The sequence below is a fragment of the Taudactylus pleione genome, unplaced genomic scaffold, assembly GCF_031769625.1.
Source record: "Taudactylus pleione unplaced genomic scaffold, aTauple2 ptg000061l, whole genome shotgun sequence".
NCBI lineage: Eukaryota > Metazoa > Chordata > Amphibia > Anura > Myobatrachidae > Taudactylus > Taudactylus pleione.
Window position 1 is genome coordinate 4,427,049 of NW_028284463.1, and position 72,089 is coordinate 4,499,137.

At 39.7% G+C, this 72,089-nt stretch overlaps 3 pseudogenes; all 3 read right to left on the reverse strand.

The window, feature by feature from the left end:
• Positions 1 to 20,190: 20,190 nt before the first annotated feature.
• Positions 20,191 to 20,309, reverse strand: LOC148534969 (5S ribosomal RNA; annotated as a pseudogene).
• A 162-nt stretch (positions 20,310 to 20,471) lies between these two features.
• Positions 20,472 to 20,590, reverse strand: LOC148534970 (5S ribosomal RNA; annotated as a pseudogene).
• A 4,840-nt stretch (positions 20,591 to 25,430) lies between these two features.
• On the reverse strand, positions 25,431 to 25,549 carry LOC148534971 (5S ribosomal RNA; annotated as a pseudogene).
• Positions 25,550 to 72,089: the final 46,540 nt, after the last annotated feature.

Here is a 72,089-nt window from a genome sequence, read left to right on the forward strand (position 1 = left end):
TTCCCCTTACCTAGGACACTGTAGAAAAAAGGGGAAACTTATCTCATAAAATCAAAAAGGGAGGGTTGTCTTAGTGGCAAAGAAGTAACATGGATTAGACAATACAAAGGAAAAAAAATGTAGATTAGGAAGAGTATTAAAGGGTGAACATATATCAAGATAAACAGCTAGAATGACAAAAGGTTACAATGAAAGCAAGTAAACATGTTGAGCTATATATGAAACAGTTTATAAATAAAGAGGTAAAGAATTACGAGATAAAAAATGGAAAATATAAAGTAGAACACATACTGATATTGAATAAAAAGATACAAACATTAATTAAATCTGACAGGTAGGGGTGGGAACAGTCCTAAGATGTTGGTGAACCAGATGGTCATTCAATGGTGGTATTTTCCAGTGCCAAATCTGAAAAATTCCTAGCTACTACAGCCTATCAAGACCCCAACCCTTAAATACATTAAAAAACAATGTATTTAAATGAGTAAAATGAATGAAAGGGAGAGGTTGAAAAATAAATACATTTTTTAAAAAGTAAGGGAGGGGAAGTTAACACAGTCCATTGAGAGTAGGGCCCAACCCACATCATGCACATTAGGTAGAGTGAATGGAGAACCGGTGCACATACACAAGCATTACAGGAATTAGAGGGGCCTAAAGGTGAAACAGGTGTTATGGTGAAGTGAGGATTAGGAGGCCCCTCACAACTACATAGGGGAGGTATTAAGGTGTCACTGTGAGAAAAGTAAACATTAATGATGAACAAGTTATAACAAAAAAAGAGGGTTCCAGGATTAGGGGTGTCATACAGGCAACATCAATGAGATGTACGACTTTAGATAAAACAGGTGCATTGATAAAAATAAATCATACCTGAGAGATTGGACAACTCCCATAACAATGAAAATTAATTATTAATAAACCTTTAACTAAAGTGGGATACAGTAGAATCAAGCATTGAGAATCTCCACCAATGCCAAAAGTGGCCACTAAAGTCTTGTAATGTGAGGATGAAGGGGTGGAAAGCTGCCTTGGTTCAGTATGGTGGATGGTAGAGTTGGCTAGAGAGCACAATACAGCATGTCAAAAAGGATGAGTGGATTGTCAGAAATATATTAACAAAACTAGGAGTAGAACAAGCAAAATTCAGGGATTTGGGGTATGGTCCACTTCTCTCACTGAGGGCCCCAATTCTTGAAGACTGGAGAGCAAGTCCAAGACTTTACAAAGATCCTTGACTAAAAATGGTTTTACAACCTAGGTTCACAATGAGCTTAAATGGGAAGCCCTTTCTTTAATGTAATATTTTATCATAAAGAGATTGTGTGTAGTCTTTTAGTTCTCGCCTTTTAGCAATGGTAACTTTGGAAAAATTGCAGCTAAAGGTGGTCATAAAGATAGGGTGACTACAGACTGAGTTTATTATACATTTTTTGTCCTTGAAATTGACCAGGCATATGATAACATTACATGGAGGCTCATTGTTATGGGATTTACGACATAGGCACTGTGTGGTCTTTCAGTATAATCTTGGCCTGTGCTGAAATCCGGGGTCATTGCTGCTCCAAATGATCTGAAGTGAAGGTATTCAGGATGGTATTAAATGCGAATATTGTTGTGGCATTCTCTGTTCTCCAAATTCTCAATTTTATTTCTGAGCTCCTCCAAGGCATTATGCAGTTGGTACAGATCCCTATTTGTGTCTTGTTTGAATCTATGAAAGGAGTCCTAACATAACTTTAGCTCAGTTGGACAGGTAGCAAAGCAGGCATTTCCTGCCTTAAATATAGCTAACAAAAGAAAATACAAATGGACTGAGCTATATCAATCACAGCAATAAAATTTAACTGTATATAATTTATTGCAAATTGTAAACAAATTTAATTAATAACATAAGTACACATAATAATAAAAAGCATTAATGAAACGGAAAGATTGCAATACAATGTGTGAGCAAATTCTTCCTAATAGGAAAGATATTAATGCTAATAAATATAAAAAAGAATCAATCCTCCAAGAAAAAATATTCAATACGTATTGCAGGGAGTAAAAAAAAAAGTATATATATATATATATATATATATATATATATATATATATAAATATTCAATTGATACAATTATATCTGCTCCGGAGTGTGGGTTTAAACAAGTGAAACAATGTCTCCATCAAAATGTAGTTTTGTGGTGATCACAAATGTTCCATAAAGGGGAGCCACTTTTATTCACAGAATAAAATAAGTTGTTGACACTGCAGTGTATAGATCGTATAAATTGGCTAAAAGAACGTAAATAGCCGGCAACTTCTTTTATCCGTGCTAAATACTAATAAATGTCACGAATGATGATATCAGTGGATTGCTTACCACTTGAAATAGATGTAATGATAGCACTTGATCCAATTTTGATTCCAGAGATTGCTTCGAGTCTCAGATAAGCAATATCAGAGTAAGAAAATCCTCCTTTTTTAAAGGTAAAGAGGATGGTGGTTAATCAAGTATCATTAAGTGTAAGTGATGAGGATGGCATATCCGGAGGGTAGGTGTCCAGAACAATCTGCCATCATCTGTCTTTGATAGTGTGAAGGGAGTCCAGTTGACCAAAGATGCCAGATGTCAGGAGAGTTCTAGCTGAGTGGTGTCCCAGTATAAAAGGTATGCAGGGCCACGTCCAGGTGGACAGCTCACAGGTAACAGAAGGTGGGTCGGAGAATGAGACCTCAGGCAGCAAACAGGAGGAAGGGTCCTGGAGCAGACTGCTTCTGAGATCAGGAGCAGTGGTTGTGCGTATTAAGCCTGGGAGAGCAGTGTTCAATATATTGCTTTACTTTTCTTTTAAGTGTCAAATGTTGTAAAAAGTATACATATAATTTGGTCTGCTCTGTATTTTTTTTTATAAAATAATCCAAATAGTATTAGAGTTGTTAATGAGAGAAGAGAAACACCATTATCCATCTATTGCCCCTGTTTGGTTCTTAATTTAGCCTGTTGCTACAGTTACAGTATATATCGTATGGACCCAAAAGAAATATAAATACAATGTATTCAAATGATCAGCAGTATTTAATCAGTTAAACAATCATTACCTTTTTATGAAATATAAAAATAAAAATGTTTAAATGATTTTTATAAATGAACAAGGTACATAGGACCTGATTCACCAGAGCACGAAACTAGTATTTGTACGCAGATTCCCGATGTCCAGGAATCTGCGATTGCACCAGACCTGTACTGCTCATGAGCAGTGTAGTTCTGCTTTGTCACTCACAGTTCCGTAGCAGAAAGTCAGTTTTTGACATTTGGCAGTTCACTGCCATTTTGGGGTGAGGAGGGAGCAGCAGTGGCCTCTGTTTCCAAAAATGGAGGCGTGCCACTGCTGTTGTGGGGAGGTGATGAAGCAAAGATATCCCTTGGCTGATGAAAATTTTCTGGCCTGTTTTTAGCATTTGCAGAGGTCAGCTTGCTTGACCTCCTGGGTCACCTACCTGTTTGATGGTCTCACAGATGATCCAATGTTGCATTCTATAATTCAACTCAGATCAGTAATAGATGCAGGAGACATGAGGCTCCCTGCTGCATTGCCATATTAGAGCTTTCACAGCTGCTACCATGAAAGCAGCTGTGATAGCTCCTGCATCCTCTGCTGAATCTGGCCCATCGTGCAAAGAACATGGTGAAAGTATCTGTTTTTGAAGACTTTTTTATAACAGTGGTAATAACATGTTTTTGCAGTTGAATACTATTTTTTTTCACATCACCTTTTAGGAGGATAAGTAGAAGAATGGCATTATGAGCTGTGATGCCTGGGTGGTGTGGTAGCAGGAGATGCTCTGTGAGGTGTGCTAGGCGTGGATGTGCTACCATAGTATCTTGTTCCCCAAAGACAGGACATTACTAGTAATGATGCATACACACGGTCAGATTTTTATTCAGATCTGAATGATAACAATTTAAAAAATCGTTCAATTGTTCATATCTGAAGGAAAATCTGACATATCTGACATGCCTGAAGGATGGACGATGAAAGATGCATGTTCCCGATGGTCAGATAACGATATCTGGCATCTGATGTGTTTGCAGTCAAATTTGGATGATTCCATTCACTTTAATGCAGTCAAAAATCGTTCAAATCATTCAAATCTTTGGTAAAATTGTTCAAATCATTCAATCGTTCAGCTGACAGATTTGACAGATCTGACAATTGTGACCGTGTGTATGCACCATTAAGCTATGCACAGCATTTATTTGTGAATCATACATCATGAGGAATGATTCATGTATGTGTGTTTTTGAATCAACCATACATTGTAGAGTAAATTAATGCTATCTACACTTACTCCTTCAGTTAGCCCAAATAATGTGTGATTACAGCTGTGTACAGCAGTGATGTGTGGTCAGTTGAGGCAGAGCCTCACCTGTCATACTTAGGTATACTCCACAGTTTTGACTATAAAAAATATAAGGAAAACTTAATGAAAATATATTATCAATATATTCTTTATATTATTATAATCATTTTTATAGTCAAAACTCTGGAGTAAAATGTGTATGACAGGTGAGGCACTGCCTCCCTTGTATAACTTTTTGCACATCCCTGATCAAAACACACCAAATTTCAAGCACTATATACTGCTGCACCTTTGTATAATGCCCACATGAACCCTTGGATTCATATTAGGGGTGAGCGGGTTCGGATTTCTGAAATCCGAACCCCCCCGAGCCCCCCCGATCCGAGTCCGATCCGAGTCAGGCTCGACTTTTCCCGCCTGACTCGGATCTGAAATCGAGGCAAAACGTCATCATCCCGCCTTCCGAGTCTCGCGGGTTTTGGATCCTATATAAGGTACCCGCGTCGGCGCCATTTTCTCACTCGGCTGTGGACAGTGAAGAGGGAGGGTGGGAGTTAGGGCTGTGTAGTGTAGTGTAGTGTAGTGTAGTGTAGTGCTGCTGTTGTCCACTACTTCAAAGTCCATAGGGGCTGGCTGTGTTGTGCTGTGCTGCTGTTGTTAATAGGGGCTGTGTCCACTACTTCAAAGTCCATAGGGGCTGGCTGGACTGTGTTGTGCAGTCAGTTCTCCATAGGGGCTGTGTCCACTCCAAAGTCCTGTGCAGTGTCCCAGACCTAAAGGGGTGCTGTAGTGTTGTCCAGTGGGTGCTCTGTCCATCAGGGGTGCTCCCCCCAAGTGCTAAAAAAATAATATATTTTCTGTGTTTGTGAATTGTGTGCGCAGTAGCCGCACGTGCATCAACAAAGTAGTGCCAAGCGTGCGCCTGTGTCATAAGTAAAGGGCCGGCTGCTTGACTGTTAAGGGTGCTGTAACCCCCGAAAGTACACTCCAGTCCAAACCAAAAAAAAAAATATTTTCTGTGTTTGTGAATTGTGTGCGCTGTAGCCGCACGTGCATCAACAAAGTAGTGCTAAGCGTGCGCCTGTGTCATAAGTAAAGGGCCGGCTGGCTTGACCGTTAAGGGTGCTGTAACCCCCGAAAGTACACTCCAGTCCAAACCAAAAAAAAAATTATTTTCTGTGTTTGTGAATTGTGTGCGCAGTAGCCGCACATGCATCAACAAAGTAGTGCCAAGCGTGCGCCTGTGTCATAAGTAAAGGGCCGGCTGGCTTGACCGTTAAGGGTGCTGTAACCCCCGAAAGTACACTCCAGTCCAAACAAAAAAAAAAATTATTTTCTGTGTTTGTGAATTGTGTGCGCAGTAGCCGCACGTGCATCAACAAAGTAGTGCCAAGCGTGCGCCTGTGTCATAAGTAAAGGGTCGGCTGGCTTGACCGTTAAGGGTGCTGTAACCCCCGAAAGTACACTCCAGTCCAAACCAAAAAAAAAATTATTTTCTGTGTTTGTGAATTGTGTGCGCAGTAGCCGCACGTGCATCAACAAAGTAGTGCCAAGCGTGCGCCTGTGTCATAAGTAAAGGGCCGGCTGGCTTGACCATTAAGGGTGCTGTAACCCCCGAAAGTACACTCCAGTCCAAACCAAAAAAAAAATTATTTTCTGTGTTTGTGAATTGTGTGCGCAGTAGCCGCACGTGCATCAACAAAGTAGTGCCAAGCGTGCGCCTGTGTCATAAGTAAAGGGCCGGCTGGCTTGACCGTTAAGGGTGCTGTAACCCCCGAAAGTACACTCCAGTCCAAACCCAAAAAAAAATTATTTTCTGTGTTTGTGAATTGTGTGCGCAGTAGTCGCACGTGCATCAACAAAGTAGTGCCAAGCGTGCGCCTGTGTCATAAGTAAAGGGCCGGCTGGCTTGACCGTTAAGGGTGCTGTAACCCCCAAAAGTACACTCCAGTCCAAACCAAAAAAAAAATTATTTTCTGTGTTTGTGAATTGTGTGCGCAGTAGCCGCACGTGCATCAACAAAGTAGTGCCAAGCGTGCGCCTGTGTCATAAGTAAAGGGCCGGCTGGCTTGACCATTAAAGGGTTCTGTAACCCCCAAAGTACACTCCAAACCAAAAAAATATATATTTTCTGTGTTTGTGACTTGTGTGCACTGTGGCTGCACGTGCATCAACAAAGGAGCAGCGCCAAGCGTGCACCTGTGTCCCATAAGTAAAGAGCCGGTTGGCTCATTTCTTAAAGGGTGGTGTAACCCATAAAGTGCACTACTCTCCAGCAAAAATAAAAAAATATTTTCTGTGTTTGTGTGCGCTTTAGCCGCACGTATATATATCAATATAACATAAATGGAGGACCAAACTTTCTCCGATAAAAATAAAATAGGGAAAGATCAAGAACCACTTCCTCCTAGTGCTGTTGCTGCTGCTGGGAGTTGTTCATCATCCCAGAGAGGAAGTAGGAACATCACTACTTTTACTAAACAATTGACCCTCCAACAGTCCCTAGCGATGAGGATGAAGTACGACAGCAGTCATCCTGAAGCAAAACGTATAACTGAGGCCTTGACTGCTATGTTGGTGTTAGACGTGCGTCCGGTATCCGACATTAGTGCAGTGGGATTTAGACAATTGATGGAGGTAGTGTGTCCTCGGTTCCAAATCCCGTCTAGATTCCACCTGCATCCTCAAAGCAGCAGCGACAAGCGTGCGTCTGTCTGTTAAAGGGTGGTGACACCCTCAAAGTGTGCTACACAAACAATTAAAATATTGTTCTTTTTTTTTCGGTCTTTGTGAATTGTGTGGGCTGTAGCCGCACCTGCATCCTTAAAGCAGCAGCGACAAGCGTGCGTCTGTCTGTTAAAGGGTGGTGTAACTCTCAAAGTGCTCCAAAAAATAAAAAACTATTTTTTTAATGTGTTTGTGACTTGTGTGCGATGTAGCCGCACTTGCATCCTCAAAGCAGCAGCGACAAGCGTGCGTCTGTCTGTTAAAGGGTGGTGACACCCTCAAAGTGTGCTACACAAACAATAAAAATATTCTTCTTCTTTTTTCTGTCTTTGTGAATTGTGTGGGCTGTAGCCGCACCTGCATCCTTAAAGCAGCAGCGACAAGCGTGCGTCTGTCTGTTAAAGGGTGGTGACACCCTCAAAGTGTGCTACACAAACAATTAAAATATTGTTCTTTTTTCTGTCTTTGTGAATTGTGTGGGCTGTAGCCGCACCTGCATCCTTAAAGCAGCAGCGACAAGCGTGCGTCTGTCTGTTAAAGGGTGGTGACACCCTCAAAGTGTGCTACACAAACAATTAAAATATTGTTCTTTTTTTTTTGGTCTTTGTGAAATGTGTGGGCTGTAGCCGCACCTGTATCCTTAAAGCAGCAGCGACAAGCGTGCGTCTGTCTGTTAAAGGGTGGTGACACCCTCAAAGTGTGCTACACAAACAATAAAAATATTCTTCTTCTTTTTTCTGTCTTTGTGAATTGTGTGGGCTGTAGCCGCACTTGCATCCTCAAAGCAGCAGCGACAAGCGTGCGTCTGTCTGTTAAATGATTACATCGGTGACAGCATCCAAGTAGGCATGTCAGACAGTCCGTACCTGTACTGGCAGGAAAACGAAGCAATTTGGAGGTCCCTGTACAAACTGGCTCTATTTTACCTGAGTTGCCCCCCCTCCAGTGTGTACTCCGAAAGAGTGTTTAGTGCAGCCGGGAACCTTGTCAGCGAAAGGCGTAGGAGGTTGCTTCCACAAAATGTGGAGAAGATGATGTTCATAAAATGAATTATCAACTCTTCCAGGGAGACCAGCCTCCAGAACGTACAGAGGGACCTGTGGTTCCAGCAGGGACGAATTAATACTCTGTGAGGATGAGGATGTACACACTGAAGAGGGTGAGGAATCGGTGGATGAGGAGGATGAGGATGACATCTTGCCTCCGTAGAGCCAGTTTGTGCAGGGACAGATAAATTGCCAGCTTGTTTTGTGGGGGCCCAAACGAACCAATCATTTCAGCCACAGTTGTGTGGCAGACCCTGGCACTGAAATGATTGGTTTGTTAAAGTGTGCATGTCCTGTTTATACAACATAAGGGTGGGTGGGAGGGCCCAAGGACAATTCCATCTTGCACCTCTTTTTTTTCTTTGCATTATGTACAGTTTGGGGCCTAGTTTTTCAATGCCATCCTGTCTGCCACTGCAGTTTCACGCCTAGATGGGTCACGTGTTTGTGCCGCCCACTCGTGTCGCTTAGCATAGTCATCCAGCTACCTCGGTGCAACCTTTTGGACATAAAAACACTATTGTGAGGTGTGAGGTATTCAGAATAGACTGGAAATGAGTGGAAATTAAGGTTATTGAGGTTAATAATAGCATAGGAGCAGAAAAACCTACAAATTCTGTGATTTTAGCTGTTTTTATGATTTTTTTCAAAAAAATACAGATCCAAAACACAAAACCCAGAACCCAAAACACGGAAGGGTGGTTTTGGCAAAACCAATCCAGATCCAAAACACGAAGAAAGATCCAGATCCAAAACCAAAACACAAAACACGAAAAGTGGCCGGTGCACACCCCTAATTCATATATGTAAATCTGGCTCTGATTCCAGCCATTGCCTCCTCAGCCATTTACCTCACCGCATGTCACTGGCGTACAGTATGTGTTTGTTCAATTAGAACAAATGTCTAATTTGTGAAGCCATTAATCCAATGTACCTCACTTCAAATGCCGCCATGCTAGCATGAAGGTTGCTGCCAGATCTGCTGCATGAGTGGGAACTGGACAGGGCCAGCACTTCCATTAGAAAGCTTTAGGCAGCTGCCTAAGGGCAACACGACTGGTAGGCAGTCAGGAACCTGGCGGACCTGATCCCCACAGCTGGCTTCCTGACTGTCATATCCCGGCAAGGGTCTAAAGACAGGCATCAATATTCCAATGCCTGTCATTAGACATACGCTGGGAGCCCAACACCCATCATCCCGATGGAAGGGATTCCGGGCGCGGATAGCCACCTTGGGGGGGAGGGTTAGGTTTAGAATTCCCAGGGGGAATAGGGTTAAGCACCCCCCAAGAGTTTAGGTATAGGCTAGGGGAAGGGGTGGGGTTAGCGTTAGGCACTTAGAGGGGGGTTTAGGTGGTGGGGAAGGGGGGTTAGGTTTAGGCACTTAGAAGGGGATTAGGGTTAGGCACTGGGGGGAAGGTAAGGGTTAGGGAGTAGAAATAGGTTAGTATATACTTTCCTTAGGAAGATTGGGATTTCCTCCTCTGCCGTGATGCCACTGTTGGGATTCCAACTGCCGGGCATGGGTCCGGCGGTAATTCATACCGATTCCCCACAACCTGACGGGAAAGTCCACTGAGGCTCAAGCACTGCTGGTGAATCAGCATGCCAGCACTTTGCCTTGAATCAACAAAATGCGAGCACTGCAGTCTGGACACCCATGGCCCCTGTGGTCAGCCAGTACTACATAGCAGACTCATTTAAATTTGTCCTGTTTCAGACCACTACAATTGTAGATCACAAACAACATTGGTCACCTGGGAGCTTATGTGACGTATGCATGGAGATCTGTACAGAGCTGTATGTGAAGGGTGAGAGAGCTTTATGCTCAACAATTTTATGTACTATCTTATTATTATTATTTCCAGTGGGCCCCGTGTAACAATGAGGTACTCACTAAAGCGGTTATGTCCTCTTCAGTATTTAACAAACAGCGGTAATTCTAGTTTACCACTGTTTGGGCAAAATTTACTAAGCGGCGGTTTGACGGCGGTTTCTATTCTATTCTAAACACCAGTGGTTTGGTGGCAGTTTCTATTCTATTCTAAACCCCCGGGGTTTGGTGGTGGTTTCTATTCTATTCTAAACCCAGGGGGTTTGGTTTTGCAGCAGTTTCTAAATGACAGCCCTGTTCTATTCTATTCTAAAATGTATTTTGATGGCAGTTTTGCAGCAGTTTTGGTGTTAGTACATCTGCAGATAGCAAAACCACAGCCAAACCACAGTCAAAACACATTTTAAAATAGAGTAGAACAGGGCTGTCATTTAGAAATGGCTGCAAAACCAAATCCCTGGGGTTTAGAATAGAATAAAAACAGCCACCAAACCACCGAGGTTTAGAATAGAATAGAAACCGCCATCAAACTGCCACTTAGTACATTTTGCTCTTAGTCACTATAGGACGGATGTACTAAGCTCTGGAAAGTGTTACATTGTGTAATACCCCTAAAGAGTATACTGTCTAATTTATAAATTAATATACTGTATGTACACTAAATAGAGTTAATTTCTCTTGTAATAAATAGAAAAAATATGTCTGCATGTTCAGACAAAAGTTCTTATATTTACACTGCATTATTGTACCTACATTGTTCTATGTTTAATGGTAATAAGTGAAAGGGATGCTGGTATGTGTATGTACTGTGTACCCCGTTGGACTGAGAAAACTGTCCAATCACTTCTGAGTGCCCCCCCCACAGAGGGGAAATTGGAGTAGCCTGCCCCCTGGACTGTACAGGCAAGTGGGCACGCAGCCAGGAGCAGCTTAATGCTGCCGGCACAGAGGGGAGAAACTGTCCCTATAGAGAGTGAAGAGGAGATAGGCAGGGAAGCGGCATGTGCTGTCGACGGGAAGCGTACCCGCATGCGACCATTGGTTATAAGAAGAGCACCTACAGGGGCCACTGGGAGCAGTGTGGCAAAGCCTGAGGTAAGCTGGCAGTGGAGAGTGCGCTGCATTGGAGAAGGTGAGCTGAACTCACCAGGCATGCTGCAGAGCCTCGTCGGAGAGCCGAGACTCCAGATAGCCGGGGAGCTGAGAGGGTGCTGCTGGGACCTTGTGAGGAGGAAGCAGCAACAGCAGTGGAGCCACCCTGATTCCTCCCTCTTCTTGTTGACTGAGAGCCCACTCGGAGAGTGTAGAGTGCTGAGGTGCAGCTACAAAAAATGGAGCAGGATGGAGCGGAACAGTGAGTAACAAATCCAGCCCCTGCTACTGCAATTCACACCCATATGTCAGAGTCAGCTCCCGGCCAAGCAGGGACAGCAGTTGGGGGAAGCATTCATAGCTACATGCAGCAGGTAAAATTAACTGAGCATAAGAGGAGTGCAGTGTATGTGAGGAGACAGCCCGGATAAAGATACCTCAGCAGTTGAAATTTATATTGTATCTACTAACAGAGGAGCAGAGAGTAATTGGACAGCAGTGTATTCTTTACTTACTGCCTGTGTCCCTGCAAAATAACCTGTCAATTTAGTAAAGTGGGCTCTGCATAAAACACTAAAACAGAAGATCCAGGATAAGTGTAGCCAGGAGAGGTTGCTACAGTGAACCCTAATTGAGCCTACTCAGATACCAGCTATGTACCTGCTTCTGGAGAGATAGGGTTGCATTCAACATAGTGCCCAGGTCAGCTATCAACCTCATTGTCCACGGCAAGGAAGAGCGGATTACAATTTGTGAATTCACATCCCCTATAAATAAACTTGAACTGTTTAGGAAGTGGCAGTGCAGGATTTTTCATAAACAAAGGACACTTTGGCTTATTCTTCACAGCTTAACCATCAACCCGGGCAACACTTTGGAAATACTGACTAATAGACAGCTAATTCCTTGCATGCAGGGGTAGAACTAGGGATTTTTTGTTTTGTTTTCTTGGTGTACCAAGTAACGGTTGGTAACCTTTCTTTATGTGAATTATATCATTTGAATGTGACGTTCTATGCATGCTTGTCCTTTACCCGTTACTTTCACAGTTGGACCGAAAATCCAGAATTCCAGTTTTAATAAAGTGAAATGGATCGGTGTATATTTTATTCTCTATTGAGTGTCAATCTTATTGAAATATAATTGTTTTACTTTAAAGTTGGTGTGAAAAACTGCCTTTTACTGCATAAAAACTGTTAAGTAAATACTTATTGTAAGTGTACCCTATTGCCTGTATCTAATGCTTACCATCTGGACGAGTTCAACACTATCCAAGGCGATCCACAAATAGTGTTACTAGGTAAGGGAACACCCCAACACAAACACTTAGAACAGTACACCCTTAGTGGGGTGTTACAATTGGAAATTGATAAACTACCAGCTACTCAGCTCCTTACTGTCATGTATATTTAATATTTATTATTTACAGTTTCTTATATAGCGCAGCATTTTCTGTTGCACTTTACAATCGGAAACAACATTAATAGAACAAGTTACAATAGAGAAATAGATGTTGATATAAAATGATAGGTGCTGCATATTGCAAATTGGTCCAGCCAGATTGCAGAGGTTTTTGGTGGGCTGCATGATCAAGTCACACAGAAAAGTTGGCCTAGGGTTTGGAGGATGTAATAATGAAGAAAGAGAAAATATGGGAGGTTATGTGTTGACTGTAAGAAGGGAAAATAGATAGGGAATCTATGCAGGTTATTTGGGCAGTTCTGGAATCTGATAAGCTTCTCTGAAGAGGGGAGTTTTAAGGGAATGCTTGAATGTTTGGAGACTAGAGGAAAGTCTTATTGTGCATGGGAGGGAAATCCACAGAGTGGGTGTAGCCAAAAAAAAATCCTATAACCATGCATGGAAACAAGTAATGCATGGGGATGAGAGACGCAGATCTTGTTCAGAGTGGAGATGTTGGGTTGGGAGATATTTTTAGATAAGCAAAGAGATGTATGTTGGTATGGTTTGGTTAATAGCTTTATGTGTACGTAAAAGTATTTTATATTGAGTATGGTAGAAGACCGGTAACCAATGGAGGGACTGACAGAGTGGATCAGCAGACAAGGAATGTTTGGTGAGGAAGATCAGCCTTGCAGCTGCACTGAAAATGAATTGTAGCAGCACCAGTCTGTTTTTGGGAAGACCAGTAAGAAGACTATTGCAATAGTCAATGTGGGAAATAATGAGTGCATGGAATCGAATTTTTGCAGTGTCTCTTGTAAGGTATGGTCAAAGTTTGGATTTGTTTTTTAGATGTATGTAACAAGATTTTGATACAGATTTAATTTGTAGAACAAAGGACAGCTCAGAGTCAAGGATGACACCTAGGCAGCGGGCTTGTGTAGTGTTGTCAACAGTGATAGAGATATCAGGTTGGTAACTACTATTGGCAGGTGGAAATAAACTTAATATATACAAAACAGAAATAATTATAAGGTGACAAGATGCCATCCAAGATTAAATGGCAGAAATACAATCAGTGACACTGCCCAGCACAGATTGTGACAAATCTGGGGAGGATATCTAAATTTGATTATCTTCTAAGCTCCAATGATACTGAAAACCAAAAAAGCTGATAAGTTTGCCAAGAGAGGTGGTATAGATTGAGAAAAGCAGAGTACCTATGACTGAGCCTTGCAGTACTCCAATTGATAGAAGTAGCAAATAGGAGGCAGAATCAGAAATGCAAAAAGTGAAAAAGCTATTAAATAGGTAGGATGAGAACCACAAAAGAGCTGCATCCTGAAGACCTAGTGATTGTAGTGTTTGTATAAGAAGAGAGTGGTCAACAGTGTCAAAGGCAGCAGATAGCTCTAGAAGAATAATAATAATAATGGCCGAGAGACTTATTAGTGGCCAGATCATTCACTATCTTAGTCAGTGCTGTCTCTGTGGAGTGTTGGGAATGAAAGCCTGACTGAAATGTGTCCAATAAGTTGTGCAAGTTAAGAAAATGTGTGAGGTGAGTGTAGGCAAGTCTCTCTAGTAACTTGGAGGGGCATGATAGCAGGGAGATGGGACAGTAATTTGGGAATGAGTTAGGATCTGAATTTTGTATTTAAAAATGGCCGTAATCACCACATGGTTGAACAGTGATGGAAAGATACCAGTAGAGAAAGAAAGATTATACATTTTATTTAAGGATTGGATAAGCACAGGAGACAGATCTTTACTGATTTGTGATGGTATAGGAACTAGAGGAGAGGAAGTATAGTAGGAGGAAATGTAGAGTGTAGATACTTCATCTTCATTTGTTGGATCAAATAAAGAGAATGTGCCAGCAGATATAGGTAGGGAATTGAGAAGGTCACTGGCTGAGGAAGAGCATACCATTTCATTATACAGTATATATTATCAATATTGTCCTTGAAATAGGAAGCATGATCTTGTGCACTCAAAGTAACAGGTAGGTTTGGTGAGGGAGGGGTAAGAAGTTATTTAAAAGTATTAAAAAGTCACTTGGGGTTAGAAGTTTGGGCAGAGATAAGAGATTGGAAATGTTTGTTTGGCAGTATCCAGATCATTACAACAAGAGTGGTAGATAGTCTTATAAGTGAGCAAGTCACTTGGAGTACGAGATTAATGCCATTGACATTCTACTTTATGTGGGAGTTTTTGTAGGTGTATTGTTAATTTAGAATGCCATGGTAGCCACTTCATCGAGGGCTATTTCTAGGGTCTGGTTCATGTGTGATACAGCAGTTTCAGGAGAAGTAAACAATCACATTGGTAAGAGTAGTTATTGCAGAGAGGTGGATAGCTGTTGAAAATTAAGTAGCATTAATATTTCTGCAGGTTTGAGGAGGCTTGGTAGATTTACATGACATTGTGGTTGACATAACAGAGGAGAGAGTGCAGGTCAAGGTTGTGAGCTAAGGGCATGAGGAGATTGTGGACTATCAATAGGGCTATTGAAATCATCCATGATGATGGTGGAGATGTCAGAGGATAGGAAGTGAGGGAGCCCTGCAGAAAATTGTTCCAGAAATGTTGGGGTGGCCCAGGAGGGTGATAGATTGCAGCAATGCTCAGAGAGAAAGGGGTGAAGGTCCTGATAGAATGTCCTTCAAATTATGTAAATGTGAGAGACGTACCTGTGGGAGAAGTGTATGTGAAAGATTGGGACAGTAATATTCCTACAGTACCTACTCCTTTACTATTACCAGGCCTGGAAGTGTGGGTGAAGTGTAGGCCACCGTATGAGAGTGTCTTATTGTGTGAAACATGTTTCTGTTATTGCCAGAAGTTTGAGGTTATTTGAAATAAAGAGACCATGGATGGATGTTAGATTGTTGCAGACAGAGCGTGCATTTCATAAGGCACTATTTGGTAGTGTGGAGGGTGATGGGAGGCTTGTGATGTGTCTGAGGTTTGCTGGATTTTTATCCAATTGGGGCATGTGGGTGGGACCTAGATTTGGTGATATGTCACCAGCTAATAGAAGTAGTAGGAGAGATATATAAATATACTTTTGGAAGGTGTATGAAAGTTTTTTATGGCAATAGGTTGAGGGTGTTGTTGTCATTATATATTGATAAGTAAAAAGCTCATGTGTGTTCACAAGAAGTGACTAGATTATTGAGGCTGCAATGTGTACAGAAGGGTGAGATGCAGGGAGAGTGAAGGATGTAATAGCCATAGAGAAAAAACTATGGAGTGAAATAAGAAAAAACAATATTTGGTACATGGTTATTTTGAATAAAAGGAGACATTTTTAGAATAGTACATAAACAAATATAAAGTTTGATCTAGAAAATATCTGGATACTTTGTGAATTTAAAGCACAGGTCATATTGAGGACAGATCTCCTTGATGTGACTATTAAAATATACTGTGGCTGATTAACACAGGCTATATCTAAGACAATGTCCTACTGATCTAAGGTGTTAATTTGAACTAAGTTTGAATATGTAAACAACAGTCCAACATGCCATCATAAACTACAATAGGTTTCACTGGAATCATCTCAAAACAGGTAATGACTATTGCATCAATTTAAGAAATTACATACAATTTTATTAGATTGATTGCATAAAGTTCAGAGATTATGAAGATTGCATCTTGGTAGATATCACATCTAACAGGCTATGTTTGAAACATGACAGTTAGAAACTGATTGGTTGGTAGTTTATCACTCTCATCTCCAGGTTATCACTTCCAGAGCTTAGTACATCTGTCCCACACTGTATCACTTACTCCATCTATATATGGCGAGAGTGACACGTCCTCATTTCCAGCATTGGGGACCAAAGCATAGCCTTTCCATGCATTGCCAAATCCCCGCCAGGTGAAAGTGTAATGCACATGTGCAGACTGTGTGTCATGAATGCACATGACACAGCAGCCCATTACTGTGAACATGCAAACCTCATGGAGGATACCACCAAGATAGGGACATCGCTGGACCAGAGGGGTAAGTAATGTTGAATACCAGTGGCGTATTCACTAGTATCACTGGTATACTAAACAAAATATGCAGCTGGTAATAAGTATCATTATTAAATGGTGCCCTCAGGGGAAAAAACGTAAATGGGTGCTGGATGGGGGAAGTTAATGGATGCTGAGTGGGGAGTGAATAGGTAAATAGGGTTGATTGGGTTGAATGTAAATGGGCATACTGAGTGATCTGGTTCTGCAACAAGGTGTATGCAATAATTTTAAATACGGTATGTGCATATGAAAAATCACTGACACAGTTGTCATAGATGCTTACTTTTAAATATGTATGTGTGGTTTTGTGGAAATTAGGGGTTGGTAATTTGAAGTTTTACTTAGGGCACCTAGAAACCTTGTGCCAGCCCTGAAACAGGGTCTTCCACTAGATCCCTGGGTTGTGTTGGCTTCCAGGCCATTAGTAGAGATAGTTCAAATGAAAACCAGATTAATCATCTCTTCATCTGAATCCCAGGTCCTGCAACTGTCTCTGGTGTTCTGGAGTGACATCCATAATTCTTGCCAGCATGATCAAAGCGTTGGGTATGTATTTTTGAACAATACAAAGTGAAAAATAAACACAGCATCCTGCAAAAGCTTATCTTTCCTACAAGATCACCCAATTTACTTTTTGACAATGTTTTTGGGGAAAAAAAAACTTTGAGACACTAGGCAATTAATTTTCCCTGGAATATGTCCCCAAATTTGTAGAGGATTTATTTAGTAATATTATATTTTTAGAATGCCAGGAACACAAACATTGGCCTATTCCTCATGCAAAGCCTATCATGTATTAGCAATCACATAGAGGAGGGCAGTGACACTACAAAGACAACAATACTTTAATTAAACATTTATTAGATCTTCTGACAAAATTAAAATATAAAAAAACAAATACTAAAATATAGGAATTTCTGAAAGCATTATTACAGCAGGTACTATTAAAACACAGTAACAAGTATTGGAAACAAAGAGGTATATTTACAAAAGTTAGAGCTTTTAGAAGTAGAGATGTTGCCCATAACAACTAATCAGATTCTAGCTATTATCTTGTAATAGGTGCTAGTATAATGTTAAGAAGAATCTGAGTGGTTGCTATGGCCAACATCTCCATTTCTAAAAACTCTCACTTTAGTAAATATACCTCAAAGTAACTTATCAGAATGTACTTGTTGCAACAGTAAAGCAATAGTAATAATACACTCTTTTTAAGGGTCATCTAATGTTGATAGATATATATAAAAATATTGAACTAAGGGCCTGATTCAGACCCATTCCCGAGGCTGCATTTGCACGTAGCCTGCCGATGTTTGCAATATGCACGAGTACAAGACGCAGTGCGCATGTGTGAACTAGTCCATGCGATCGGGAATCATTAGCAGCCTGTGCACAGAAGCACTGCAATGATGAGCCATTTGAGTGTGGTAATGGAATCGGTATGTAATATCGCTGGCCGCATGGCTGGCAGTTTGAATCCCGGCAGCGTCAGGCCGACACAGGAGGAGATCCCGGCAGCAGCAGCCTGATAGCGCTGGAAATCCCGATCATCCCCCGGTAAGTACTAACTAACCTAACATACCATCCTAACCCTTCCTTAGGGGTGCCTAACCCTAACCTCCCCCCAAGTGCCTAACCCTAATCCCCCCTTCCCCGCTGCCTAAACCTAAGTCCCCCGGGGGGGTGCATAACCCTATCCTCCCCACAGGGGTGCCTAACCCTAAACCCCCTTCCCCTAGCCTAACCCTAACCTTCCTGGGGGGTGCCTAACCCTATGTCCCCCTCGGGAGCCCTAAACATAACCCTCCCCCCACGGCTGTCCGCTCGCAGCGCACGGCATCCTTTTGATCGGGATGCCAGGTGCCAGTCTCCTGTCATAGGAGTAATGACAGGTATCCCGATTTTAGATGCCTGTCATTTAACCCTAGCCGGGATTGAGGAGTTGGGAAGCCGGCGGTCGGTATTGTGGCCGCCGGCATCCTAAACATATACCATGGTAATGAGGGTGTGGGGGTGCGAATGCAGGCATGTCTGTGCATTGGAACTCCATCTCAGGGGCGTGCATAACTAAGATGCATTGTCAGCGTACACGTCACATGGCTGATTTAGACACAGCAGCACTTGCAGTGCTTGCGGTAGGATATGGTCAGCCATGAGTGGGTGCGTATGGGTCTGATGTTATGCAATGTTACCGATTGTTTAATACACTTCCTGAAGATGACGTATGTTACTAAGGAAAAGTGGGCGTCTTGAGTCAGGCTGGTGGGGGCATCCAAATACACACCGCAATTGCATGGCAAGACATAGTGGGCATGCTAATGTCTTAATAGCGATTGTGGGATTATGAACAATATTATTCCTAAAACATAATGGAATGTCATAGTAAAGTGCAGAAAAAAGGACCTGTGTGAGCTCTAAAATTAATGACACAGTGTCAAACCTAATATAAATTAATCAAGATATCAGTGCAATCAATAAATAAGTTATAAAACACAATATTTAATATAGACACAAAGGATAAAAACATTACTCATTCAGAGGAGGGAAGGGGGAGGACAAGGTGATGACATAAAAAATGCAATTTAAAAATAAATAAGGGAATAGTTCAATGTATAAGCAAGGTAGCTTATCTGAGGTAGCAATAGACAGTTCAAATAGCAGGCATAGAAACAGGCTCCAACATGTTTCGTCAATTTCAGACTTCTTCAAGGGAGTGATACTATGTTGTGGGGTCTGCATCTTTATACCCCATGCAAGGGACTCAATTTGGAGCAATTAGCATCAAACATCCGGTTCTGCCATTTCCACACTACGGGTGGAACTCAAAATAGTTTAAAAATATATAAATAGGGAAGGTCTATCTTGGAAGTTCTGATTGCTTGCTTCGCAAGGAAGAAATGGTCCAGGGTAAAGATAAAAAAAGATTACCAAATGATCTGTTCGGCACTTCCGCCCGCACTGAGTTGTTCCATGTCTCCTTCTGCCTGGACTGGTGACGTCACGTCCGGCTCCTCCAGGCTTCTTCTTTCACTGAAGTCAGGAACTGGATTCATCCAGGCGTCTTTTCTGCGGTACTTGACATCTCTATAGTGCTTGGCCATGAGTCCTCCCGCTCTGTATTCATCACGTTCGTCACAGAGTATGGGAACCTCTTTACGCTCTATTGCGCCTGCGCATAATGCCTGATCTGGGAATGACAGAAACAATAGTTAAATGATCCTATGAAGGATGCTACAATATGTTATATTATGTTGTGTTTATCATATCTGGTACTACAATAAAGTATCTTGTAGTTCAAGCAATGTCAATGTTTACCATCCTTTTTCACAGCAAGTTCTTCAAAAATGTTAACAAATGCATATGAGACTCCAAAAAACTAATGTCCATTCATGTCCTTATTTCTCTTAACTTCATATTATTTTTTCTTCCTTTTTAATGTTGATTGTAAGGTAAGCTTTAAATAATTTGGTTGATTTGAATGTTGAAATATTAGACTTCTATCTGATACTACAATAAAGTATCATGTAGTTCAAGCAATGTCAATGATTACAGTCTTTTTTCACAGCAAGTTCTTCAAAAATGTTAATAAGTTCATATGAGACTCCAAGAAACTAATGTCCATTCATGTCCTTATTTCTCTTGACTCCATATTAATTTTTCTTCCTTTTTAATGTTGATTGCAATGTATATAGTATTAATAGACTTAATTAACATATACTACACCAAGTTTTCTCTGGAGGTTTCCCATCCAGGTACTAACCAGGCCCAGCTCCGCTTAGCTGCCAAGGTCGGTCGAGATTAGGCGTGACCTGAGTGGAATGATAGTATATGTAAAATGTCTCATTTGGCACCATCATCCTCTTTGTCCAGAAACTGATCTCCATATATGTCATATATTCCTTTTGACTTCAGAACGATTCTTCTTTTTTGATTATAGAGTGAAAAATGATTACTGTTAGACCATCTTTTCTTCTTATTTCAGAGATAAATAACATATACTGCACTCAGTATTCTCTAGAGGTCTCCCATCTAGGTACTGACCAGGCCCAACTCTGCTTAGCTTCCAAGGTCGATCGAGATTGGGCTTAACCAGAGTGGAATGACAGTATATATATTGTTTCCTTATCACCACTAACCTCTTCGTCCAACTTCATAATTTGAAGGAGATTTTCATATATAAAGTCCAATGTGGGGATTATAATCCTTAGCCATGATATTCCAGATAATTCATCTTCAATTGTTACTGTATCCACTATGTCTACTGGTCTCAGGAAAACCCTCATCCCTGTACTGGTTGGGCCCAATTTTTTATGGTAATCAGCCTTGGAAGCTTCTATATAGTGGTATACCAGTGGGAATTGCTACAGAGAATGAATTATATTCTTTTATAGGAATGGCGCTATTTCTTAGCTTTCGTTGAAGCCCTCAGGAGATAAAGTGTTCATTTCTAATATCCAATATATCTCTATTCTAGATAATGAATTGTTCAAGTCTCCTTCTCTTTCACCCAATGTGACATGTTCAATGGCTTTGTACATAAAATCTTCTGGATTTGAGTTATGTTTAGACAGAAAATGTTTTGAAATGATGTGTCTTTCTACTTTATTCTTTATGTTTCTGATATGTTCTTGTATTCTTATTTTCAAAGTCCTTTTTGTTTTCCCCACATATTTGCACCCACATGTGCATTCTAAAAGATAAATCACTGAAGTGGAATTACAATTCATGAACTCTTTTATCTTGTATTCCTTAATATTCTTAGACTCCTGGAATGTTTTCCTTTGTGGATGATGGATTTTGCAAATATAACAGTGTCCGCATTTGAAACTGCCTACACATCTTGGGATAATATTCTTTTTAATATCAATTGTTTTCAGCATGCTAGGATCCAGTAGATCTTTCAAATTCTTAGTTTTCCTATAATCAATCTGGGGTTTGGGTTGTATTATATCTTTAAGGACCGGATCCATCTGGAGGATATGCCAATGTTTTTCCAGGGACTTCTTAATGATGTTTTCTTGTCCATTGAAGGTTGTAATAAATGGTTCCATACTATTATCCTGTTGGATCTTTGGCTTATATTCTAAAAGTTGTTTGCGATCCAGTTCTTTAGTTTTGGAAGTAGCTTCAACCAGTAGTTCTTCTGGATAGCCTTTCTCTCTAAAACTCTCAGCATAAAGTTCCATTTGTTGATTGCATGTCTCCATATTACTGCAATTCCTCTTAATCCTATGGAACTGAGAGTAGGGAATATTCCATTTCCATATATGCAGGTGGCAACTTTTAAAGTGCAAGTAACTATTAGTATCAACACCTTTTATATAATTCTAAGTAATAATTGCTTCCTTCTCTTCAATCAGGATAAAATCTAAAAATTAAATGGTAACCAAATTAAAATTGGATATACATTTTAGATTCATATTTTTGTTTCCCACGTGTGTTAAAAACTGGTTAAAAACATCTTCTGATCCTTCCCAGATTATCAGGATATTATCAATATACCTTTTGTAAAATGTAATATTTTCGTTAAAAGGATTATTGTTATATACATAGTTTTCTCCCAGCACCCCATGAATAAATTAGCAAAACAGGGTGCACTGTAGTGCCCATCGCTGTCCCACAAGTCTGTCGATAAAATTTGTCTAAAAACTCAAAATAATTATGATTCAATATAAAACACATAGGATCACATAAAAATTCCTTATGTAAAATACTGATGGAATCATCTGAATCTAAAAAAAAGTCTTGATGCATTGACACCGTTTGTATGCTCAATACATGTATAGAGAGACTGAACATCGATCGTGACCCAATTGTGTATTTATTTCCATTTCAGCTCTCCTATACACTGTAAAACATTTGTAGTAAACATACGATTGTAGTTATTTTACATATTTCTGTAAAAAGATGTCCACATATTCTGACAAATTAGAAGTTAAAGATCCAATGCTTGCCACAATGGGTCTTCCTGGTGGTTGTGAAAGTGACTTATGTATCTTGGGTAAAAAGTAAAACATGGGGGTGGTGGGGCTGGTCTTCATTAGATACTGGAATTATTCTTTCTTTATAATATTATTACATAATCCAAACAGTAATAAAGTTCTTAGTTCATCAGTATATTCCTCCACTGGTTCTTTATCAAGTTTCTCGTATGAGCTACTATCACCCAACAGTCTCCCTGCATCTTTAAGGTAATAAGAGTGATCCATCAAGACCGGTCCCCCCCATTAGTCAGCTTGTATAATCACAATTTCTGTATAATTCTGTAAATTTTTTAAAGCCTCTTTCTACCGATTAGTTAAGTTGTGGTATTTTTAATGTTTAGGATCTTCTTCACATAAGTCTTTTTTCACCATCTCATAAAATATACTAATGTAATTACCTTTGGATTCTAAAGGGTAATATGTGGACTTTCCTTTTAGTCCAGACTTTGAAGACTACTGATTAAAATTCCTTATTGGTGCCTCCTTCATCCTTAAACAATGTCATTTCAATGTAAGGTTCCTCACATATTTATTAAGATCAATAAAAATATCAAACTTTTTTATTTTGTATGTGGGTGCAAAGTTTAATCCTTTATTCAATAATGACACTTTTGGTGAGTATATGATTGGATATATTAAAAATGCCTTTCTGTTGTGATTCTAGTGGAGGTTTCTTCTTTGTAGAAGCATCCTCCTACCCCCCCACCGTTTTCCTCGTCTTCTCTGAAATGTCTTTTGATTGGGGAGGCTATTCTTATAGTTTCTTTGAATGTAAGTCTTTTTTGGTTCTGTGTATGTTCCTGGCCTGGAGATAAAACATGTTCACTGTCACTGTTTGATTCAAATCTCTGAAGTGCTGTAAATCTATTTCTCCCCTGTGGTATACCATAACTAGGAGATTGCAGGTCATCCTGTGTTCTTTTATTGCTCAAAGGCTTCCTTGTTAAATTTTACTTCCAACTAGTGCCTTCCCAGGGATTATTGTAAGAGTGTGTTTTGTTTTGTTTGCTAAATCTGCTCCAATTTTTTATTTTAAATTCATTCATAGTCCATCTTATTCCTTGCAAATTTCTTTTCCTTGCTTTTCATGACCAATTCTTCTATTTTTTCTACCTTACGTATAAGCACCTTTTCACTCTCCTTAAACATTTCTTTATCTTTCATGGTTTCCATTTGTGTTCCCATGATGGAGATCTCCTCTTCCACTAATGATAAAGTATTTTTCTTCTCCTGAATAATGAGTCTCATAAGATCTATTGAACATCTGTGCTAAATTGCATCCCATTCCTTGAGGAACTCTGGTTTATCCACACCAAAAATGTTTTTCTTTAACAGTCTTAAAACTCTTGGGACTCTACCAAGTCATATATAGTGTTTTAAACCCTTCACATCCCACCAAGCTTTGATCTCTTTGGTCACTAGTTTTTCCATTTCCCAAAAGGTGTTATCTATATTTTCAATGGGCATAGGCTCAGGTTCAACATTGTCTTCATTAAATACTTTATGGCAAAGATCTTTCCTTTTATTTAAATGATCGGTACTTTTAATAATAATTATAATTATGGTTGATGTGAGTATAAATACCAGGTGACTGTATCCCAATGAAAACCAAAAATAAATATGAAGAGGAAATGAGTAGGAAAAGCACCAATGGTTAATACACCCCTGACTTTCATTTGGATTCCAAATTATATCAACTGCAACAATACAGGCATCAGCTCTCTGTCAATAAGTAATCAGTAATGGCAAATTCACTGAAAGCATAAATAGTTGTACATGTATATTAACTATAGAGTGACTGGCTAGTTGATTTGATTATATTAATAATGTGTCAAAACCACGTGAATGATATATCACTATAATAAAATGTAAAGTGCTCATGCAAGATAAGGTGTAAATGTGTGCAAAAATACTATTCCATATATATGAACAATATTATTCCTAAAACATAATGGAATATCATAGTAAAGTGCAGAAAAAAGGACCTGTATGAGCTCTAAAATTACTGACCCAGTGTCAAACCTAATATAAATTAATCCAGATATCAGTGCTATCAATAAATAAGTTATAAAACACAATATTTAATATAGACACAAAGGATAAAAACATTACTCATTCAGAGGAGGGAAAGGGGAGGACAAGGTGATGACATAAAAAAATGCAATTTAAAAATAAATAAGGGAATAGTTCAATGTATAAGCAAGGTAGCTTATCTGAGGTAGGAATAGGCAGTTCAAACAGCAGGCATAGAAACAGACTCCAATGTGTTTCGTCAATTTCAGACTTGTTCAAGGGAGTGATACTATGTTGTGGGGTCTGCATCTTTATACTCTAAGCAAGGGACTCAATTAGGAGCAATAAGCATCAAACATCCGGTTCCGCCCCTTCCACACTACGGGTGGAACTCAAAATATAATTAGGGAAGGTCTATCTGGGAAGTTCTGATCGCTTGCTTCCCAGTTAGAAATGGTCCAGGGTAAAGTTAAAAAAGGTAAATAAGTGATCTGTTGGGCACTTCTGCCTGCATGGAGTTGTTCCATGTCTCCTTCTGCCCAGACTGGTGACATCACGTCCAGCTCCTCCGGGCTGCTTCTTTCACTGAAGTCTGGAAGCTGACTCATCCAGGCATCTTTTCTGACTTTTTAATGTTAATTGTAATGTATATAGTATTAATAGACTTAATTAACATATACAACAACCAGTATTCTCTGGAGGTCTCCCATCCAGATACTAACCAGGCCCAGCTCTGCTTAGCTGCCAAGGTTGGTCGAGATTGGGCATGACTAGAGTGGAATGATAGTATATGTAAAATGTCTCATTTGGCACCATCATCCTCTTTGTCCAGAAACTGATCTCCATTTATGTCATATATTCCTTTTGACTTCAGAACGATTCTTCTTTTTTGATTGTAGAGTGAAAAATTATTACTGTTAGACCATCTTTTCTTCTTATTTCAGAGATAAATATCATATACTGCATCCAGTATTCTCTAGAGGTCTCCCATCTAGGTACCGACCAGGCCCAACTCTGCTTAGCTTCCAAGGTCGATCGAGATTGGGCTTAACCAGAGTGGAATAACAGTATATATATTTTCTCCATATCACCACCAACCTCTTCTACCAACTTCATAATTTGAAAGAGATTTTCATATACAAAGTCCAATGTGAGGATTATAATCCTTAGTCGTGATATTCCAGATAATTCATCTTCAAAGTAACTGTATCCACTATGTCCACTGGTCTCAGGAAAAACACCATCCCTGTACTGGTTGGGCCCAACTTTGTATGGTAATCAGCCTTGGAAGATTCTATATAGTGGTATACCATTTCATGGGAGACTTCCAGAGAATACTGGGTGTAGTATATGTTAATTAAGTCTATTAACACTATATACCTTACAATCAATGTTAAAAAGGAAGAAAAATTAATATGGAGTGAAGAGAAATAAGGACATGAATGGACATTAGTTTTTTTGGAGTCTCATATGAATTTATTAACATTTTTGAAGAACTTGCTGTGATAAAGGACTTTAAACATTGACATTGCTTGAACTACAAGATACTTTATTGTAGTATCAGATATAAGTCTAATATTTCAACATTCAAATCAACCAAATTATTTAAACCTTTCAAAATATCTCATTGTTTTTATCAAATGACTGATTACCCTGTGTGTGTATATATATAATCCATAGATTAGGTGCCTGAAAGTAACCGATAAACACAACATAATATAACATATTGTAGCATCCTTCATAGGATCATTTTACTATTGTTTCTGTCATTCCCAGATTGGGCATTATGCGCAGGTGCAATAGAGCGTAAAGAGGTTCCCATACTCCGTGACGAACGTGATGAATACAGAGTGGGAGGACTCACAGCCAAGGACTATAGAGATGTCAAGTACCTCAGAAAAGACGCCTGGATGTATCACCTTCTGGACTTCAGGGAAAGAAGCAGCCCAGAGGAACCGGACGTGACACCACCAGTACAGGCGGAAGGAGACATGGAACAACTCCATGCGGGCGGAAGTGCCCAAACAGATCATTTATTAACCTTTTTTAACTTTACACTGGACCATTTCTAACTGGGAAGCAAGCAATCAGAACTTCCCAGATAGACCTTCCCTATTTTGAGTTCCACCCATAATGTGGAAGGGGCGGAACTGGATGTTTGATGCTATTTGCTCCTAATTGAGTCCCTTGCAGGGAGTATAAAGATGTAGACCCCTCAACATAGTATCACTCCCTTGAAGAAGTCTGAAATTGAAGTAACGCCTTGGAGCCTGTTTCTATGCCTGCTATTTGAAATGCCTATTTCCTTATTTATTTTTATATTGCATTTTTTTATGTCATCACCTTGTCCTCCCCCATTCCCTTCTCTGAATGAGTAATGTTTTTATGCTTTGTGTCTATATTAAATATTGTGTTTTATAACCTATTTATAGACTGCACTGATATCTTGATTAATTTATATTATGTTTGACACTGGGTCATTAAATTTACTGCTCATATAGATCCATTTTTCTGCACTTTACTATGATATTCCATTATATTTTAGGAACAATATTGTTCATATATATATATATATATATATATATATATATGGAATAGTATTTTTGCACACATTTGCACATTATCTTGCATGGGCACTTTATATTTTATTATAGTAATATATCATTTACGTGGTTTTGACACTTTTAATATAATCAAAATAAGCTGTATTGGACCCTTTTAGGGAATATTCTTTTCCCAAAGATTAACACAATCAGGGGTCACAGTAAGTTTTCCAATATAAAACAGGTTTCAATAACACAGTGACGCACAATGGTAAAAAGGCACACATACAAGAAATATAAGAAATGAATACTTATCTGTCCATTTAGGGGGGATCAAGGTATAAAAGAGAGACCATATATAAAAAATAATAAACACAATATTAATAACACATTAAAAAAGGGAGAGTGAATCGTATTTCCATATCCGGAAGTGAAACGCCGGTGGAATGCATCTAGCACACAGTCACGTCACATCCAGTGAAGTGTGTCCCAATAAAAATGTCATTTCTGGCATCGGATCTCAGGTGAAGCGCAAACCATATTCATGGTACATCACAGATGGAATGCACCGCCATCTTGGAAAACCCGCGTCACTCATATTCTGACTTTTGTTATCCAATGCGGGTAAATAAGTATACAAATGGAATTAGAATTCCAAAAAGTCCACCATAATATGCTTTCAAATAGATGTTTCTTTTGGCATAACACTGTCTGTTTATCTTTATACAAACAAGGGGCTTCTTAAGGGCATAGGCAGCCATCTTTGTTTCTGGAAGGAGACAATCATCTATAAATAATACATTAAGACATAAAGGAAGAAGAAAGAACCTGAGATATCATGGTAGCATATATTAAATGATAAATTGTGATGAAAGATATTCTATAAAAGTACTTTTCCTATAAAACTAAAACCAATCTAAAAGAATAAGAAGAGATATTATAAAAAAGGTGCTATTTCAAAATGTTCATTGAATCCAAGAGGGGAAAGTGTCTGTAACTAATAGATCAAAAACATCTCTCTTTTGGAAAGTTTATTCAAAATGTCACCTCCTCTTTCCCCAGGTTTAACCAGTTCAATTGCTTTAAAAGTCAGAAATTCTGGGTCAGAACAATGTTCATCCAAAAAGTGTTTTGAAACTTTATGACTTATGACCTTATTTTTTATATTTTGCACCTGCTCTTGGATGCGCAGTTTCAAATTTCTTTTTGTTTTACCAACATACTTAAAACCGCATGAACTTTCTAGTAGGTAAATCACCATGGTCGAATTACAGTTCATAAAGTCTTTGATGATGATTTCTTTTGAATTATTATAATTCATAAATTTCTTCCTATTTGGATGAAGATATCTGCAAATGTTACAATTGCTGCATTTAAAACACTCTTTGCATTTTTCCTATATAGACTGGGCGCTAGAATGTCTTTCAAATTTTTGTTTTTTCTATACACATTTTTCGGTTTTGATGCTAAAATCCCCTTAAGAATTGGATCCATCAAGAGAACGTTCCAATGTTCTAATAAGATTCTCTTGACAATTGAACGTCATAATAAAGGGGATAATGGGTTCTTCTTTCTTTGGCGGTTGTTTTTTAAGTAGTTCTACTCTATCAGTCTCAAGAGTTCTTTTCAATGCCTTGTTTATAACAGATTCTGGATATTATCTGTCTTTAAATCTTTTGGCATAGATAGCCAATTGTGTGTCAAATTCCTCTTGGATGCTACAGTTATTCTTAATTCGATGAAATAGCAACTAAGGAATGTTTGTTCTCCACATTTTGGCATGGCAACTCTTTAATTGCAAGTAACTGTTCGTATCAACATCCTTTATAAAGTTACAAGTATGTATTTCTTCACCTTTTCCCAAGAGAGTGAGATCTAAAATTCAATTGTCTCTTTCCTTATATGATATGTGAACTTGAGATTATATGCATTGATGGATATCCAATTAAAAAAACTCTAAAAAAGTGTCCTCATCACCTTCGCAAATGATCAGAATATCATCTATGTACCTTTTAAAAATAATTAAATGAACTAAAAAGGGGTTGTTAAAATGAATGTAATCTTCTTCCCAGCTACCCATGAGGAAGTTCGCAAAACTGGGTGCAAAGATGGTCCCCATTGCCATCCCGCATGTCTGTAAGTAAGAAATATCTTGAAATTTAAAATAGTTATGACAAAGAATAAAACCAATAAAATCACATATCGCCTTTTTGTGCAAAATTGATAAATCTAAATCTATATCCAAGAATCTTCTGCAAGCCTCAATTCCCTTCTCATGTTTAATGCATGTATATAGACTCTGAACATCGATGGTAATCCAATAGTACAACTCCTTCCACTTTAATTGAGATAGTGTATTTATTACACTACTAGTGACTTTCAGAAACGATGGTAACTGGGTTACATATTTCTGGAGAAAAATATCGATGTACTCAGACAGATGCGATGTCAATGAGTCAATGCCTGCAATAATCGGTCTTCCCGGAGGATTTTTTAAAGACATGAATCTTTGGCAAAAAGTAAAAAATTGCTATTACCAGGTAGATGTCATTTATACTGGAATTCTTCTTTATGGAGTACATTATTTAGAAGATATTTGATGAGTATACTTCTAAGTTTGTCAATAAAGTCACTTGTTGGATCCTGTGATAGTTTTCTATATGAGGTTTTGTCGTTCAACAGTCTGAAAGCTTCCTTCTCGTATTCTTCTTAGTCTAAAATTACTACACTCCCACCTTTGTCTGCCTGTTTCATTACAATATCTTTATTTGCCTGTTGATGTTTTAGCCCTTCTTTTTTCAGAGTTTTTAAGATTTGAAAACAGATGGTTTTATCTCTTCATCGCACACGTCTTTTTTCACAAGGCCATGGAATACATCTATATAAATGCCCTTTGATTCTAAAGGATAGAATTTTGACATTCCTTTTAGTCCCGTTTTCGATATTGTGGAATTATCTAACTTTAAATCTTTACTTGGATCTTTTTTTGCAAAGTGTCTTTTAAGTGGTAGTGATCTTGTGAATTTATTTAAATCAATAAAGGTTTCAAATTTGTATATTTGTCTACTAGTGGCGAACTTTAAACCTTGTGAGTTTATTTAAATCAATAAAGGTTTCAAATTTGTTCATTTGTCTACTAGTGGCGAACTTTAAACCTTTGTGAAGTAAGGAGATTTCTGTAGGTTTCAAAGGGTATTTTGATAGATTAAAAATGCCATTTTTAGAAGGATCTGTTACTGGAGGTAACACCTTTTGTTGTGCCTTCCTTCTGCCTCCTCAGGTGGTTCCTCTTCTTCAGGGAGGATTCTTTTCATAGGGGATGCTACTTTGAATCTCTCTTGAAAGAATGTGTTCTTTATTGGATTTTGTCTTTCTATAATGGGGTCTGGTGAGAAAAAATCAGAGCTGCTATTCAAATCCAGATGTTGTAAAGCTGAAAATCTATTTTTTGTGGTGATGGCTCTTGTGAATGGGGAGTAAAATGAATCATTAGATTGTGGTCTCTTTGATTTCATATAGAATTTTTTTTTTCTGATATGGGACATTTTTCCAATTTATATTCCTATTGATGTGTGGCAAGGTTTGTGGGTTTCTCTCTTTCTGAAACCTAATCCAATTATTTACTTTGTTATTTAAATAATCTTGTTTGTCTCTAAAAATAATTTTCTGTTTACCATCTATGGCTTCCTCCTCTTTTTTTTCAAATTTTTTAGTGAGAATAATGTCATTTTCTTTAAAATTTTGTTTATCCTTGTGTGGTATCAGAAGTGTTTCTTTGACTTTAAGATCTTCTTTTATTTTATTAGTTCCACTTAGATGTTTTGATCACAGGAAGTTATGTCACAATTGTTTTACATGTGTGATCTCCATTTTAAATCATCTAAGGTATAAATACAGCACTTTGTTACACGATCTCTATCCCCTTGATCAAGTCCTAGAGATGAAATGCGTTGTGTTTGCTGTACCTTGATCCCCATAAATGGACAGATAAGCATTATTTTTTTTATATTTCTTGTATCTGTGTCTTTTTACCATTGTGCATCACTGTGTTATTAAAACCTGTTTTATATTTGAAAACTTACTGTGACCCCTGATTGTGTTAATCTTTTGGAAAAGAATATTTCCTAAAAGGGTCCCGTACAGTTTCTTTTTGGGTTATAGAGAATAACATACAGTGCGGTAAGCTACACACTATGTTGGTTTTCTTTTGTTTTTCCTTTATATATTCTTCCCAATGGTCACATGACCAAAGAACATCTTACCAGATAAGTAGTGAACTAGTCACCAGTTTGCTTCACATGATTGTTGCATTAATTATTTTTCTGACACTAGTAGGTGCTTCTTTTTCTATTTCTTTATATTTGTTTTGGGTACCAAAACCCTACTACTAATCTGGAGCTGCCACTTACTTATTGTTTGAGGTGTGTCACATTTAAAGAAAAAATATTTTCTTTCTTTAGCACGTTATATAATAAAAAACATTTTTTTGGCGTGTTATACCACAGTCAGTGTGCCTCTATATTCCCTACACTATCTATCTATCTATCTATCTATCTATCTATCTATCTATCTATCTATATATATATATATATAAATTATATATATATATATATATATATATATTGAACAGTTGACTTGATAGCCAGCACCAAAGAGTGCTTATATTCAATATAATATAACAATAACTTTATGTTCAATAAGGTATTATGTGCAAGACATTTAGGGGTAAATTTACTAAGATGGGAGTTCTATTATATTGTGATGTTGCCCATAGCAACCAACCAGATTCCAGGTGTTATATTCTAGAAGGTTCTAGATAAATGAGAAGTAGAATCTGATTGGTTACTATTGGCAACATCACTTCTTAAATAGAACTCCCAACTTAATAAATGTACCCCTCTAAAGTGTCAGTGGTAAAAAAGGGTCTACAATCTAAAAATGCTGATGAAGATATAAATACCTTCAAGTGAGAACCAAGCAAAATATGGAAAGTGCAGGTCAGGCTACGGTTTCCCCTTCCAGTACTCACCTCACTGATGCCTGGTCTATAGCTGCCAACAACAGCTGTGTGGTATATTTACTAAAGTGAGTTATTAGAAGTGGAGATGTCACCCATAGCAAGCAATCAGATTCTAGCTATTATCTTCTTCAAGGTGCTAGTTAAATGTTAAGTAGTATCTGACTGGTTGCTATGGGCAACATCTCCACTTCTAAAAACCTGCACTATTTTATATATACCCCAGAGCTGGGTACAGGAGAGTAGAGTCAGTGAAGGTGCTGAGAATCATAGCAGGAGCAGTGATAATCTTACAGCAGCAGTAACCCTGAGGTTGCTAATACCCAGAGGAGGTGTCTGATGTGGAGTGATAGAGGTAGCTAAGCAATGAATACTGAAAATAGCCAAGAGGAATAAAGTGGAGCCTTGCACCTCTTATAGGTATTCCACACTGCAATAACACCAATTGCAAAATAATCAGAAGACAGGCACAAATCTTAAAATTAATTTAGTGAAAGGACTGTATCAGCATGGATATTGAACAGCAGTCAATTAGCAGAGTCTTTCACCAAGTTTAGTAATGGTTGTAGCAGATGCAGAAATCATATTAATCTGTCAGGTATATACTCTTAGATATAGACTTGCCATTATTTTGGGTATTCATGACATTATAAAACTGCATTACCCATAATATAAATCAATTTGTAAACCGACTTAATCGTCTGCAATATACTAACTGCTAATTAGACTCATTGTGTAGAGATTTCCTAGTAAAACTCAAGCTTTTAAGATAACACATCATTACAGAAGTAGTCTATTTGAGTTGTTGAGATAGAATAAATGAGATAAAAATACAGCCCAGCAATATTTATACCGGAGATCTATTAAAGGCCCCAACATGTGCACAACCAAAACATAACTACAGTAGTCAGATAAAATACTAAATATTTATACTGTAGTAAAATATTGAGAGTTTTAAAGCTACTTAAAGGCATTTATTGTGTTTAATTAGAGATAACATAACCTGTATTGTTATAGTATTAATTGTATGGCTAGAAAGAGGTTATAAATGAACTTTGTAGTGGATGGCCACATGTAAGAGGATTCTATAGAGAGTTTAGGAATTACATTTGTGAACTATATCCAGAACTAAACTGTACTGTTTGTACTTTTATAAAAGTGGTAACTTTATTGACAATCCATGTGGTGTGATTGAGAGGTGTTCTGGCAGGAGCCGACATGTAAGTCTATGTCTCCTAATTATCATAGAGTTACAATAAGAGAGATATTATGGTGACAAAAGGGCTTTACCATGCAGGCTCATTATCTCATACCAATACTTAGGTGGAGACACTGATATAAAAAAGGAACACCACTTAATGGGAGGTTAAGAGTGGATACATTTTAGACACCAAGGTAATTGATAAATGAGAATCCCTTTAGAGGTTAAAAGGGGGTTATGTTCTCTTGGTGGGGAAATGCTGAGTGATTTTGGTTGTGCCCCTTTCTTGACTCTTGCTGCCATTTAATGCGTGTTATAGTAATAAGAGCAATGCCTGTGCAAAGTAAATGGTCTTTATTCTACAGTGACAAATTAGAGCTGTGGGTTAGGGGCCAAGTAGTCTAGGACACCTAGAGCACAGTCATATGTGGACAATGACAAATAATGCTGTAAAGTAGCAGGCAACTTCATGATGACCGAATCCTCCCGTAGTTGGGATAAATACAGATTGTAAGGTACAGGGCTCACTGAGAGCTTTGGAAGCTTAATTACTTCAGTTAGGTAAACAAAAGTACAATCCACAACTATCAAGTACTCCAAAGATGCATTCTAGGTTGACAAAACATGGAACCTGGAACATGTAGTAGTGCAAGAAAACTATTGAACAATAAAATTGATGGGGATAATTCTGTAGAGACTACAGCAGGGAGGTAAATATAAGTCTTCAGAGGAAATGCTGGGCTATATCACTGAATCCCTGTATGGAGGTATGCAGCTATAATTAACTATTTATGTCCCAGTTATATAGTTAGAGTGGGTATATGCTGTTCAACCGCAGCCTGCATGCACATTAAAGATCTATAACAGGATAGACTAATTTATCCTACATATTATACAGAAAAAAGCACATCAGAGCAGAGAAAATATGACCACTCCCCTAGGGTCCATGTGGAGATTGGTGTGTGAAGAGTAAACAGCTACTGTTACTCACTGTTAATATCCCCAGAGTAACTTTTGCTGTTACAAGAAAGATATCGGACCTCATTCAGAGTCTCTTGCGAGTGCTGTGTGCTCACAAGCGGCCCGATGGTTTGCGCATGCACACGCTTCGTTCTGCGTGAACTACTCTGTGCGAGTGCAGCCCACTTACTCACCCAGCAAAGACAGCCCAGTGAAATGAGTGACAGGAGAGGTCATTTGTGGGTGGTAACAGGGGCAGGACACTAATAACGGGGGAGTGGAGGTGCAAACGTGGAGTGTTTCAACACCATTTTTAAGGTTTGCATAATTAACAGGCAGAGTCATAGTACACATGTTTGTTTTTTACACCGAAGTCCTCACAGTGCTTGCAGCAGGGTATGGCAACCACAAGCACTGCAATTGCCACCGATGGTGCTCGATGTACCAATGTTTTAATACACTGGAGATGACGTGTGCAAGTGGGCATCTCAACGTAGGCTTATGGGTGTCAGCATACACAGAGCTATTGCTTGCACAGCCAAAGTGGGTGTGCTTATGCCATGGCAAGTGATTGCTTCCCATGGCATCACTTTGAAAAATTTGCATACGCTGGATGCGAGAGAGAAGCCGCTTGCGAGAGACTCTGAATGGGGTCCATAGTCTTAAGAGACCAGGAGTTGTGACAGTGGTGTTTCAGAATCTGGAGCTGCTTTGAGGGCTAATATGTACTCGGCTGAGGTGCAGCCTAGTCTGAGTTGTAGCCTTGAGAGCTGATGTGTACTTGGCTGAGGTATGGCCTAGGGGCCAAGTTGCAGCTTTTAGAGCTGATGTGTACTTAGCTGAGGTGCGGCCTAGGTGCCAAATTGCAGCCTTGAGGGCTGATGTGTACTTGGATAAAGTGTGGCCTTGAGGGCTGAAGTGCACTTGACTGGGGTGTGCCCTTGATGTTGAGTTGCAGCCTTGAGGGCTGATGTGTACTTGGCTGAGGTGCGGCCTAGGCCGGTTTGCGACTGAGACAGTTGGGAGAGTCTTTTGCAAACTGTGGCATTCAGACACAGCTGTTTGGCTGAGACTATTGTAAAATTAATAAGTAAAGATCTCTCAGACACTGCAGTGCAGCTAACACTGCTGATATATAAGAAATCAAAGTTCCCTCAGACACTGCAGTACATCTGAGACCACTGAGATTCCCCTTGGACAGGAGGAACTGGGACACAACACAAGGAAGATTTACACACATAGGGACCGGAACACACGTATTGAATGCTATCACCGGCATCCGATAAGAGAACCAGCATAGAAGAAAAAAAGTATCCAATCTTAGCAGGGCAGAGATGACGGAGTGACCAGGTAGGAGGACCTCACATAGAAGCAGTCCGGTGTCCTTGTTTCCTAGCAACAGGCTTGAGAGAGCTGCCTGCAGCACTGTTGTCAGACAATACATGGCAGCTTGTGACACTCACCCAGTCCAGAGTGAACCATCAATTGTCAGGACCACAGGTTGTAACACATCAACCTGGAGTCCATGCAATCAATAGAACTGTAGCCTCCGGGATGGAAGACAATAACAAAACTCATGAGTAAGCAGATGTAGGCATTCAGATGATGGGTAGAGACTGTAAGATCCCTCCTGTTCCCAGCTTGTCTCATCTCCTGCTCTGCATTATGTATTTTGTTGTAACTTATTTTTTATTGCTCTACACGAAGCTCTCACGGGAGGGGGGTGGTATACAAGAGCTACGTGAAAAAGATATTTACCTTTTGTACCTGCAATCTTCATCCATGTCAACCTTATGTGTGTCGACCTTTTGCTCCTGTCAACCATTTGTCCCTGTCAACCTATTGACTGTCTACCATGTGTTGTCTGTATAGACATGGTTGACCTTTTAAAGTAGATCTATTAATTGTAACCCCTCATGCCTAGGGCCCTCATTCCTCATGTGCATCCCTAGCATGATCCATGCTTACATAACTTATTGTCTCTTATCTCATTAGCTCTGTGCTTACTCTTAGTTGAGTACAGACTCATTGAGTACTAAACTGCCTTCCCCTTCCTGTCACTTACCTCACACCTGTAATATACAAAGAATTATACAACACTTGCCATATATCCAAAAGTTAGTTGGATGATTTATTGTTCTGTGTTGTTCTTAAGCTATGTCATCCTACAGTTACTGTACTAATGACATGTCAAGTTGCAATGTTACTTGGTATAGTCTTTGCACGGTGCCACATTATGTGGCAGTTTTAAAATATAATAATATAACTATAAACAATACCTTGATTGCAATTAAAGTTTTTACTATCTCATGACATTTAACAAATACTTCATATAACTTTATATACAAACCCAAGAGCTCAGTAAGGATGATGCAATTTCTAACATTATAATTTTCCCCATAGGTGATGTTTTTGAATCTATGAACATTATGCAGAGATTACCAGGGTATAAATAGTCTAATCAGTTCTCTCTCAGTCCTGTATGATGTTACATTAGAGGACACTGTGTTATTGCAGTGATGACAAGGTAAGAAAGTCATTCAATTTCACATGACAGAGATCACATTATATTACTGGAATGGTTTATGTCTTGCTGAAAAACTCCTAGTTGGAAATCTTATGAATAATATATAACAATGGTGAAACAATATAAAAAAAATATTTATATGTATTCTAGCTGAACTTAGTTTTCAAAATAGTTACTGTCTTTTATGTAAATCAATTACATATATAACATGTGTGTGGTGATGTACTGATTAGTATTTATTATTGAAATGTGCATCAAAATCATAAGTCTGCACAATTTTCTTGTGATTTATTAATTTATCTAGAAAAAGATCAGTTTATTCCTTTTAGCACTAATGATACAGTATAGGCTTCCTATAAACACTAAACTAAGATATTGAACTGACAAAGAAAAGTTATCATTGTGTCAGTAGTAATATACAACCTATTAATAAATCAAAATTGTACAATCTAATATTTTTAAGACAAAGCAAATATTTAGTGTACACAATGTTATGAATAGAAATAGCTACTGTACATTTTATTTTCATTACTGAAGCTGTTTTCTAATGTTACTTTTCTCTATCAGACACTTTACACTATACTGCAGCAATATATTAATACTAGGGTTAAGGTTAGAGACAATGATGTAAATAGCTGTCGACATAGGTAACATGTTTGCATGTAGTCTGCTGACATGCAGTACATGTCGACATAGTGGATTCAACAGTAGGCTATGATTGTTGACATTTTCACAGCTGAAAAATCATCATTAAACTGTTCTGAGCCTACAGTGTGTAATATCAGCTTGGTGACATGACAGTAATGAACTTGATATACATGAACTGTACAGTGTGTAATATCAGCTTGGTGATATGACAGTATGGAGCATGACATACATGAACTGTACAGTGTGTAATATTATCTTAGTAACATTACAGTATGGAGCATGACATACATGTACTGTACAGAGTGTAATATCAGCTTTGTGACATGCCAGTATAAAGCATGATATACATGTGCAGAGTGTAATATGAGCTTGGTGATATGACAGTATGGAGCGTGACATATATGTACTGTACAGTATATAATATCAGCTTTTTGACATTATAGTTTAAAGAACGACATACATGTAATGTGCAGTGTGTAATATGAGCTTGGTGACAAGACAGTATAAAGCATGACATACATGTACTGCACAGTATGTAATATGAGCTTGGTGACAGGGCAGCAAGGAGCATGACATACATGTACTGTACAGAAAGTACTATTAGCTTGGTGACCTGAGAGCAAGGAGCATGACATACATGTACTATACAGTAAGTAATATGAGCTGGGTGACATGACAGTATGGAGCATGACATACATGTACTGTACAGTGTGTAAAATGAGGTTGGTGACATGACAGCAAGGAGCATGACATACATATACTGTACAGTATATAATAGCTTGGTGACATGACAATATAAAGCATGACATCAGAGCCGTAACTAGACTTCTTGGTGCCCGGTGCCAGAAAGAACATTGGTGCCCCCTATTTTTCAAATAAGGACATAATGCACCAGAAAAAGGGGCATGGACCCATGGGGAAGGGCCAGGGAAGAGATAAAGGAGGCCAGGAAATGATGGGGATAAAAAAAGAGGAAGCAACAAGTGAGAATAATAATAGACAGGAAAATTGACAGGCCCAAACATTGCCCCTTGCCATGTGGTGCCCTGTGCCATGGCACATGTCACACCAAAAGGAATACCTAGTGCTTAATAAAGCAGGGGGATCAGACAAAAATGCTGCAGAAAAATAAGGTAATTGTCAACCTTGCAACACAAATAGGCAAAGGAAAAAACTGTGCTTAAAGTCTGAGCTGGGACACCAGAAATGTAAATAAAGAGAAAATGATATAGATATGAAATAAATTTAATAAGCTGAAAATCAGCACAAAATAACACATGGATACATAATTAGGAGTTGATCAGACTCTCATAATTAAAAAGTCCAAGGGATAGCATAAAAAACATCCAATAAATGTATCAAACGGAACAAACTTGTACCAATTGAAGTATCCTAATTGAACAATGATGGATAATCGGGTAATGGCCCCGTACATTATGTTTACTGCAGTACAGTATATACATAAAAATAAATATACATAAAAAGGATTAATTTGAAAGGTGGTGACGATCTCAGACTGTCACATCGGTGTAAATGAATAGACTGTCTAAAGATGGTCATATATTTAACAAACTATTCCTTATAGTATAAAATTTAAAATAACAGTCTCGTAACTAGCACCCACTCAGAAGGGATATTATAGAGTCAGGGATTGGACTGACTCCCCAAATTCTAACAATACATCAAGGGTAACATGTCTCAGTAAGTGGTAGAGGGAAGCCCTTGTAAAGTCAGTGCAATGATGTAAGAGTTACCTTGCAACAGGTCAGAATGCTGCAGGGGAAAATGGGGGAGGGGGAAAGAAACAGCTCCAGATGGTGATGTACCCACTGAGCACCTGCTGGAAGCTGTATCCAGAACACAGTGGCTAGATGGCAAAGGGATGAATGGTGGCTCTAATGTGTAGAGCACGGAGGTGGATTCCGCTCACGTACATCAAGTTGCCGGAATGCTGCAGGACAAGAGCTTGCCGTGAATGAAGGCGAGCTGCAATGATCCAGCCACTGAGCATCTCAGGTGAGCAATGTGGGTGATGAATGGAGCGGTCAGTATTAGGACCATAAAGCCAGGCTAGCAGGCGAGGTCAGTTCCCGTCTCCAGGTGGTTAGCAGTGACAAAACTGCAGCAGACGATGATAATGTCAGCTGTCCAATGGTGTAGATAAGTGGAACAAACGCTGACTTTAAATACACTCCAGTGTTCAAGGGGAAACAGCAATGCGTTTTGGCTATAACTGTAGCCTTTTTCAAGCCAGGATGTTTCCCTATGTCCATTGTAGGGTTTAATTACTATTCAAACAAGGTTGATTGATCACTCAATTTGTCCAGTCTTAAATTAACCCAAAATAGAATATTGAAAATACTATTTAGCAGGCTCACAATTAGACAGCCTTTAATGTAGTTTAAATACAGTGCTAAGCATCAAATATATACATTTCATTTTTTAACACACATAAATTGAAAAAATTATGTAAAATGAATATAAACTAAATTTGCAGAAATAAAGAATATATCTATATTAAAAAAGGATATAGAGTAAATAATAAATTTACAGAAATAAACAAAATATATCTATATAATATACAGTAAATTAAAAATAATAAATCGCAATAGATGAAAATCAATCATTACTAACAACAGTTAATGCTAATATTATTTTGGTCCTATGACCATCTTTAGACAGTCTATTCATTTACACCGATGTGACAGTCTGAGATCGTCACCACCTCTCAAATTAATCCTTTTTATGTATGTTTATTTTTATGTATATACTGCAGTAAACATAATCTACAGGGCCATTACCCAATTATCCATCAGTGTTCAATTAGAATACTTCAATTGGTACAAGTTTGTTCCATTTGATACATTTATTGTATGTTTTTTATGCTATCCCTTGGACTTTTTAATTGAGAGTCTGATCAACTTCTAATTATGTATCCATGTGTCATTTTGTGCTGATTTTCAGCTTATTAAATTTATTAACTATATAATTGTCTCTTTATTTATGTTTCTGGTGTCCCAGCACAGACTTTAAAGCGCAGTTTTTTCCTTTGCCTACATGTCACACCACTCTAGTTACATCCCTGCATGACATACATGTAATGTACAGTATGTAATATGTGCTAGGTGACATGACAGCAAGGAACATGACAGAGCAAAAAGAAAACAAATAGCCTTTGTAGAAACCAGTGATATGTACTGTACAAACCCTGACTCCTAATTAATTTAATAAAAAAAAATTATATTACTCAACATTGCAGTGTCTTATATATAATAAATACTAAAAAACAGGAATGTTCCCTTAATTGTCACAATATTTGCTACTGTTCCCACCACTAGCCTAAATTAACTATGAGAAATGTATATATATATATATATATATATATATATATATATATATTATAAGTGCACAGTCGTGTAATTATATTAAGGCTGCATCTAAAAAAATGGATTTCTCCATAGTGAATTCCAAATGGGGGGCAGGGTGTTTAAGGGGTTACATCTCAAAAGCTATTAGAGGTATGGGAAGGCATAACTCAGGGTAAGGGGTGAATTTAGACTTGTGGTATATTTTATTAGGTAACTATTGTGCCAGGGTACATGCTTTTGGGGTTCAGGTAAATTAGAAAGTTACAATTTTTAAACTATTACCTCGAGAATGTGCTATTGAATAGATATGAAATTTTAACTTGTTGCGCAGCCTCAGTAGGAGCCTCCATGCAGGTGTATTCACTGTGGCTTTACTTGGGTGCACAAAGATGGCCATCATTTGCAGAAGTTAGTGGCAATGGCAGCGTCAGTGGTGCAGCCATCAGCGGCAGAGGCAGTGCAGGTACGGCGGCGACGGCAGCATGAGTGGCAGCAGTGGCATTGCGGGCGGTGGGAGAACCTGTGGCTGTGGTGGCATTGGCAGCGGGTCTGGATCCGAGATGATTTCATTTAATTTCCTCAGTGCCATTTTTGAAATTCAAATATGGCCCCCATGAGCCAATCACGGCACACAATGGCCATCATTAAACTTAAAAAATGGCGCTGAGGCGCCATTTTTTAAATGGGCTCCACAGCCATATTTGGCAGAATGTCTGGCAGGGACAGGATCCTCGCAGATCCAGGCACACCGCCAGCACCCACACAGGCACATGGTCTCACAGCTACTGCTGCCGGGTGCCACAACCAATGACATTGCAAGCCTTTGATTTCAAAGATGGCCACCTCAAGCCAATCATGGCTCGTGATGTCATAGGAGGTGGTGGGACCTGTCAGCGGCACCTAAACAGGACAACAGATTCCCTGGGGAGATGGCAGCCACCCCCTATGCGAAGATGCCAGAAGCCCTGGCAGTTTCAGCACCCTCCAGGTGAAGATGACAAAGCCCTGGCAGGTTGGTGCCCACCAGGCAAAATCAATGGATGTCTTAGTGGGCAGCAGCCACAAAAAAGAGCTGACACAGGCTGCCGCCCACTAGGTGAAGTCATCAAAGCCCCGGTGAGTTGTCACCTGCCAGGCGAAGAAGCCAAAGCCCTAGCAGATTGGTGCCCACCAGGCAAAGACAACATAAGTCCTAGTGGGTGGTGGCCATGCAAAAGAGCTGACACAAGCTGCCGCCCACTAGGTGAAGACACTGAAGCCCTGGCAGGTTGGCGCCCACCAGGCGAAGATGCCAGAACTACTAGTGGGTGGTGGCCATGCAAAAGAGCTGACACAGGCTGCTGCCCACTATGCAAAGATGCACTGGCATATTGGCGCCTGCCAGATGAAGATGCCAAAGCCCTGGTGGCTTGGTGCATGCCAGGTGAAGTGGTTGGAAGTCCTATAGACAGCAGCCATGAAAAAGAGCTGACACAGGTTGCTGCCCACTAGGTGAAGAAAGCAAAGCCCTAGCAGGTTGGTGCCTGCCAGGCAAAGACACTGAAGCCCTGCCAGTTTGGCACACACTAGTCGAAGATGCCAGAACTCCTTGTGTGCAGTGGCCATGCAAAAGAACTGACACAGGCTACCGCCCAGTAGGTTAAGACACCGAAGCCCTGGCAGGTTGGTGCTCACCAGGCAAAGATTCCGAAGCCCTGGTGGGTTAGTGCCCACCAGGCGAAGATGATGAAGCCCTGGTGGGTTGGCACCTGCCAGTCGAAGACGCTAGAAGTTCCTAGTGGGTGGCAGACACATAAAAGAGCTGATACAGGCTGCTGCTCAGCTGGTGACGACACCAAAGTCCTGGTAGGTTGGTGCCCACCAGGCAAAGATGCTGGGGTGGCGGCTGCCATGAAAGGCTGCCGCCGCCCACCAGATGAAGAGGCTGGGGTGGCGGCGGCCATGAAAAAGAGCTTAAAGTCCGCCACCCCCCAGGTGCAGGTAAAATAAAATATTTTAAAAATGGTGTCTGTTCATTTTAATATTTCTTTTACAGGTGTACTACAAGTACCAGTGGGCCCAAAATTCCATGCTTGCAGGTACTTGTGGTTTTCCAGGTACCAGCATGTGTGGGATGCTTGCTGGGACCTATAATTCACCTGTAAAAGAAAATAGTCTTTAACATGCACCACACATTACACAATCAACCCAGCACCCACCGCCCTGGGGTGCTGGGGATAGCTCTGGCTATCAGCCAAGGATAGCCCTGGGCTATCAGCCTGGGGTGCCCTGGAGAGGGGTACTCCTTTATTTGGGGGGTCCACAGCTCCCCAGGGATCCATAGTTTGGTGCTGGTACTGGTAATTACAGGGGGACACTACTCATTTTTTTCTCCTGTATTTCCAAAACCTGGACCATATCAGAGCCCAGTGCTGGTTATGCAAAATATGGGGAACCCCTACATCGTTTATCACCCATATTTTGGCAACCAGGTCTGGTTCTCACTAGCCCAGTGCTAGTTGTGCTTAAGTATGGGGGACCCCTATGTCGTTTGTCTCCTGTATTTATGCAAAACCAGGACTTTCCCTTAAAAGCCCAGGTCTGCTTTTGCTTCAGGAGGGGGGAGTCAATTTTACACAATCAACACCGCACCCACAGCCCTGAGGTGCTGGGGATAGCCCTGGGCTACCAGTTTAGGCCTGGGGTGTATTGGAAAAGGGACACCTGTATTGGGTGCTCTCCAGCTCCCTACAGATCTCCAGCCTGAGCATACTATCAATCAGTGTTAATGCTTTGGCTTGGGGCCCGGTGATTGAGTTTCCCTGGTTGTGGCATTAGCCCCAAACTGTAAAAAGTCTGATGCTGGTTCTGAAGAATACAGGAGGACCCTACTCATTTTTTGACCCTGTATTTCAAGAACCAGGACTGGATCAAAAGCCCAGTGCTGGTTGCACAAATTACGGGGGACACCTACGTCATTTGTTCCCCGGATTTTGGCAACCAGGGCTTGTTCTGACTAGCCTGGTGCTGGTTGTGCTTCATACAGGGACCCCTACATCATTTTCCCATGTATTTAGCACAACCAGTACTGGCCATTAAAAGCCCAGTACTGGTTGTGTTTTGGGGAGGCAGGCACCTATTTTTTTATTTTACAATTTAAATTTTTAACATAGATGCATAGATGGATCTCACTGCTGCGTTTGGGCATTTGTGACTTATTGATTTTATTTTCTCAAGTGCATGCACAGTACTGGTGAGCCTTCTGTCACCAGCTGATGCCCCCTTTGCACTGCACTGCTGCTCTGCAACACCGCTGCTGCCAATATCCCGCATGCCTACAGCCTGCCCCTGCAGCCGTCTCACACTCTGCACCTCCCAAACCACCTCCTGTGTACTGGCCCCTTTTCCAACTGAGCTAGTGTACCATTTTGTTGCACTTCTCCCCTGCAGGTGGCCTGGTTTGCACCTCCAAACCCTGATACTTAATACATTTTAAAAAAGCTATGACATTCCATAGACAAAAAACCTTACAGTTTCACATGTCACATTAAGGCTTCTTAGACATGATCTGAAATTTCACAAAACCTTCTGAATTTGTGCCACTCAAACCAAAAAGAGCAATGAAATTATGATCATTAAGGCTGAGGACGTGTTCCTTGTGCAAAACAGATATGGTATGCAATCACACCCTGTGGTTTACTGTGGATTCAGCAATCTCACAAAATGGTGGAGCTGCTAATTCACAGAACTGTTTGCTCATCGCAATACACACATGCAGTCTATGCAACTGAGGTATGAGCAGTTACAGTATGTGGCACACATATCCCACTAATTTCCCACAATCTACCCATTCGTTTACCTTATTATATGGGCACAGTTATGCCCTTATATTAAGGCTGCATCTAAAACACTGCAATTGTCCCATAGAGAACTCCGTAGGGGGGCATGGTGTTTAAGGGAAAATACCTCAAAAGGTATAGGAGGTACTGTGCAAAGCTGAAGTTTGGCATGGATGGGTAGAAATTTTGCTCTGTGCTGCATGCCAAATTTCAGGGCAGAAATGTAAAAAATTAGTATTTGGGAGTTATCTAAATCTCCAACTGTCACTTTTTTCTGACATTCTCAATTAGGAATACATTTCTGCTGTAGTCTATGGCTTTTTCTATGGGAAGACATAACTCAGGGTAGGGGGTGAATTTAGACTTGGGGTTTGTGTTATTAGGTATCTATTGGGCCAGGGTACGTGCTTTTTGGGTTCTGAAAAATTAGAAAGTAACAGTTATTAAACTATTACCTCAAGAATGCACCATTGAATAGATAGGAAAATTCAACTTGTTGCGCAGCCTCAGTAGGACCCTCCAGCAGGTGTAGTCACTGTGGCTTCACTTTGGTGCACAAAGATGGCCATCTTTTGTGGGCTTTAGTGGTGGTGGGCTCGGGGGAAGGAAGCTAGCATTAACTGCAGTGGGACCTGGGTTAAAGACACGGGCATTAGCTGCACCAGGACCCCTGGGATGGTAGTAGGCCTTAGCGGTAGTGGTGTGGGAGGTAGTGGGGCAGGCATTAGGACCCGGCAGGCTCGGATCTGGAAGATCCATGATACCTGATGCAGGCTCGGATCTGGAAGATCCATGATACCTGCTTCTGTGTTTAAAAAAATAAAATAAAAATGGCATGGCCCAGCCCCCCAGAAGACAACCAGCACTGGGCTATGGAGCCCCAGTACTGGTTGTGCTAAATACAGGGGACAAATGATGTAGGGATCCCATGTATGAAGCACAACCAGGCTAGTCAGAATCAGCCCTAGTTGCCAAAATATGGGGGACAAATGATGTAGGGTCCCCCTGTATTTACCAGAACCAGCACTGGACTCTTTCTAGCACAACCAGGGGAGCCCTTTCACCAGGCCCATTAGCCAAAGCATCACCCTTGACTGCTAGTCAACCCAGGCCAGGGATCCCTGGGGAGCTGGGGACTCCCCAATAAAGGTGTTGCCCTCTCCAGTGCATCCCAGGTCCAGGTTTATAGACTGGGGCTATCCCAACCTCCCCTGGAATGGTGGGTGCCAGGTTGATTGTGGTACAAGTAAAGAGTTAAAATATTGGCTTTTGCTGTGAAACTACAGTTCCCAGTAAGCCTCCCCCACATGCTGGTACTTGGAGAACCACAAGTATGGGGCATTATGAGCCTGCTGGTACCTGTAGCTCCACAGCAAAAGCAATATTAAATAAACACAGAACACACACACCATTGAAAAGTAAAATTTTATTAAAACATACATGCACACACACACATGTACTGAATTATGCACACACTATCTCACATACTCACCTATGTATCCCTGTAGCCTTTCTGTTCTCTTGTCCAATTAATGAAATTACGATCATTAAGGCTGATGCCTTAATGGACATGTTCCTTGTGAAATACAGATATGGTATGCCATGACACCATGTGGTTAACTGTAGATTAAGCACTCTCACAGAATGAGATTTATTTTACTCACAAAATGGTGGACCTGCTAATTCACAGAATTGTGTGCTCATTGGAATACACACATGCAGTCTATGCAACTGCAAGTGTGTATTCCAACTGACAACTGTATTGTCTATGGAATATATATATATATATATATATATATATATATATATATATGATTTTTATATTTATGTTACTGTATTGTTACTGTGTTGTAAAATCCTTTGTTTAAAATAACCATTAGTACGGCTTATAAATTTGTAAATATGTGTAGAAGTTTTAAAAATAAATCACAACTGACTCAAGAACTGGTTAAAAAAGGAAAGAGGGAAGTTTGAATTTATTTGTACCTTGCTCGTTCCAATATATTTATCCTAGAATATCAAGGAAAATGACAGTGAAGAATCATACATCCGTGGAATATTTTTGCATTCTGACATATACTGATAACATGGGATACAAGATGCTAATTTCTAGTCTATTTTTCTTAATATATTTTTTTGGAGTTCTGGTTAATTTTTCTATAATCACAGTAATAACCCTGGAACCACAGTTACATAAACCAATGTTTCTATTTATCTGCAATTTGTCCATTGTAGACATATCATACCTGACAGTCACGGTCCCCAAGTTTCTGGATGTATTACTCACGGGAAATAATATTGTATCTTTTGCACAATGCTTCACACAGTTTTTTTTTTTGGTAGCAGTGGCCACAGCGGAGGAGGTTCTGTTATTCATCATGGCGTATGACCGATATGTGGCTATATGTCTTCCCTTACACTATAATCGCATCATGAGTAGGAGAAATTGTACCCTGATTACTATGGGAATATGGGTCACTGCATATTCTAATTCATTACTTTTAACAATATCCATTTTATATATGACCTCCTGTCATGATAATACAATCCACCAGTTCTTCTGTGATATAAAATCTCTTACTATGACCACCTGCACAAGCTCAGGGCTGTTTTATATTGTAATTACTTTAGAAATATTGTTATATGCACTATGCCCATCTTTATGTACTTTGGTGTCATATATAAACATTTTCTCCATCATTTTGCATATTAAATCCAGTGATGGAAGAAGAAAAGCCTTCTCCACCTGCTCATCCCATCTCTCCATCATCTCCCTGTACTATGCATCGGCTTTATTAGCTATTATGTTACCAATGTACTCGGATGTTATGGATTTTGTGTTCACCGCATTCTATACAGCAGTTACACCTATACTAAATCCTATCATATACAGTCTACAGAACTCTGATGTAAAAGTGGCCCTGAGGAGGTTGTTTGAGAAAATACTTAATATTTAACACTGCTTTACTCACACTATTTATAGTTCTCCGACCTCCTCTTCCCTCATGTGCTTCTCGTTCCCTTACTCATATGATTGTCTACTCCGTACTCCCCACAATGGCACCTAACACTTGGCTGCTGATTCCCTGCTTCTTATTTGAGTGTTATGATCACTTTTGCTGCGATGTTTGTAACTATGTCCTTGTCCTGCATTGTTTGTCACTATCTATTTGTTTGCTCATTTGATTATGTACTTTACAAGGCACTGCAGAACCCTTGTGGTGCCATATAAGTAAAGCATATTAATAATAATATTATTATAATAATAATTATTATTATTATCACTATTATTATTATTAATAATAATAATAATAATAATAATAATAATAATAATATTATAAATATATATATATATATATATATATATATATATATATATTACAAGCAGGAAATGAACTGTATAATGTCAAAACCAAGATTGAATCTTACAATACAATGCATAAGAGCATGTTAGAGGATGTGGCATATGAACAATATTGGAATAAATTAACCAATCAGTGTAAAGAATATAAAAAAAGATCTTTTAAAATTCAGGAAAAATTAATTGGAAAAGGTTACCAATGACTATGAAACCAACACAGTATATAGATGGCTGAGTGGGGCAGAGTGTAATAATACACAGTGAGTAAAAACTTCGAGGCAGACATAGAGGAATAGGAAATATCACCATCGCAAGGAAGCATCTACATCTAATAGCGACAGTGATTGTCACAATTTAGACTCAGATGATCCCTCTGCATCTAGGCAGGTCCCTTTAGGGTTGGCCACCAGGGCTCGAATGGATGTCTCTCCTGTAAACCCACAAGACGTGGTGGCCAAACTAAAAGGATCAACAAAAACAAACAAGAAAAATCTTAGTATTTAACTTGTCATATACACCACACTCAGACCATGAATTAGCTGTACTTAATAAAGGATTATCTTTTATACCAACAAATAAACATAAAGATTTTAACTGGAAAATAGACAACTGTCGATTCTCCAGACAATTGAGATTAAAATAATTTTTACAACATTAACTGGAAGCTATCACATTGGAGTCTATGTCCTTACCTCCACACATTGGCCCCCCATCAATATTCAATCCCCTCTCAACTAATCATTCTATAAAACCTTTTCCCATCTGATGGATGACTCTGTGCATAAGTATAATCAGGCACAGAAGAAGATATACCACAATCTTTCCCCAAAGGAACAGGCAGCACTCAAAAATCTATCTAAACAAACCGATATCATTATTCTCCCTGCCGATAAAGACAGGGGGTAGTGGTACAGGATATGACTGATTATAAAGTTGAATTGGACCACCAACTGTCAGATATTGCCACATATGAAAAGTTACAAGGAGACCCTATGGAAATATATAAGAGGGAATTGGATGATACACTAAATAGATTGGAATTAATTATTCAAATAGATGCCAAAATATCTAAGGCACTGCGAACAGATCATCTGAAGGTACCACTAATCTATATGGTATCCAAAGTACATAAAGATCAAAAGAAGCTACTGGTCAGGCCCATTATCTCTGCCTGTGGCTCTCAATTCCAAACCATATCCCAATTTTTAGACTTTTTAATACAACCATATGTGATGAAACAAGAAACCTTTTTAAAGGACACCACATCCTTTTTAAATAAGCTTAAAGATCTTAATAACATTCTGCACAATGCCCTCCTATGCACCTTAGATGTTAAGAGCCTGTACACAGTCATTCCTCAACAAGAAGGCCTTAGAACAGTGGAGTGCTTTTGGGCATCCAATTTGTTCAATGAATGTGATAAGGAAGCCTTTGTACAACCATTGAGTCTGACTTTAACTCACAACTATTTTTACTATAATAGGACATTTTACAGGCAACAAACTGGATGTGCCATGGGCTCTAACGTAGCTCCAAGTTTCGCAAACATCTACATGTTTGAGCAGGAGCATAAGTTTTTCTTTTCAGACCCCAATATTAAACAACATATTTTTTTACATATATGCGCTATATTGACGATCTGTTCTTGATATGGACAGGGGAGGAAGCTCTTTTTAGATCTATAATTGCCAACAGCAATGAAATGAATTCACCAATCAAATTAACATCCAAATGCAGTTCCAACGAAATACACTTTTTAGATGTTCAAGTTACCCTTAGGGAAGGAACAATCTATACATTAGTGTTCTCTAAAGATACAGATCGTAGTACGCTTTTGGCATCTAATAGCTTCCACCCCCCTGTCCTGAAAAAAAGTTTGGCAAAGTCTTAGATGATGAGAGCTGCCAATATAACGAATACACCTAACGAGGTAGACAAAGAGCTTCATTCCATTGTGGACAAATTCATACAGTGTGGATACAAAAAACAAATACTTCTGCAGCAGAAATATGAGGTATCACAAATACCAAGGGAACAACTTTTATTTTCCAAAAACAAAGGAAACATACAACAAAAGATCCCTTTTGTTACAGAATTCACAATGGCTAGTCCAGGAGTTTCAAAAGCTGCTAAGGCTTTATGGCCCATCATCTGCATGGACAAAGAACTGACAATACTTCAGGACAAATCACCTCTTATAAATTATAAATGGGGCAGAAATCTAAAGAATATTCTAATGAAGACAGATATAACCCTTATGCTCCAACAACAGACAGGCACTTCATATAAAAAAACAGGATGCTACAGATGTGCTTCCTGTGTAACATGTAGCTACTTAGAACTGGGCCCTTATTTCAATCACCCTTGTACAGGCAAGAGATTCAAGATCAACCATGTCCTGACATACACATCCAGATATGTTATATATCTGTTGATGTGCCCTTGTGGTTTAAGCTATGTCAGATAAACAACAAGGATGTTCAAGGAACGCATGGCTACACACCGATCTTTGATCAAATTAGCACTTCAGGGAAGAGAATCTGACCAGCCCGTGGCACGCCATTTCAAAACTGCAAACCATCAACTTTCTAGTCTCCCATATAAAATCATCGACCACGTACCCCCCATCATAGTTGGAGGAAATTGAACAAACAAATTACTACAGATGGAATCCAAATGGATTTCCATCCTTGATACCATTCAGCCGAGGGGACTGAATGATAAGATCATGTTGTCTGCTTTTTTATGAGTTAATTCAACTAGTATAGGAATGTTTCTAGCTATTTACATTGAGTTAAATTATCAAGAGATTCTGTATGTGACTTCTGTGATCAATTTGGTGGACACAATTTGTCTTTTAATTAATAGACTGACTTCTGACACACTATGTCTTCATCGACATGGTAGATGTTTTCTACTTCAAAGAACCCCAATACTGTTTAGTATGTTCTATCTATGCTTCCATGTTTATAATATATGTGACTTAGTCCATTTTTATTATATTTGTTAGGTTGTGCCCTCCATAATACTCTTCATGATTCTTTCTGATTGTTTTGCACTTTTTTCTCCCTCAGCCGTGGTGGCAGGGAAGTTGCTATGGAACAGCCGGATAGCTGTTACCTGAACATGTCCTTAGTTACCATCCCATGAGGCCTGGTTGTTGGTCCCTGCTTGATGATGTCATCATCCTGCAGTGCCCGGCTAATGGAGGCACGAGACAGCACAAGCATGTTACCTTCTTAGATATCGTATATAAGGTATGATTTTTCACATTGGTGTTTTTTTCACACCCTGATGACAAGATCATTCCTGCCTTGAAACATTGGCTGAATAAGTATGCACTTTATGCTCTAACATTAGTCCGGATGAGTGCCGCCTTCTTCTTGATGAGACTTGATTAGCATATATATATATATATATATATATATATATATAAGGCAATAACCATTGTCACTCTCTGGTCTTTTATATAGGAAATACACACCAAAGGCCAGTCACTTCATCAACGTTTTCGAGGTTATTAGCAAACTCGTCATGATGATTTTTTATCTGGAGCGCCGTCGTTCGTTGGAATATATATATATATATATATATATATATAGTATTCCAGTCGGCACTCTCAATAGAAGACAACAGGCTCCGGTTCTATGGTTCAAAAGAATAATAGCCATAGAAAAGAACAGCACACGGAGACTTGTAGTAAATCAATAATGATGTATTGAGCTACGTTTCAGGGTGCAAGCCCCTTTGTCAAGCCCACACCAAACAATCAAAGTCAAATTATGTAGCAACTTACTCCCCTAAAGTAGCCTGCGCTCACACCATGTGCCGTCCTCCACCTGTGTCCACATCCGGAAGTCACTGATCAGGGCATATCCAGTTACCAACAGACTGCATCTGCCGTGAACCAGTGGCTTGCGTTCCGGGGCACAAAACTTAATCTGCACAACCGCTATTTATCCTGATGCAGGCACATCAGGTATCCTACAATCCCATCATCAAGCTCACGTCTGGGCTCCAGAGTGCGGCTCTTGGTGATAGAGTACACACCAACATATAACTACACAACAAACCAAATATGATATGAAAAAATTAGGAAAAAATAAATGAATGAAAAAATTAAAAAAAAAAAAAATTAAAAAAATGAAGAAAATGGAAAATAAAAAATAAATAAACATACAGGATACAAGTTAGCTGATTACATTAGAGAGTTCCAATTAATTTTGTCATTTAGTCCCATTGGATGGACTGTTCCAAGTTTGAAGATCCATCTGGTTTCTTTATTCAACAGAATTTTTGCTCTATCTCCGCCATGTAGCAATTCAGGAACATGGTCAAGTATAAGATATTTCAGAGAAGATAAACTATGACCCACAGCTTTAAAATTATGTGCTACTGGCTGTTCACTGTCTTTCCCAGAGAGTGATTGTTTAATGGATAATCGAAGTACAGCCATCCGCTCTCTGAACTTGCGAGTCATCTGGCCTACATAATATAGCCCACAGGGGCAAATAATCACATATACCACATGAGTTGTGGTACACGTTATCACATGGCAGATATCAAAGGAAAGATCCTTGTGAGGGTGCTTATAGGATTTGGCTTCACATAGAAATTTGCAGGTTACACAGTTCAAACATTTATAACAATCTGGAGGTTTTAACATGAAGGTTAGGGATAGGCGGTATTTTCATACCCATAATATCTGTATTAACTAGAATGTCTCTCAGATTTCTGCCTTGTTTAAAGGCTGCAATAGGTTTAAATGTCTCTGAGGCATGGTAAATCCTTGTCCGATGAGACAATTGGCCATAATGCCCGAGTGGCTCTATGTATGTTAGGGCTTGCTACAGTAAAGTCACTGGTCCAAGGTAAAATATTACCACCCTCCCTACTTCTGTGTTGTAAAAAATCATCTCTTTTAATCTTTAGAACTTGATCTTTATGTTGCAATAACATGGTTTCATTGTAACCTCTAGTTGCAAATTTGTGAATCAAGTCATCTAAAGCAGCAGACAGGTTATCATGATTACTGGTGATACGTGCCACATGCTACATCTGTGATATTGGAAGCCCATCCTTCAGTGCAGGCGGATGGTGACTAGTAGCCATAAGAAACATATTTCTATATTTTACTTTATGATAAACATCCATCTGAATTGTACCCTCCAGAATCTTGATGTTAACATCCAAAAAATGGATCTCATCCGCACTGTATGTATATGTAAATTTAATAGTGGTATTCATGCTATTTATCTCTTCCATCAAACATGGCAAACGGTCAGAACCCCAGTCCACAACATGAAGACGTCATCTATATAGCACCTATATAGAGAAATGTGATTATATACATCCATATTCAACAAAAACAGCTTATTCTCAAAGTGGAATATGAAAATGTTAGCGTGTGAAGGTGCGACTGCAGATCCCATTGCGCAGCCACAATGTTGTAGATAGAATTCTCTGTCAAACAAAAAGAAATTCCTTTCTAGAGTAAGCTCAAGCAGTGTCAGAAATAAATCATGGTCAAAGACATCTTGTGGTAGATGATCTGTCAAAAAATGTTTCATAGCTGTTAGCCCCTCATGGTGGGGTATCGAAGTATATAGGCTGCATACATCTAAGCAGCAAAGTAAAGTGTTCAGAAGCACTCTATGGGTATCAATAAGTAGTTTTAAGAAACTCATATTATCTTTAAGAAAAGAATTCTCAAGTAGTAGAAGTGGTTGCAAGATAAAATCCAGCAGTTTAGCCACAGGTTGGTAAAGGGAGTCTCTAGCAGAAATACGGTCTCCCTGGTGGTCTAGTGGCATGTTTGTGAAGTTTAGGTATTGTATAAAGCACAGGGGCTTTTAGGTGCTCCGAATATATGATCTTGCATAATTGGTCAAATATTTTATTCTCATCTCTAGCCTTTGTTAGAATGGCAAATAATTCCTTCTGATACTCCACAGTATGAATTTCTTGAGAGTTTCAGATAAACCCCAGGTTCAGATAACAGTCACTGTATCTCCGATCTATAATCAGAGATGTCTTGTATCACAATGGCACCGCCTTTGTTGGCGGGCCATATGATAATGTCGTGATATGCTGCCAGATCTTGTAGAGCTTTATGTTCATCTTTAGATCAATTCTGATGAATTTTCACCGGTGCCCCAGTAAATTTAACAATTGATTCATCCAGCAATCTATTAAAAGTTTTCAGCGAGGGGTTTTTAAATACTGGATCAAAATGAGATCGGGATACAGATTTCACAAACTGATCCACCAACAATGTATTAGGATGTTGCGGTTTATGCTGGGAGAATTCTTTCAACTGTAACTTATGAGAAAAACAGTGTAGATCATTTTTTCAAATTGAAGTCATTATAGAAGTTCGTCGGGACAAAATTTAACCTTTTTTGTAAGACTCTTATCTCAGTCTCACCTAAAGTTCTTTTAGAGAGATTAAATATTAAGTTGTTTTCTTCATGCCTTTTCTTGATCCTCTGCCTTTGCCTGCCCTTACGGATGGCCTTTCTTTTATCACGTTGTCTTGTGTTGTTAAAACTTGGTCTAAAGGGGTAGACTGAGATTTAAACACATCATCTGAATCAGATAGTAAAAAATCACTATCACTGTGACTATATGCAGGCACCTGGCCTTCCTTAGGCTGCTTATTAAGTTGCCATGGTCTGCGGCATCTTGTAAATTCACTTCTTTGCCCAGTCTTTGATTCTCCCATGGCCACCTATACACTTTGTTTTCATCATAGTCCATATCAACTACTATTTTTTTATTATTCTTGAATTTTAATAAATCTCTCTGATACTGTTCACATTGCTGCTCCAACTTCTGCAGCCAATTTACAGTGGAATCCTCCAGAAGGGTTTTAGAATGTAATTTTTCAAATTCTATGATCTTCTCTTTAGTTACTTAATTCATTGCCAGATTCCTTGATTACAAGAACCATAAGGTCCAGGCCGCACTTATTTAAAATTGCAATCCATTTTCTTACATATTCCGGATTATGGCGTCCGATAGTAGGTGAATTTTTCACTCTAATTCCTCATGGAATTTTGCGTTCCCGGTAATATTCTGACAAAGTAATTCCGTGAAGTAAAAAATCTATTTTGCGGTGTTTCAATTTGAATAATTGATTATATATTGATAATACCAAATCTTTGATAGTTAATGTTTGCTTAAATAGTAGCTTCTGAATAACTGAATGTTTCTCCTCTTGGTGTCACAACACCACTGCAACCTGCCTTTCTCAGAGAGAGATTGTTTAATGTGCCCCGGAACGCAAGCCGCTGGTTGCCTGCAGACGCAGTCTGTTGGTAACTGGATATTCCCTGATCAGTGACTTCCAGATGTGGACCCAGGTGGAGGACGGCACATGGTGTGATCGCAAGCTACTTAGGGGGGTAAGTTGCTACATTTTAGTCTTTGATTGTTTGGTGTGGGCATGACAAAGGGGGTTGCACCCTGAAACGTAGCTCAATACATCATTATTGATCTACTACAAGTCTGCCATGTGCTGTTCTTTCTATGGCTATATATATATATATATATATATATATATATATATTCAGTATATATATATATATATATATATTTTATTTTTATTTGTTTGTGAGAGTGGTTGTCTCTCACTTGAATTCCCCACAGTCCTGTGGGATCAGTGCCCTCCAGGGGTGGCTGGAGTGAAATTTGATAAATAAAACAGTAGTGATAACTTTGTGGCACTCAGGGCCAAAAAAGATGAGAGTATATATCCACTAGAAAATTGACTAGTTAAAAAACAATTTATTTATAACATGAATAAAAAATACATAATATACATAAATAGGACAAAATAAAGTGCTAAGATATGATATTGCACTGATGTTCCAAAATATTGCACAAACTCCAACAACTGTACAGATGATATAATGCGATGCAGCACAAGAAAACAGTGAGGATCCTACCAAAGGAAGAAAATGGAGCCACAGGATGTTGATATTACAGGGTAAGTCCGGATTACCCTATAAAGGCTCCACAAGATTTTTTCCACAAGCAGGCAGGATTGTCCCACAGATGAAGTCCAAGTTGAAAGTTTTCAAGCTTCTGGGGAGCTCTTTTTCAAGGCTGGAGTGAAGCCTGTGCATTCTGCATTAGCATTGGTGGTATGGAATTCTTGCCCTCGCTCTGAATCACGGTGTCTTTTTCTTTATGGAGCAGCCTCCTGGCCACTCGCATTGCTGTGGGTTGCCACACACAGCTAATTCGAGCGGCCATGATGATGGTCACCATGGTCAAGACCATGGAGACCTTCGGGCTTGCAATGAGACCCTTGTGGTAGGGTCTCATGGCTGCAAGCCCTAGAGAGCTTTCGGCTCAAACAGAGCCGAAAGCTCAACCACTGACATCACTTGTGATGTCCATGGGGCCGCCCCCAGATGGTAGGTGTTCTCATGGGAATGTCTCCATCTGGGCAGCCACCCTCCCAGCCCACCCACCAAAGGGGGCGTGCTGGCAATCAACATCAACAGCATGCTCCCTTTGGTGCAAGACCCGGAGCAATGGATTGCCTGTTGCTATCTGGGTCTTGTGCATGCACACGACGGAGCTGGCTCCATCGTGCGCATGCACTCTGGGCCACCATCAACCCAGTTGCGAGCACTCAGTGCTTGCAACTGTGTCTGAATCAGGCCCTCAGTGTTTTGTGGGCTGCACAGTTCAAAGTGGAGATATTGAGCTCCTTGTTTTCCAGTTTGCCCAGAGCCAGCAGGAAGTCAGCAACACAGGAAGGGTTTAAAAGTCTCACACATCAGATGCTCCTTGCCCTGATGCTGTCTAGTGGCCAAGTAGTAGGAGCTATAGTGTTATAGTGCCAAGGACCAAGGGCTATGCTGCAAGAGCATGGCCGACTGCTAACTATTAAGCATGAGGATTGCTGACAACTTTTACGTTTGTTCGCTTATTTTCTTTTATGTGCCTGTGTGTGTCCAGAACTATGCTCATGTATGCCACTAAAAAGACACTGTTTCACCAAGAACCTGCCTGTCTGAATCCGCATTACTATACACTGTGTTATAATAGTGTAAATATATATATATATATATATACTTTTCTACAAATACTGTATTCCTCTTGCCATTTCTCTACAGTGCACGCATTTGGATTTCTATTATTTATGCTTTTCTCCCTTCCTTTTCTATTCCTATTAAATATCTATCTTGATAGACAGTTATTGAACACCTTTAGTGACATTCAAAACACTCCAAGTAAATAGATTTGGCCACCAATCCCCTTTTTCCACATTCATGCACTTTATTTGAGAGCTTTTTGACAGTTACAGCCACCTCTATTTAACACATTTCTCAGTGCTGTCACATCTGGGATTTGAACTCATCACCTCTCACATTGCAATCAAACACCTTACAAATGTACGTTTTTTATCCTGCATGAGAAATCTTCCAGACACTACATACATCTGCCCAGTTGTATTAAGTTATACTGACACTACAAATAGCTTCATATAGTAAGAATTTGCAAGCTTCCTTTGCAGGAGTAAATAGCTTCACGTGTAAGGAGTCTGACTGCAACGCACAAGGTGATTGGTTCCAGTACTAGGCTCTGAGATATTCTCTTTCAATATCTCTGCATGTTGAAACACAGCCAGTGATTCTTGACATGCCCCCATTCGCACTTGTACAAGCCGTATTGTAGGTGAATTTTCACCATCTGAATATGAAGTCTGCTGGTGAATTTTTAGGTAATCCACATAAAAAATTATATAGTCTAGGTAGAAAAGGTGCAGATGCCTTATAGTGAGTGTATATACAGTCCTTATGTGCATCAGTTAAATAGTCCTCGTGCTTATCTGTGGTTCTCAATAGCTGGCTAAATTTTCAAGCCCCTGCTATATCCACATGTATGGGAGTGTGGCTACAATCGTTGCTGCAGTCAGATTGGCTGTGGAACTGAGGGCTGAGGGACCCACTTGAAGTAACCACTCCAAAGTAATGTCCACCGCAGTTCTGTACTACCCACTTGTCTCTAAGAGGATCTGCCATCCACAGTAAGTAAGCTGTGGTGGTATTGGTGGCAATATGACTGGCTGGTCAGACTTAGTATGATTGTTATGCTGCAAGAAGTCTCTTCTTGGGCAATGTATAACACATTACAATAGACTCTGGTACAAACAGAATCAGCTTGGACTTACTTTAGTTAAAGAGGATGAAAACTGTAGGCTTAATGACCACTTCACTTAATGCGTTTCTCTCTCCATTTGAGAATTTCATTAGAAGGTGAGGTTCTGGATAACAATCAATGAATTTAGAAGGTGAGTAATTCCTAATCACTGCTACATTCAGGAATTTTATTACTCAGGTAGCCCCTGTGTAGGCTACCAAAAAAAAACAACTCATACTAGTTAAAGTTAAAGCAGTGATGGAATCCTCTTTATAATTCACAGTGATATAACAAATTATTTTTTAAATTAACTAAAATATGAGATTAATACACAAAAATAAATAGTATTTCTTGGCCTTCCAAATTAGATTTTAAGGACTAAGATTACCCAGTAAACTCACTGGAATAAACATGGTATGCAATTAAACCCTGAATTTAAGCTATCATGGTAATAACCAATTATAGGAGATATATAGATAAAAATTAAAAAGTTGGGTGGAGAGGGAAGGAAGGGAAAAAGGGGAGATGAAGAGGGAAGGAAAAGGGAGTGAGGGGTGGAGGTGAAAGGAGAGAACATCCTAGTTATAAACTCAATGATTAATTTATTACATAAACTCCAAATCTATTATTTAATTAAGCCCATCTGAATACAAAGTCCCCATCACATGAATCCAGTGGGCGTCCCTCATATGTAATCTCTTATATGTGTCCTACCCTCTATATGTTTTCATTTCCAGAGTTTAAGTCCTGCAGGATATCCATCATGTTTTTTATAAAAATGTCTTAATACACTATTTGATTGACCTTTGTTAATAAAGTTCCGGTGATGTTCCAAAAACAATTGTTTGAGTGGGTGAGTGGTATAACTCACATACTGCAATCCACAATCACAGTGTATTACAGAAGAGTTGGAGCAATTAATAAATGTTTTTAAGCTGTGAACTACCTTTATTACAGTAGAAACACAAATGTTTGCTTTATGTTGTAAAGTACAGCGATAGAGAAATTCAGTTGTTTTTGTTCTTCGGAAGTAAAAGCACTAGGAGCTAAATCATTTTTTATATTCACAAAAAAAATAGAAGGTGTTACTTTCAACCTTTCTTTTAAGAGAAGATCTAAACCCGTTCTGGCATGGAGGAGTAAGCAGCTGTCTTCGTGAGCTACGTCCTGCCCGCCCACCTAACTTTCCTCTTGGCTATCTTTTTAGCCTCCCAGTTGGCACTAAAGCTGCTTACTATCTGTCTGGCCACCCATGGACAAATACCTGAGGGCACAACAACCACAGAAACAGGCGCCGCTGACACTGTAGCCAAAACCTCGAAGACAGGAGAAACTCCAGGTCAAATATAACACAGATTATATACAGTTTTATCTTATTATGGATATCTATCACTGAGGGTAATACCTGGTACATTATTAAATCATATACTTTTCCCAGCATATTGAGGGGTGACTCAGAGATTAATTAGAACTATTGGAAGTTTGCGGACAATTTGTATGGTCTTGGTGCTTTTTTAATCTGTGTGTTTTTCACTTCACCTGGTTATTTTTATGCATATTTTCTCAAATACTTACCCTTGTGGTAAACATCATCACCTCACCAATGTTCTCATTGTGTACATTTGTTTTGTTTTTGTGTATACTCTCTCTTTTTATAGGAATATTTCATTTGAATGAACTTCTATCTGAGCTCATGGGCACTTGTCTATGCTGATTCCTGTGTTTTAAATATATAAATAAAATTTGTGTTTTATAATGTTGTAGAGGTGAGCCCCTACAATCTGAGTACATTCTGCTTCTCTGTGTACATTTATGGTATTTGCTCCTTGGGTGCACCCCCTTAAGGACTTACGTGTCCGGTAATATATGTAGGAATCATTGCATATATTTTATATACTTGCTAGTTACCTCCAGTGCGGTGGACCATTACCCCTACATTTCCCTACCCCCCCCCCTTTGCAATGTTGTGAATCAGGCCCAGTGTCAGGATAAAAAGTCAATATTGGCAAATCAGAATTACTATATATCTGTGGACTCCCTCTATCACAAACAGATAATTTGAATATCCACCATTTAAAGTGGCCTCAAATTATTTAAAATATCTTGGTATTAATATAAGGTCAGAATTCTCCACCCTATATCATTTATACTACTCCCCGGCTATAGTAAAAATTTTCCCTTCTTTTTGACAGCTGGAAATCCATACCTCTGTCTTTGTTATTATATTTTCCAGATGCTCCCTATCTTCTTGAGGCAAAAAGATATATCTAAAATAGATTCATTATTCTCAAAATTCTTATGGAAAAATAAAATACAGAAAATAGTGAACTAAATGTTTTAAGAAAAGGGTGAGTACTGGGAGTTCCTGACATATTCGCATACTATTTAGCGGTATTTTCCAATATATTGGTGAATGGCTGTTCGAGAAAATATTCAGACAAAGCCTTATATATTGCTCTTTTTCTCCCTTTTCTCCTGCTGCTCTTCTCCAAACAAAGTATTATCTTATTCCTCACAGCATTATGAATAATATAATCTTTAAAGATACATACCAGGCCTTGCTCATCCTTAATAAAAAAAAGATAGGAACCCTTTTATTATGCAATTTATTCCTCTATGGTTAAACCCATCATTCTCCCCTTCTTTGACTTATTCTACTTTCTAGACATGGCATGATAAGGGCCTCACTTGCTCATTTAAAGTTTTGATCTGGGTGGGGTTCTAATCTCCTTCTCAGACCTCCAACTTAAAAATGAGCTCCATAGACAACACTCCTACATGTACCTTCAGGTCTGTCATTATATAATTTCTCTTAAGTTCAAGCCCAATGCTGACTTTGACTCTGACTCATTACATACCTTACTCAAATTTCTGGCTAATAATTTAAGACTAGGGGCCTGATTCAGACCAGCTTGCGAGCACATAGCGCTCGCAAGCGGGTCGATGTTTGACCTCTGCACATGTGCTGCCTCTGGTGTACGCATGCACGAGCCCCAGTGAGCGATGGTAGCTCCGTCACTCTGGGGCTCACTTCAAGACGGGGTGGCTGTCAATGTTGATTGACAGATCACCCTGTTTTGTAGACGGGGAGGGGGGGAGGCTGCACAAACACATGCATTCCCTTAGGAACGCCTGCCGTTTGTGGGCAGCCTTATTGACATCACTCGTGATGTCAGTAGTGGACTTCCTGCTCTATTAGAGCAGGAAGTCCATTCGGGCTTGCGGGACCCGAGACCCTCCCTCAGGGTCTTGCCGCAAGCCCAAAGGTTGCGATAATCGTGACCATCGCCAGGCCACTCGAACAAGCTGTGGAAACAAAAAAGAATGCCCTGATTCAGAGCGAGCACATGCAGATAGTGTGTGCCTCTGAATCAGGCCCTAGATACAGTATATTTACCCTAACTTCTTCCCAACCATTATATTACCTCAATGGGAGTTACAGAGTTATAGGAAATTTACATCCTATTAAGCAACTTTGATAAATCCCTAAAGCTTCTACAATCAGCTAACATGCAGAAGGTTCAGTTTCATATGCTCCATAGAGCTTACATCATCCCATCACCACGTAAACACAAGGGGCCTGATAAATACACATTCACTAAATGCGGATGCTCTCTCCCAGCATATTCAAATTTTGCTAAGCGACATCAAGGCAGGCAAATGCATGTCAAGTCATAAACATTCCCACTATGTCTTGGCGTGTGATCACTTTGTGTATGCAAATGCCCATCAGCCATTCATAAAATGTCCACTTGCGATTGTCATCTCCCAGAAGTGCATCAAACCATTGGGACATCGAGCACCATTGGATGCGATCGCAGCACTTGAGGTTGACCATACCCTACCATAAGCACTGTGCGCACTTCACTGTATAATTCAACCAAGTGATGTGTCCTATGACGCTGGCTGTTAATTATGCACACCTCTGAAACGGCATTAAGAAGCTCAGGCACGCCTGCGTTCACACATCCACTCCCCATTTTCCATTTGCCTGCCCCTGTTACCACCCACAAATGGCTTGACCTGTCACTCATTAAGCTGGGCTGTCTATGCTGGGTGAGCGAGTGCTTCCCGATCGCTCGGACTTGTTTTGTGCACGTGCAATACAATGCATACGCATGTGCACATTGCAAAACATTGCTCGCTCTGAGTGATCACTTGCTAGCGAATGGGTCTGAATCAGGCACATGGTCCCTAGTGAAATAGGATAATGTGGAGTTTTGTCTGCAGATTTTATTCATTGTACGTGAGAACGTAGAAAAATAAAGAGTTTGGAATAAGCTACTTGACTATATTAATAAGACTCTCTATTAGAATACATCCTGATGCTCTGGCATGCCTATGACTAAACTTCAAAAACTGGAATTTAGGTTCTCACAAAAAAAATCGATAATGCCATTACATACCACCATACTCACTCTGCGGAAAAAGCCATTTTAATTCACTGGACTTCCAAATCTCCACCATCCTTAATCTTAGTTAAACAAAAATTGTTATAGCTCCTCTAGTTCGATATAAGAGCCACTATTCTGGATGTCAAAAAAGGGATTGAAGAATTCTATGCAAAATGGGAAATCTATATAGATTCCCTAGATACTACAACTCAACAACATATATCGAAACTGTTTGAAAATACTGATTGGTATCTACAGTACTCAAGCATCTTACCTGATTATAATTGTTACCATTTTAGCAATGTTTTCTGTTTTCTACTTCTTTTTTCCATGACATTATCTGCATTAATATATATCCATTCTATATGGATTAGCCATGTTCGATATCAACATACCCCTGCCTAATCTATAATTATAGTCATCTGTCCCCTTCCCCTTATGTGTTTTCCTTTGTCTCCCCTTACCTACCCCTAACCTTGAGATAATAGTTTTTTATTATTTCTTTAATTCTGTCATTTTAAAAAAATATGTTAATTGAATCTTACTTTCATATAATTTTGTTTGGACAGCTTAAGAGCTATCTCACTGCAATAGATCCATTAGAAGGACAGCGTAAGGCAGGTACAATCTGACTGAGCCAGGTAAAACCCCGTGGTTGTGGGAGCAGTATACATTTAAGGACTTTGGTGTCAATCATTAGTCTTAGCCTATAGGGTTATTTGAGGGTTGGGCCTTGCTGGTATGTTAGGTCTGTTATTTAAAGATTCAGCCTCTTTGTTTCTGGAAACTTCCAGCAGATGAGTTGATGGTCTGTGTGTGTTATAGAGTATAATCAGTGCATCTTGCTGCCCTCTCCTACTCTTTATTTCACTATTAATTTCTTTTCATCTCTTTTTAATTTCTGCCTTTCTTTCTTGTCTCCTGATTTTCTTTTCTTCTGCTCCAGTCACATCTGCATTATCCTTGCTGTCTCTCCCCCCCTCTTTTCTTTGCCTCCATTTGTTATTAATAGCTGATTGTTGCTGCCATGCCCCTGCTGCACGCTTAAGCGGTCTGCCCGCTCAACTCCCACTGCTGAAGCGGGACCAGAAGGGAGCCATGCAGCTGGCAGTCATGTGGCCCATCGCTATTCTGGGTCGTGGTGCGAGCCACAGTCTGTGACAGCAGCGCTGGGGTTGGAGGCTGCTTCAGCAGCCCCACCCCCTGGCAGCATTTTTGCTCCATTAATGGGCCCCATTGTGGAGAATAATGATGAGAGACATGGACCATGTGGCTGCTGTGGGCACATCTCTGGGGGCATTCCATCATGTGGCATCGGTGGTGGGGTCAGCAGGGCCTCTGATCACCCCTGCTGCTGGTGCTGGGAGAGTGGTTAGGCCTCTGGTAGCTGCTGGCTCTGGATACACAGGAGCATTAGAAAATTGAGAAGGAGTAAGACTCCTGATGTGGCCACAGTGGGCCAGCATGCTGGTCAGGGTGTGGGGACAAGCTCCGGGCCCCACGTTCTGCTGAGTGCTGCTGCACAGGGGGCCATGAGTGCAGCACACCACCAGATATCTCTCTATGCCACTCTATAGTCAGGAGTGGCTGAGGGGAGGGTGGTTTTTTGGTCCTTTGGCGCTAGGCCACACATGCCCCCCATCGTTTGCGCAATGAGTGAGGCAGGCACGCCTATGCAATTCTTATGTGTTCATTTGCACCACCCCTTTTAACATGCATCAGAATTAATAAATAACCTTTGCACCAGCTAGGAAATCTGGAAACCACAGCACTGTACTGTAGGGATGTGCTGCTATAGAGACATATATACTGTATACATGTATGTCCAGTACAGTACTACGTCCTTCAGCTGTTCCCCCTGACCCCTGGACTTGCTCCAATGCTCTGGAATGGTGCACACATATGAAATAAAAATATTCAGCTCAGGCAGGATGGCCCTATTGCCTAATCTAATGGTTTATTGAGATTGCTGGTCCTGTATATGCTGGAGTTAATGCACACTCTAAGATATTTTGTATACAGTATATTAAAGCTGGATAAGTGCTAATTATTATTTCTTCAGCGATTGGCAACACTCTCTCTAAAATCAAGCATCGTGAACCCCCCCCTCTCTAGAAACCATTTGTTTGCCACTGGTGGGGTCACTTAACGCTGGGTGACACCTAAGACCTGCCATTAGCACAACGTGTGTGGCAGGCACACTTAAGCAATTCACTTGTTTCTTCCCTGGCAGCTTTTGCTAGGTGATGCTGCACCTGTAGTTCAGCGGGTTCCATTACCTCACAACTATAGAAAATAGGGGCGCTTGTAAATGGCTGTTGGTTTTAGTAATATTATAATTTATTGCACATTTCACAATTAAGACCTATTTACTCAAAATACACGGATGGAATAATTCATAGGACCTATTGCCACTATATATCTGTAAAGCACGGATCCGGCTCTGAGTACACAAAAAAAATTAAAAACATACGTATAAAAATCTATGTCAAAGTGATGTATAAAAATACAATTTTTGAAAATCAAACACTGGTCTTATTAGCAATAGTATAAGCAGTAGAACATGAGGCATAACTATTCCATCACAGCCAGTAAGCATGCGATTGAAAAAATTTAATTTGTTGGCAGCGCAGTTAACGTCCACCTCCCCAGCATCAGCGTAGTTACCTACACACTTGCAGAACACTTTGGCCCCCCTCCCCCGACGTGTCAGCTTTTGCACGCTTTTTGGTTTCAAGGGTGTATTAAGTCCTGGTGCTGCCCCCTTTGTCTCTCCTTCTACGTCTGCGAATGTGGCTATGGATATTTTGTGCCTGTGCTTCTTTCTCCCACATCTGCAGGTTTTGCTGTGGCTATGACCTCTGCTGACCAGATTGATGGTTGTTTGCTGAATAGAATGGTTGCGTTGCTAAAATGGACCAATTAGCTGGGTGGACCAATTTGAATTTCATTTGGTCAAATTGGCATTTGCAATGGAGTTTTATGGTGCATTTCGTGTTTCTGCGGCTGCGCTGCTTTATTGGTACATATTGTGCGTTGAGGATTCTCTGTTGAGTAGGATCTGTTGCTTTAACACTGACCAGATTGGGTGGGGACGCTGACTAGCTTTGCAGAAATGGCAGGACTTTGGGACTTGCCGTTTTTTTTTGGCACATGTATATTGCAACAGCGCCCAGAGTATGGAGAAGCGTGGTTGGTCATCAGGATGGGGTTCCAATTAGTAAATACAAATTTGGTCAGCTTTTTGCAACAGTATATTGCAGCTCTCAGTCTCCCTTCACATGAATATGGCACTCATTCGTTCCAAATTGGGACTGCCACGTCTGCTGTCGCTTCCAGTTTTCCAACATCAGAGATTCAGGCTCTGGGTAGGGGGAAATTCTGAGCATTCCGTCTTTATGTACCTTCGGGCAGGGTGCTTGCTAGGGCTTCTTCGGCATGCTAACCAGGTATTTAGACTACTCACTTTCAGGGGTTTGGAGGGATTTTTATTTTTCCTACGGAGGCAACAAATAGTTTCCCCATATAAGTAGAAAAGATCCTAGTAGGTTTTGTTTTTACCTCAAACCTGGTTAGAATGCTTGTGTTATTGTTATTTTATGTTATCCTGTCTGCATTTTGCAAGTGTGGTTTGAAAGTTATGGGTTCCTCAATACTTTTATTGGGGTGTCTGAGGTCTATGGTGAGTATGTTTGGTCAGCCTACAGTGTTGATCGTGCACTTGGGTGGAGATTATGGTGGAGTTGTGGTTTATAGTGCACTCAGGTTCAATGACATGCATTCATTTAGGACTAATGTGTTCCTTTATCGGAAGCAAGTTGGATTATGTTTGTGGTGGAGTTGTGGTCCATAGTGCACTTACAATCAAGTTGAATGGGCAACATCTAATTATCTAATTTGATAGCCCAAATTCAATATTTTATTAATTAATTATAAATATTCTAATGTCAAATAAATGTGACCTTTAATTTTAAATCCAACTCCTGTTGTCCGTGTGTTTATTTTAGATAAGCCTTTAGTTGTGTTAAGTCTGTAAGGTATGGTGTGCATATCAACCATAGGGAGTTTGTACAAGTCTCTTCCCTGTATTTGACATCTGCTTTTAAAATAATTTGTATTATTTCATTCCATTTTGTACTTACGATATACCTTTGCTCTATACTGTTATTTGCTTACTGCAACTATGTGATCATTTTGATATAGAGTCATCTCTTTTATATTTCCTCTGTATAAGTTAAGAAAAAATAAATAAAAATTGTATAAAAAAAGAGACTCTAAAAATAACAATTTAGTTCCCATTTAAAATTCTGGTTATATAATTTGCAGAGTTGTTATATCTAGATCACAGGTTCTCAATCTCGGTCCTCAGGACCCAAAACAGTGCATGTTTTGCAGGTCTCCTCACAGAGTCACAAGTTAAATAATTAGCTCCACCTGTGGATCTATTAAAATGTGTTAGTGAGTAATGAATACACCTGTGCTCCTGCTGGGTGTCCTGGAAACCGTGACCTGTGTGGGGTCCTGAGGACCGAGTTTGAGAACCACTGATCTAGCTGATAAGACCAATGAAGAGTCAAAATTTCTAGTTTAGTAATTACTAGATTCTATCTAATAGGGAACTGGTTTAACCCTTAGTTTGCTGGTTTAAAATTTTGTTTGTAACAATGATCTAGTGCATTGTTTTTCTACTTTCACCAGTCACTAACATACCTAAGGAGTACAGGGCCTGATTCAGCATGGAACGCAGTTGCTAATACTGTAGGCATGCAATCAGTTGATTGCTGCATCCTGTGCATGCAATTGCGAATGGAATTGCATTTTCAGAGGCTACACAGATCCAGAGCAGAGTGATTAACAGGAAGTGCCATTTGTGGGTGCTGATGGGGATGTTCGGGTGAGCACAGGCATGTCAGTGCATTTCAACACCATTGCAGGGGTGTACATAAATTATCCACTGTGTGGCCTTAAGCAGCCATAGCACTGATAGCGTAAATGGCTGCTAGCAAAATCTGAGTAAGGTCAGGGCTTGTGCAAGTGTGTATATGGGTCCGATGTTACTCAATGTTATTAATTGTTTTGCTATGTTGCCCTAGTATATGGATGTGAGTAAGGGGAAGTGGGCGTCCTTATGTTAGGCTGCGAGCGCAATGCGAATGCAATAATTTGCATCTCACCGGGTGGTTGTAAGAGCACCGATGGGAAGTATGGGCCGATTTGTCAATGTCAATCCCATAGCCTGAGAAAGACCCATAGCAGGGTATAATTGTCATGATTCGGGGTCTTAGCATCTCTTACAGACTAAGACATTCATTAATTTCAGTGTTCAAGACATCTCAGAGACACCTGTCTGTGATCACCTTATGAACCTGTGTGCTCACCTGGCCAGCCTGGCATTTTGCTATTCACAATTCCCTATTTAAGCCACCTATGAATGCAACCAATTGCCTAAACAATCTGCTCCTTCTCAGAACAGTTTTAGGCTCCAGGATTAATTCCCTGTGTTCTGGTATTGTTTCTCCTGTGACTTTCTTTTATTCATTGTGGACTACTCACTGTTTCTCATCATCAGCTCCCAATGCTGGTCTCTGTGAGGCATTACCTGCATTCCATCTGCCGCTGTGTAACACCATCACCTGTCAGCGCTGCATCTTTTACACTGCATACAGATCTGCCCTTCTGCTCCATTACTGAGCTGACATGTGAACCCATGGCTCATTTCACCTGCCACTGTGGATCACCTCCATGGACCCCGCTCTATTTCAGTTCATCTGGCTGCTACCTTTGGGATAGTGCATGTGAGTTACCTGTACTCCATTAACTCTGTGCTTAGTAGTTCACTTCAGTTAATTCAGCAATACTATTGAGCTGACATTGCATTGGTTTGCCTGTGCTGTGTGCTATTGTCTTGGGCTGGTACAGAGAAGGATACTGGTCCTAGGACTAGGGTTCAGGGTGCAGTATATGGTTCTGTACACTGAGGTATCCAGTAGCTGTATTACTTATTCTGACTCTCAGTTTCTAATTTCCTTACTGGATTCCAGTTCCTGGTCTTGCATCAGAGCTGTACTAGAGTTCCAGCTTCCTCAAGTTATACTCTGCCTACATAATACTTTGGTTCCTTATTTGAGTGCTGAGTACACTCTGCTGGTACCACTGTATGATGTTCTGAGTACCAGAGGTCACCTTTCTTCCTGTCGTGTATCTCTGGTATAGCTGGCCTTCACAGGTCACTAGGTGAGGGGTCTTCCAAATGCTCTGGTCTGTTTACTTTGACTCCAGTTCCATAACCAGTTCCTTCATAGTCACTAGTGTGCCTTCCCTCCTATGTAGACTCATGAGCCTGAATATAATGAAGCCTCCATGTTGCCTATGCACATCCATCATAACCAAGGGTCAGATCTACAGAATACTAAAACTGTGACAATAATTTTGCAGTACTGCTGGTAATGAATTAGAGAAGTTTGAAAGGAATAGCAACATATTGTTCACAAACAGGGATAAGATCTATATTGCCAATGCATACTCATTGAAATGCGGGGGAAGTGCATAGGGCTATATTAAGGGGTTATAGGGTAATTGCAAATAGAAGGGGAGATAGGGTTAACCCTTCTCTAGTTCCTTTAGAATTATATAGTGTGAAGACAAATTACCATTTCATGAAATTTGTATGTATCTGTAGAACTTTTAGAGTTGTGACTAAGGAGGATGGTAAACCAGAGTGGAATAATGTTCATAGGGAATAAGTTCAAATGACTTTTCTGCATACAAAATTAATGTCAGGTCTGGGGTGGGTTTAACTGAAGCACCAGAATTTTGATTAGTTGACTGGACATGACTACTATAGCCTTAACAACTGAGTGATGACCCCAAAAAAAGCCTGTCTGGTCTGAGTGAATGATGTGAGGTTTTATTTTCAACTTATCAGCAAGGATCTTGGTGAGAATTTTATAGTACAGATTTATTGAAAGATAGGTTGACCAAAGCCAGGCAAGTTTAATCTCTACCGGGTTTGGGGAGAACATTTAGCTTTGCTGAATTGAAAGGAAGTGTGATGGATTAAGAGAAAAGGATATGATTTAGTACTATGTCTAAGGAATTTCTGAACTGGGGTAGAGTATTTTATTGAAATCTCTTCTCAGACCATCCAGGCCTGGTGCTTTGGAGGCTGTAAGTCTCTAAAAAATTCTACTCAACCCAAGTAGTGTGATTGGGGCTTTAAGTGAATTTTCTAATTTGTGGGGGAAATTAAGAAATAAGATATGTTCCCAATCAATAATGGAAGTAGAGGGATGGGTAGGGATAGGTGTGAGTAAGGTTGTGTAGTGGGAAAGCAAAGTTAAGATCAAGGGAGAGGCAGAAGATGCAGAGTTTGACCCATCCTAGTAGTATAATTGTCGCGACCATGCACTGAGGACAGGGAGTTGGGGTACTAGGGTGAGGAGAGACAGCAGATGAGGAGGAAGTAGGTAGGTCTTCCTCCTCAGCTAGATTCAAGTGTTGGCTAGACCTGACCAAAGGCATGGAGTCTAACTCACTGGTGGTGTTCACCAGTGACCCCACCAATTAGGATTTGGGCTTCACGGCACCCAGTGAGCAGGTCGTGGCCCTCTGTTCAGGTACCAGGTAACTAGCAATGAGACAAGGAGGCAGGTTTGTACTTGTACTGGAAAATACCCTGGTAGTAATACACTCAAGGATGACACATAGATAATATACTGGAGGTGTCACATAGAGAATACACTAGAAGTGTCAAATATAGAATCCACTGGAAAATGTCATGTAGAGGATACACTGAAGAATGTCACATAGATTTTAATCTGGAGAATGTAACAAAGAGGATACATTGAAGAATATGATGTAGAGGATACACTGGAGAATATCACGAAGAATATACACTGGAAGTGATCCATGGGCCAACAGTGGAATAGATAAACACTAGATTGTCACTAGAGATACAGACGCAGGGTTTTGTAAACATTTGAATGTCACTTCGGATCGAAGACACAGGATAAGGTAAGCATGTGAGTGTCATTGGAGATCCAGAGGCAGGATAAGGTAAACACATGTGTGTCACTGGGGATCCAGATGCAGGACTGGGTAAATAATTCAGTATCACAGGGGATCCAGACAAAGTGTAGCTTTGGAAGGAAACACTGTAAGTCAGTATGTAAATCGATAATTATACAGTAGAAATCAGTATAACAATTGAAATATGCAACACTAGAAATCAGTGAAAGAGTTGAAGTTAGTAACAACAGAAATCAGCATGAGAGCTGAAATATATAAAACTAGAAATCAGTAAGAGATAAAATATGTAACACCAGAAATTAGCGACACAGCTGAAATAAGTAACACCAGAAATCAGCAAGAGAGCTGAAATAGGTAAAACTAGAAATCAGCAAGAGAGCTGAAATATGTAACACCAGAAATCAGCAATAGAGCTGAAATATGTAACACCAGAAATCAGCAAGAGAGCTGAACTATGTAACACCAGAAATCAGCAAGAGAGCTGAAATATGTAACATTAGAAATCAACATGTAAGCTGAAATAGCTAACGCTGGAGATCCTGATGCAGAGTAGCACTGAAGAATATCACAGCAAGGAGCCTGGAGTGATGTTACAGTCACTAGGAGTATTTAAACAAAGTAGTACTGGCAACTTCCTTTTACCTGGAGTTTAGATTTATACCGTTAGGTAGCTATTCATTGGAGGATAGTCAGCTGAGAGCTGGCAGGGCTACCATTGAATAAGGAACAAGTCAGTTATACAGACCAACATGGCTGCACCTATGACTGCCACCATGGGAACTCCGATATGGAAGATTGTATGGAAATCAGCGGGCCCCAGGCAGAATACTCAGCATGTCACCCTCCACCGCACCTGATGTATGATTGTGCTTGCTAGTCAGGGAAAGCCAGTGCCACGGTAAGTAACAGCCAATCACAGGCTTAATCCTGACAATAATTTTTTACCACTCATCAAGCCCTGGAGGTAAAAGGAGCAGGTGTTAGCAAAGACCAATGCAACATCTAAAGATTAGTACAGTAGTTTTATCTAGGACAAGATGAGTCTCATGGAGAAAAGTAAGGACAATATTTTGTTTGGTTAAGTACAAAATAATTTTTCTCATCTTGGCTGGTGATTTAATAGCCCCTACATTCCAAGAGCCAGATATATTACTTGTCATAACTCAGTGGAATATGACACCAAAGAAAATACTATCATGACCTTGCATAGAGGTAGCAGCTAACAAGGAATATGAGGAACAAGGGGGAGGGGGAAGTAAGGGGTGGAAAAGATAAAATACATGGTGTGTAGAGAACATCTATAAACAAAATTGTGCAATGCAATCAATGCTAGCAAATAGTAACTGAGCTTAGATCTATAAACTTGGAGTTCCAATATATCAGAAGTAGTTACAACAATATTGCAACAACTCGGGTATGCTCCTAAGTTCATCCAACCACCTGTAGGCCTCTTGTTAATTTAGAATGCCACGGTTGACATCTAAGTCTAAGTGGAGAGTGTTGGATAGCTGTAGCCACTTCATCGAGAGCTATTTCTAGGGACTGGATCAGGTGTGATACAGCAGTCTCAGGAGAAGTAAACAAATAAAT